The sequence below is a fragment of the Scomber japonicus genome, chromosome 9 (assembly GCF_027409825.1).
Source record: "Scomber japonicus isolate fScoJap1 chromosome 9, fScoJap1.pri, whole genome shotgun sequence".
NCBI classification, from domain to species: domain Eukaryota; kingdom Metazoa; phylum Chordata; class Actinopteri; order Scombriformes; family Scombridae; genus Scomber; species Scomber japonicus.
Genome location: NC_070586.1, coordinates 32933715 through 33005068, shown reverse-complemented (window position 1 = coordinate 33005068; position 71354 = coordinate 32933715). Strand labels below are relative to the sequence as shown.

General features: G+C 41.0%; 4 protein-coding genes across 5 annotated transcripts in view; 3 read left to right on the top strand and 1 right to left on the bottom strand.

The window, feature by feature from the left end:
* Nucleotides 1–1808: 1808 nt before the first annotated feature.
* On the top strand, nt 1809–7576 carry vamp5 (vesicle-associated membrane protein 5). The gene is made up of 3 exons (XM_053326244.1): nt 1809–2081; nt 5614–5757; nt 6716–7576. The coding sequence occupies exons 1-3, from the start codon at nt 2079–2081 to the stop codon at nt 6857–6859; spliced, it is 291 nt and encodes a 96-aa protein (XP_053182219.1). The 5' UTR covers nt 1809–2078; the 3' UTR covers nt 6860–7576.
* Nucleotides 7577–15958: 8382 nt separating this feature from the next.
* Nucleotides 15959–40186, top strand: gcn1 (GCN1 activator of EIF2AK4). The gene is made up of 57 exons (XM_053326223.1): nt 15959–16002; nt 17010–17112; nt 17208–17271; nt 17386–17517; nt 17813–17921; nt 18043–18141; nt 18416–18550; nt 18658–18835; nt 18925–18999; nt 19102–19230; nt 19323–19373; nt 19468–19566; nt 19645–19818; nt 19915–20067; nt 20167–20259; nt 20353–20428; nt 21176–21335; nt 21420–21609; nt 21692–21816; nt 22742–22920; nt 23017–23110; nt 23198–23311; nt 23401–23599; nt 23695–23844; nt 24586–24764; nt 25017–25097; nt 25519–25662; nt 25856–25980; nt 26117–26306; nt 26407–26477; nt 26657–26822; nt 26919–27113; nt 27240–27486; nt 27655–27776; nt 27925–28039; nt 28234–28413; nt 29067–29287; nt 29398–29466; nt 29563–29701; nt 29791–29987; nt 30638–30780; nt 30870–30987; nt 31120–31335; nt 31443–31607; nt 32587–32748; nt 32837–32929; nt 33015–33158; nt 33252–33521; nt 33612–33725; nt 34458–34688; nt 34805–34998; nt 36243–36357; nt 36739–36835; nt 37132–37280; nt 37560–37670; nt 39179–39400; nt 39502–40186. Exons 1-57 carry the CDS (start codon nt 15985–15987, stop codon nt 39625–39627), a joined length of 8010 nt encoding a protein of 2669 aa, XP_053182198.1. The 5' UTR covers nt 15959–15984; the 3' UTR covers nt 39628–40186.
* A 492-nt stretch (nt 40187–40678) lies between these two features.
* rab35b (RAB35, member RAS oncogene family b) lies at nt 40679–50481 on the top strand. 2 transcript variants are annotated; one of them, XM_053326238.1, is made up of 6 exons: nt 40679–41000; nt 43557–43607; nt 43704–43827; nt 48057–48181; nt 48288–48412; nt 50143–50481. In XM_053326238.1, the coding sequence occupies exons 1-6, from the start codon at nt 40949–40951 to the stop codon at nt 50269–50271; spliced, it is 606 nt and encodes a 201-aa protein (XP_053182213.1). In that variant the 5' UTR covers nt 40679–40948; the 3' UTR covers nt 50272–50481. The 2 variants fall into 2 exon arrangements, with proteins under 2 accessions (XP_053182213.1, XP_053182214.1); XM_053326239.1 differs by lacking the exon at nt 48288–48412 and having other exon boundaries at nt 50143–50249.
* An 8496-nt stretch (nt 50482–58977) lies between these two features.
* The window catches only part of bicdl1 (BICD family like cargo adaptor 1), an 18591-nt gene continuing 6214 nt past the window's right edge, over nt 58978–71354 (bottom strand). Inside the window, exons 3-11 of the mRNA XM_053326227.1 lie at nt 67210–67326; nt 66443–66454; nt 65040–65186; nt 64696–64875; nt 64327–64545; nt 63456–63599; nt 62541–62671; nt 61227–61347; nt 58978–59145 (exon numbers count right to left, since the gene is read on the bottom strand). Of these exons, the coding sequence (XP_053182202.1) occupies nt 58978–59145; nt 61227–61347; nt 62541–62671; nt 63456–63599; nt 64327–64545; nt 64696–64875; nt 65040–65186; nt 66443–66454; nt 67210–67326 (1239 nt within the window). The remainder of the gene's footprint in view (nt 59146–61226; nt 61348–62540; nt 62672–63455; nt 63600–64326; nt 64546–64695; nt 64876–65039; nt 65187–66442; nt 66455–67209; nt 67327–71354) is intronic.

Sequence of the window (71354 nt, the reverse complement as noted above, 5' to 3'; positions counted from 1 at the left end):
ACTTCTCACAAGGGTGGACCAGCAGTCACTTTCTTAAAATCTTGCACTCCCCTTAAGTAGGCAACACCCATCAGTAGCCACACAGCACACAATGTTCTGCAGTACAATCTGCAAAGGCCTGGTGGAAATGGACAGCAGTTGAATGTTCATGATATGATTGATAAGTAAAGAGTGGAAATGGGATACTGGCAATGTGATATGTTCATATATCTGTACAGGCTCAATATAAAAGCATACATGTGTGTTTATGAGGCTTTTTTTATTGTCCTGTTTTTGCCAGTTTCCCTGCTGCATGAAGGAGATAAGGCAATTAGAGTGGAGTCCAGATACTGCTGCATTCAGGTGCTCCTGGTAATTTCAATATCGACTCAGAGAAAAGAAGAACATCACATCATATAGTAATAAACTGCTGATGGTCAGACAGCTTTTACAGCTACAGATGACTTTAAGATGTCATGTTTTCAGTGCTGAATGCAACCATTTCCGACAAAGATAGCCTATCAGAAGCACAACATAAGTAGCAAATAGACAATAAAGAATAAAGAAGAACCATTGATTCTTTTACAGAACTTTGTAATGATTGCACCAAAGCTAAGAAACTGGGGAAAACCCCACCTTTGTGAACTTAATAGCCTTGAAATGATTATCCCCTCCCTTTGCTATTGCTGAATCTGTTCAGTATTGCTGAATAAGCAGAGCTTGAAGTAGTACCAAGTTTCAATAGCTACTTAAGTAAAAGTAACAATACATAAATACTCTGTTAAAGTGCTGCAGTCCAAATGATGTAAAAGTAGCTTATAGTAGTATTATCTACTAAATATATACAGTATCAGTGGAAAAAAAGTAACACGTGTACAGAACTGCCACTTTTCATAGTCTTACATTACTTTATATGTAATTGTATTATTGCTGTTGTTGATGCATTAACCTAGGTATAAGCTGCATTTTAATGTTAAGTCAGTACTTTACTTACAATACTGTTGAACTATGCATCATATTTTACAAGCTGATCACATGTTTTGAATGTAACCAGTGACTATAATTATGAAATAAATGCAAGTGAAAATAATGCAATGTTTTCCTCTGAAATATAGGGTGGATAAGGGTAAAATGGGACATTGACTAATTTGGGACAACTAAGCTCCAGTGCATTTATCTCTTTTTCTATTCAATTATTTTAAAGCTAACTAGTATATGCCTACTGTGTAACTTACATTGTTTAACATTACATACATACAGCCTGCTAGTTTTTTAACCTAAAACCTTCTGGTAGTTCTGGTATATAAGGCTGCTTTGTATAAATGAAAGTATGTCTAAGGCTAAAAACTAGTGTCCCATATTACAAAATCTATAAATTCTGAAACAATTAGGAATGAGGAATTATAATATAAATTCCATGTTCCTTTTGAGTACAATATCCAAAAATTGTCTTTTGATTTAATAAGCAAACATCTCAGGGATTTCATAATGATATGAGGTGTTGATATAATGTATTGGATTCATATGTGTATAAGGTAAACAAGTCAGCATTGCAAAAAATGCCCCACATTGCCATAATCTACCCTAGTTGAGTGGAAATATAAAATAGCAAAATGGAAAGTGCAAGTTCACATTTGTTGGTGAGTAGCCTACAGTATTTGAGTATGAGTGTGTGTGGAGTAATATCCTCTCTAACTCTCCCCTTTACCAACAAGCGTGGACAGCTACGAAATCCAGACTGTCAGTCACGCTAAATCACGTGACCGTTTTTCGTATTTGCAACTTTTCCGGGAATACCTTGAACGCATCATATTCAGAGATCACGAAGGGCAGCAGCGACCTCAGAGCGACCAGTCCGGAGTCAGCAGAGGAGAAGCAGAGGAGAAGTGAAAGTGACAGAGGCAAACACACTCCCACCGAATAAAGAAAGCCGCAAAAACAGAGCATTACAAGGGAGCTGTAGGAAAACACTGGGGCAGGTTCTAACAGTTGAGTTGGTATGCTGTGTTTCCTGTTTCTGAAGTTGACTTCAGTCGCACTTTAAATGCCCTGGATCCGGTGACAGCTTCGGTACAAGCACAGCGAGACACGGGACAGCAATGGTGAGTGAATAGCAGTGGGTTACAGGCCGAAGTACTGTATGGTAATAGTAACCAGGGTGGGGGGAAGAAGGGGGAAAAGATAGGCTACTCTTCATTACCTGTTGGCAAAGTCCAACAAGTGGCAGACTAGGGTTTTATACTACTGCTGTGTACCTACTGCAGTTTTTAAGGCTTATTAAAGACATAAATTAGATTCAAAATACTACTGAGTTTAGTGCAGGTCGATTAATGTGTGATTAATAGTGAATTAATGCATAAATGAAAGCAAAGAAAATCAATAGAAACAAATAATAGCATGATAATGTCTATATAATGTTAAAGGACAAGTTCATATTTTTTCAAGTGTATCATTAAACAGCAGTCAGGTGTCTATATGAACAATGAAAGAGGTTTTACTCGCTGTGATCATTCCTCCTGTTCATACTGACTGTTTAAAGTTGCCCTTCAAATGTGCTTTCAGTCTAAGTGAGGGGTCATTTAGTGTAAAAATGTATTTAAAAGTTGATGTGACGTTTATATTCAGCTTCAGCAGTTTGAGTTAGTCATATATCAAGTGGATATCTGCCACATTTACAGTCTTTTTAGCATCATATTCCCTCTTTGTGTTGAAACGTTGAAACATATCTGCTGGATTTGACTCATTTGAATCTCATTTTAGCTTGAGATAAACTTAAATACACTTTTGCACAGAAGGAGGACCATAGATTTACATTGTAAGAGCATTATGAAGGGATTTTCTAAGGGTCAGTATGAACACGAGGAATGATTACAGTAAGAAAAACCTGTTTCAATGTTCACCTGGTCACCTGGCTGTTGTTTTAACTGACTTAAAAAGTGGTGAACCTGCCCTTTAATATAGAGAAATGTAGTGTTATGATGAAGTCTGACTAAAGAGATCTAAATTTTAATAGCAGCAGTGGAAGGTAAGTGAGAATTAAAACTGATCAAATATCTCTGCCGTGCCCATTTTATTTGGAATATTTTCAAAATAAAGCTCTCAATTAAATAATTAGACCTCACACACTTGAATCAACTCTATTATCACAAAACAATCATAAGTAGATTATTATTCAGTAACAGCACAGCATGTTTTAGATGTAGCATACCGCACTGTAATGAACATGCTATTACTTGATGTGGGTGTGGTTTCCCTGGATATTATGCCAGGTACGGTAATGCAGGCAGGAGGGAGGGAGTGAGGGAAGGAAGGAAGCAAGGAGGGAAACTGGAATGGGCAGCAGTTCCTGTGTTAAGACGTCGCCGGCTGAATTTTAAACACAGACTATTGTTCTTCTATCATTACTATTCAGTTGGCCAAAAATGAGCCGAGTGGGCATCTATTAATCAGCTCTACCGGTCATTCACAAGCAGGAGCAGGTTATACTCCTCTCGGCCTACTTGTGCTTTAACAGGAAATGACGGCGAATGGTGAGGTGAATCAAGATGCTGAGAGCGTACATGTTTTGTTCTATCTGTCGGTTTCCTGTGTCCGTCAGCTTCTGAGATGTTGGCTTCCTCTCAGGGCTCACAGGGGGCAAAGGTCAAAGGGAAACCTGTCAGGATACTAATTGCTGTGAGGTGAAGCTACTCTCTAAATATCCTGCTCCAGCGTTCGTGTTAACCTGTAGTCACCCAGACTGTTTTCTTTCACGCTCTGAAAAAAAAACCAGTCCTGCCTCATTTTTATTAGTTGCACATCTCGTAACTTGTTCCTCTTTTCATTCAGGCTTCAGGTTCACTGTGGGGTGGTGAAATAATAACAATAGCATATTTGTTCCATTGATTGCTTTAAAATATTCAAATTTTAGTTTCAAGCTACAAATGAAAGTGCTGTTGCTTTAATCCACTTGGAAAGAGGAGCAAGACTGTTGCTCTGTTTACTAAACAGCAGGCCAGTCTGGTAAATATCAGGCACAAGTAGGTTTCTTCCACTGGCTTGATGTTTGTACAGAAAGATATAACATCCTCATTTCACTCACTATTTAAAAAATGTATGAAGAATGTGCACATGTGATAAACTAGAATCAGATTATTTTAGAGAGTATACTTCTTGCAGTGAGTGATAATTAGCACACACACACACACACACACACACACACACACACTCAAAACTGAGCACGTGTTCTCAGTGGGAAAGTACAAAAGATGTCAAGTTTAGACCCAAACACCTGTGTGCAAAACAGAAAATAGAAGGATGTGGTGTGGGAGGATTTAGTAACAAATGCTACAGTCTTACTGAACTTTTATTTGCATCAACTGTGTGTGTGTGCAGAGGCATGCGCTCACATCTTTTGGTACTTAAAGGGGAATTTTGAGCATGAAGCTGTGTTTAGTAGTCATTGGGAGTGCTACTTAGCCTCTGACAACAGTTATATAATGTCTTCTGTGGCTCTTGAGAGACTTTTACATAGTGTGAGAAAAAAAAACAGAACGATGCAAGGTCAGCCACAAGTTCCTCATACTTTTACTTAGCTGAAAGCTGAATTGACATTATTAAATATTTCTCATGGATGTATTATAAAAGCTGGATACCAAACCAAAAGTGGTGCACATTCTTTCCTATGAGAATTACTCAGCTGGTATTTCCCAATCAGCCCACAGACTTTACATTGTTATGATGATAAAGGAAAGTTGTACGAATATGAAACCTGAAAAATTCATAATAGTTTTACAGATGTCTCATTTACAATGGTGGTCTATGGGGAAAATCCTTTTTGGGTCACAGGGGGATTTCTGCACGCACGATGCGAATAAGCCAAGTAGCCCTTTGACATGATCAGTATTAGTAAGCTAAGTTTTCTAAACTGAAGTCACTAGGTGTAATGTAGCCCTATTTTTTCGCATTGGTCAGCATAATTCATCAATGGAATGAACAGGAGCGTTTTCCAGGAACAGTTTATCTTTTAATTTCACTGGTGGCTATTTGAATCATATTCACTCATAAGAGAAACTAACTTTTGCTCTTTTCATAAGCCATTTTAACATTACACAATAAAAAAAATATATAAATAATACAATACACCAGACTAAATACTGACTTGTTTACCATTGTGACTCACACAAAGATCCTCCTTTTATAATAGCATGATATGATCTAGCCAAGCCATTTCAAAAGAAGCACAGGGACAGGACACAGATTATGTCAAAGAGCTGTGATTTGTTGATTGCAGTGTTGGTCCAGGAACATGTCCAACTTGGCTAAATCACACGCATTTTTGCACTGCACTTCTCAGAGATCACTGATGAATAAAACAGCATGTTCACTACTGGGACGTCTTTGTCTTAGATTTTCAGCAGATGAAGGCTGAGTTTTGTTTTTGTTGACTTCTTCATCCATGGTGGTAATAACTGCTCATGCTAATTGCCCACTTCCTCTGTTTATCCCAAACGTAAATGTTTCCCTTCTTGTCTGAAGAAAGACAAATCTGATGCAAAAATTACTTTCATTTATATTTCTTTCTCTATTGGAAAGTCCAAACAATTCCACCGTAATGGTCATTTTGTAACCATGTCATGTGTGTTGATTGGATAGGAGAATGGGAATAGCCGCCTGAAGAAGACCCAGGAAGATGTGGAGGAGGTTAAGGTCATCATGCTGGACAACCTGAACAAGGCTGATGAGAGACATGTTAAACTGGGCGATCTGGAGTACAGAGCTGATGAACTGCTGGAAAAGGTAAGCAGGAAGAGTTCAGAGAAGAGGTTTAATGAGAAATACATTATTACTGTAGCTATTTTTACTTGGTGTGGTCTGTGGAAGTCTTTGGGTTGATTGAATAACACACTCCCTTTCCACGGGCGCCCAGGGATTAAAAGTAGGAAATGTCATATTGATGTTTATAAATACACCTTAGGTGGAGCTGGAGAGGAAAACAAATGTACAATTTACATCCTGATTGTGTTTTATGGTGCTATTTTTAGAAAGGTATTTCCTATTGTTTCCTAAGATGAATGAAGAGAGCTTGTCTCCCTGGGTATGACAGAGCGAGTCCAGGACGTGCCACGAGGCCAATGTCCATCTGGGGGTCGACAAGTGGGTCACATCATTCCCACATTGCTCCATTGGCTCAAGTTACATCACGCTGTTGAAGCAAACAAGCAGATGACTGAGATTTTAGTTTAAGGACCACTTAAGGATCCACTTGGGATAACGTGGATTAGAAACAGTCAAAGTTGAAAAGCAGCACTCAGAGAGAACACCATGGTTAACCTAAAGCTGTACTAATCAATACTTTTATGTTAATGGTGGATTAAATGTCTTTGTGTGATGGGAAAGTGACAAGTCCGACTCTGCAGTTCCTCTCAGCTTTGTGGAGCATTTGAGCATCGTTAATATCATAGCTTAACTTTGCTGTTTATATTCAGTCAAGCTCTGATCAACTCACTGTTCCCCACCTGCACAGCACCAAAGCTACACTACAAACTTACTTTGGACAGTGTCGTAAATCTCGAAGCAAGCTCAACACAATGATGACGGACAACAAAAGCCTGATTATCAACTGGCTCAGTTAACTCTGGGTTTTCACATCTAGATACGAGTGCACTCATTGCAAAGTTGTTTGCGTTAGCACAAATTACTTACTATGAAACGATGACGTCATGTAACATCTTCTGTTTGTGTGTTTTTTCCACAGAGTAAAGGCTTTGAAAAGAAAACCAACAAAGTGAAGCAACAGAAAATGTGGGAGAACAAGAAGGTGAAGGTGATCATTGCTGTCGTCGCAGCGACAGTGGCGCTCGTCATTATTGCAGTCGTGATCTACAGCAGTGTTGGATAATGTACTCCTTCACACAAATGTTTGGACTGAAGGACACAAAGTGGACAAATATTTTTTTCCATGAAAGGAGGCGCGCAAAACCGTGGGACTCGCTTGAATTGCTCAGTCTGTGATGTTCTGTATTAGAGATATTTATGGGAGTGTCACTCTCTATCTTCATTAGTGTAAATCTACAGTTGATATGGTACCATTGATAGCTCAGCTGCTTCTTCTCTTTTTCTGTCATTTCTCAAAGGTCATGTCTCTGCTTGGCCCACATTAGGAGTTCACAAAAGTACATAATGTCACTTCTTGTGTTCTGTTAAACTGTTGGAAACAATGTTTGCAAGTCTTAAAAGTCCATTGATTGGACATCCACAGAGTAAAACCTCCCTTCTGAAACACAGTACCATGACCACAACATCTGGATTTAGATTTTTAAAAAGTGTTCAAGCACCTCCTCACCACTTTTAGTAAAGCTTTGAATTACTAATCTAATTAATCATTTGTTTGGCTGTGACTTGCTTGTACATAGTGATTCACATTCTGGGTCAACCTATATTTTTGGGAGAGTCAAGCATCGGTGCAAGAAGACAGAACTGTGCAGATACCAAGTGTGGTAAATATAAATCATAGAGAATGAATTTATGTATTGTAACATAAAATTTCAGCTGTCAAGAATTAAATGTCACCTATGTTGTCTGTATCATTAAAATGTGTGTTTTTAAAAATGGAAAAGACTAATTGGTTTATTTTTGAGTTGTCATAATAATAATAAATAATAACTTTCACGAAACCCAAGGTTGCTTCACAATAACAAGAAACACAGACAAAAACACACATTTAGCTGGGAAAAGCCTCCAGGAACAAGTGCCTTTTCAACATTGATTTAAAAGAGTCAACAGTTGGTGTTTGGCGAATGTCCTGGGGGAGTGAGTTCCAAAGTGTAGGAGCTGCCTGACTGATATTACTGTTGTTGCCTCATTTTACTCCAGAAATACTAGATTATATTTCAGAAATCAATATCCTGATCTGGAACTGTTGTAAGCATCAGTATAACATTTGTAACATGCATAGAAGTTCACACATTTTGCTCATATTTTGTGTTGTTTTTGTTTAATGACAAAGTCACACTGCAGAGAGAAAATACTGCACCAACTTTGGGTTTATCTGTTCTTCTCCCTGTTATACACATGGAATCAGTACTTTAGGTGTAAACAGCTGAAGTCATCCTGAAGAGGCATAGTTTAAATTTCTTATTGATTGCAAGCAGAGATCACTTACTAGTGTCACAGGACTGTGAGTATGAATCACAGTGACTCCTGGTGGCTGACATTAATACTACACTGAAATATGATCTATATTGAACAAATGCCCAAAATATAATTTATACACTGTAATGACCTTAAAACAGCTTATTATCCAAACATAATGTGTATCAGCCATGTTTTAAATGCCCAAATTAAATTAACATGATAATATTTTAGGCTCTTCCACTTGTGACTGATATAAGCTGCCGTGATATTTCCTGAAGTTAAATTAAATGTCAGTAAATTAAAGTTAAACTGTTTGCTGCTGTCAGTTGACAGCATGCGACAAAAATATCCCCTGTCTTAATGTGGTTGAAACTTTGTATTTCCTGTCATTATCACCTATGAATATCAAACTTTCTAGAACAATATTTAACAAAAAAGCAACAAAAATAGTAATCGTTGGTTCTGTGGAGGCACTGATGCTCTTAATGTCCTCTTAGCATTTAAAAGGTTTCTACAGGATGACCTATGTTGAAGCCTGAAAGCTTGGAGTCAGTGGTTGGTGCATCTTGTGTTAGTCTTATTCAGAAGATGACCAGAGGAGTTATGCATTTTACTTTTAATGCTAAACTTAGACTCCATGACCAACTGTGACTCTGCAGGTCAATACAGGATGCTGAACGCCTTCCAGATGCCATTTAGTTTCATTTCTATGAAAAATAAACTTGCAGAGATAATTCATATTAGTCAACATGAGGTGAACTTCATTGTTTTGGTTAAATTCTGCTATGATGTGGGGGATGTGGGGCAGACTTTTCAAAAAAAAAAACAGCTTTTGGGGCGAAAATGGTGATAGGTGATAGGCAGCACTTAGTCCTTACCCAATATAGCATAATGACTGGAAAAGGCTGAGTTGTTATTAAAATGTACCTGTCTGTATGTGTCAGTGTCCCAGGTGACCTCCTCCCTGCTGACAGCGTCCTGATTCTGGGCAACGATTTTAAGACTGATGAGAGCTCTCTGACTGGAGGCTCAGATCATGTCAAAAACAGTACGGACAAAGACCCTATGATGCTTTCATGTGCTTCACTCGGCCCCACTCACATCAAATTACTGGCAAGTTCAGTGTGACCTGAGCTGTCATTATCAGCTCTCATCTGTCAGATTCTGTCGCTGCTTTTCTACTGCTAAATCTGAACCTCTCTTTGGGTTTAAAACTTACAGACTGAACACTGAAATATGCAATTAAACCAGCTGAAATGTTGCATTTTTTTTTGTTTTAACTAAGTTTGAAAAAAGACCATAACCAATTACCCTCGTTAGTATTATTTGAGAGGCGAGAGTCACCAGAGTAACAGAAATATCAGTAATATTGTTGATTTAAAAGTCATCACATTGGTACACAGCTCTAAAGCTTCCTCTTATGCCTCCTTCCAAAATACACCGCCAATTATATTGCATTTGACCCCCCCCCCCCCCCCCCGGACAACCCTGGGGCATTACTGCTCATTGTGTGAACTGTCTTTAGTGAGTTTTGGGGAAATCAGATACAGGTAACGTTGTTCTGTACTCTGTCAGAAAATGACAAAGGACAGCAACCTAGTTCACCATCTGGAAGCCTCTTAGATGATGGGCAAGGTCAGTGACCTGATCACCACCAAGATCATGTACCTGCTTATCCTGGGCATCGGGGTCAGCTGCCCCCAGGAAGCTGTGCAAGTTCTGTATTTTACCAAAAGAGCAGGTCTGATAATCTGGATCCATCTGCTTCGTGAATCCGCATCACAGATCACAGCACGGAGACAAAAGTCTCCACTACAAAAGTAAACACAACCAACAAGTGAGATGATAACTGCCACACAGGTATTCCCCTCTGTATGTTTTATCTTTTTCACGTGTGATACAGGAAAGTTTTATCTCCTCCGGAAATTAAACAATGTGATACTGGAGAGTTTTATCTACTCAGGAAATTAAACAATGTGAGAATTAACATCAGTCTTCTTGCTGACAACCTGTGATACAGGGTTTCCAACAGGCGTAGTCTGGCGATAAATCATCACTAGCTAAAAAGATTAGGAACCATTGGTCTGTAAAATGAACAAAGGCTGATAAATGTTGAAAGTTGAGTAACAGTTCAATACCCAAAGATATTCAGTTTACTGTCACAAGACAAAAAGTAGCAAATCCTCACGACTGAGAGCTTGGAACCAGAGAATATTTGGTATTTTTATTTTGAAAAACATGAACTAATATCAAAATAGTTGAAGATTGACACATTTTTGGACCAGTTGTTTGAGCTGTCTTTATTTGTCTAACTCAGTCTACTGAAGCCTCATATTAACTTTAGATTTTTTACAGACTGATAGATGTGAATTTTGATCCCCATCTGATGCATTGAATCTCTTCACAGACAGTACGAATAGAAAGAATGGTTACAGTGACTAAAAAGTGTTTCAGTGTATATATGGACATGTGACTAATGTATAAAGATTGATTAGAAAAAATGTGAACTTTTACTTTAAACACTAAACACTGTCACTTGTTGTGTGCTTGTTGAAAGTTGTGTCTAGCAGCTGCTGTGCTGCTGCTGCTGTGAGTTGAATTCCTTAATGTCTAATTCTCCACCTATTCTTCCTATAGTCTCTAGAGAAGGAGGGTGGGCTGCCAGGTGGGAATCAAGACTTGACTTAATGTGCCTCACTAGGACTCACCCTTGACCTGCCAGAAGACCGCCAGACCATCTGGAGTAAGATCTCAGAGGAGACACTGTTCACTGTGAGGAAGTCCATGAGCACTGTGCTGAAGAACAACAACAGCAGTAATTAGGCCTCTGAGATCCTGCTCAGGAAGTGGTCTACAGCTGCTTTACACAGCTAGGTGACAAAGATCACATGACCCTGTCCTGTGGTTCCAGGTGCTGTAAGATCCTCGCGACCAGCGGCAAGCCTTCAAACCTCAGGACAGAGATGATTGGGTGAATAAGTTAACAGAGCCAATGGCATCAGAGGGCATGAAGACCATCTGCATTGCCTACTGCTGATGGATAGTCAGACTGGAAAAACGAGAGCAACATCCTCACCACACAGTCTCGTTTGCATCACTGTGGTTGGCATCAAGGACCCTGTGCAACCTGAGATACGTCAGTCCTGACACATAGAAGCAAAATGTCAGACTACAAGTACACACAGTTCAACACAGCTGCAGGTTGTCCTCCTCTAACTGCTCCAGTCACTCATAGAACATCTGAGGTGGAGCTGATTCAAACACTGTGCTCTGTTCTTATCTTTAGACTCTTTTACTCAAACATTTTTACATGTAACATCATGTGTTTGGAGGGTGATGAGTTCAACCGACAGATCCATAATGAGCTGGGAGAACCCTAAACTACACCTAAAGTCTGTCTTCTGTCAATGTAACACTATAGATGTAATGATTCCATGATCTTTCCTCTAGCACCACCCTCAGGTCAACTTTACATGTTTAACTCTACAGCTTGTAATGACAAATCATCCGAATATTGTTTGTTTATACTGTGGCTATAATGAACACTGCTGCATTGTGTTTGTTTAAGAGGTTGATTTTCCTTCTCAGACTGTTTTATTTGAAGAGGTAGGTTGGCTGAAGAAGTGCAACAATACCGATGAGAGAAAGACTCTGAAAAACAGCTCATTTTGTGCAGCAGATTTTTTTTTTAAATAATGCCTAACCCTAACCCTGACTCCTTGTGAGGATCCAAAGGTTGGAATGTACAGGGACACTAGCGACACCTCATCGGCCACAAGAAGCCACTCATCACCTGCACCATGATGAAGAACATACTAGGACATACCGTCTACCAGCTGACTGACATCTTCTCCCTGCTCTTCATGGGTAAGTGAATGCACCACATACACACATAATTCTGTATCTTAACATATTTAGATGAGGTGATAAGCTTACTGATATATTTGATATTTGCTGATACCATCTGACCCCCAGATTGAACAGAACTCCATTGATTAGTATATAAACCTTATATTATATTGTATATTAAACAAACCTTAAAACAACCTTAAACCTTAAACAGGCAGGAGTGGAAATGAGATATATAAAAAAAACATAATTTGATGTTACTAGTTTTCTTGTTGGAACCTAAAGTAAACAATTTCCACAAATATTTTTTATAAATATATTTATATTTCATGGCTTGTATTTCCACCGGGATATGTTGCCCCTATTAACTTATAAACATGGTCCGAATGGTAAAAACAATTCAATGTTTTATTTAATAAAGAGAAGTGAGATATTCTTGCTTTCTCTGGTCACTAATATCACACATACTCATTTCTAAACTGATTTTTTAAGTATAAACCTACATCAAGAATTAATTCTACCAATTCAAGGCACATACTATTAAACAACAACCACCGTAACCATAGTAACAGGGTGTAAAAACTCTGTATCTCCTGGTGCACGTTGCCTGTTAAAGGGTTAAGCCATGTTGCTTAAACTAAAAAACAGTTGTAAGTGATCACCCCCTTTTCTCTCACGAAGGCCATGATATTACCGATGTTATCATATTATCTACTGTAGCTATTTTTACTTAGCGTGGTCTGTGGAAGTCTTTGGGTTGATTGAATAACACACTCCCTTTCCACGGGCGCCCAGGGATTAAAAGTAGGAAATGTCATATTGATGTTTATAAATACACCTTAGGTGGAGCTGGAGAGGAAAACAAATGTACAATTTACATCCTGATTGTGTTTTATGGTGCTATTTTTAGAAAGGTATTTCCTATTGTTTCCTAAGATGAATGAAGAGAACTTGTCTCCCTGGGTATGACAGAGCGAGTCCAGGACGTGCCACGAGGCCAATGTCCATCTGGGGGTCGACAAGTGGGTCACATCGTTCCCACATTGCTCCATTGGCTCAAGTTACATCACGCTGTTGAAGCAAACAAGCAGATGACTGAGATTTTAGTTTAAGGACCACTTTGGGATGCACTTTAGGATAACGTGGGTTAGAAAGTCAAAGTTGGAAAGCAGCGCTCAGGGAGAACACCGTGGTTAACCTAAAGCTGTACTAATAAATACTTTTATGTTAATGGTGGATTAAATGTCTTTGTGTGATGTGAAAGTGACAAGTCCGACTCTGCAGTTCCTCTCAGCTTTGTGGAGCATTTGACAGTCTTTAATATCATTGTTTTGGTTTTAAAGTCAGCAACTTTCCTGTTTATGTTCAGTCAAGCTCTCATGAACTTAATGTTGACCTGCACAGCACCAAACACAAACTTACACAACAAACTTACTTTGGCCAGAGTCATGAATCTCAAAGTTCAATATAGTGATGCTGGATAACAAGAAGCAAGAGGCTGATTATCAACTTCTCAGATCCAGCTATGAATGCGCTCATTGTGAAAGAGGTACATTTGTTTCCAAGAGCATGTTGTACTTAATATGAAACCATGACATTGCGTAACATCTTCTATTTGTGTGTTTTTTCCTCAGAGGAAAAGCTTTGAAAAAGAAAACCCACCAAGTGAAACAACAGAAAATGTGGGAGAAGTGGGTGGAGGTGATTGTTGCCATTGTTGCAGTGGCAGGGGTGCTATAGTGGTAGACTCCTTCGCTGACGAAAGTGAAATAACATTTTTGGACTAAAGGACATGAAATGGACAATGATAAAAAGTCCAGAAACGAAGGCAAGGCAGGTCTATTTGTATAGCACATTTCAACAACAAGGCAATTTAATGTGCTTTTACCAACACAGGATATAAAAGAAATATATGGCAGTATGAAAAGACATTTAAATACAATAAATATGGGATGAATTTGTGAGTAAGCTTACTTGTTTTCTTTTCACACATCTGCATGCTGACTACAAAACAGAAATGAGTAATGGTGATTTAGAGAAATGCAGAATAATATGCAGACTGACACACAATTTTTCTTAGTAAGTATTGTGTGTTCTGCAGTCATATCACCACCTCCCACCTGACATACTGACCGTGAACCATTCAGCAATCTGAGAGCCACACATCCTGCCAGTTTCTTTAGCAGTGAGTCATAACTGCTGCAGCTTAACGTTATTGACACTGTTCAAATCCTCCAAAGCTTTCACATGATAGAAAACAGAGGATAAGGAAATTGTGATATAATTTTCTCATGCTGCATATTTTCTATCCTAAATTGGGTGTTAATTTAGCTTTTATAGAGCTGTGTTAAGTCTAACCTGGAGGTGCTCTCATTGTCTTTGTGTATCTATAGCTTGAAGGAATTAGTAAATCGTACTGGAAAGCATGTTTCCTGAGACACATCTGGTACTTTTTGTTCAGTAGAGAATGAATGCTTTAAGTCAAATAGTTGTCTTGGTGATCTGGCTCAAACTCAGCATGTCTGTTGTCTCTGCATGTAGCTTTGTATGCCCTGCAGGTCTTTACCTGCTGAGTAGCAGACGTATAACTGTGCACAGGAGTCACACAGTTTAACCCACCTTTCATTAAGTTCTTCTTGAAGTTTATTTTACACTCCATACCAACTAGTATGGTGTGTGGATCAGAATATCTAATAGTATTTACATTAATAAAAAACACTTTATATCTTCTCAATCAATTTAGTTACTCTAAGTTAATGAAATAAAATGTGGTAACACACTTCTTGAGCTTCTTTGTAATAGATCTAATAAATCAAATTGCACTTTTCCCCATCTGAGCTTTTGAATCATTTCCCCCCTCCTTCTACTTCTCACAGTGCACCATAACATGTTCTATTATTTCCTCTTAATTATTTCCACATAATTAACATCTGCCTGTAGGCCTATCAGTGCTGTTCTAGTAAGAATAGTGTACTAACTATTTAATCATGTGTCCAAATCTGAGTCTTGAAATCCTTAATCCAGCTATACTTTAGACCCAATTTAAAAGTCTAATTAATAATCCCTCTCCCCACATCTGTGCTTCTGTTATTTCATATTCTAAACTACATTTGAATATATGGTGTTTCATTCTTTTTCACTCTGGTATTTGAATAAATATCAGTTATTTTATATCCAGCCTAATATGTTAACTTTTATAATTTTCTCTCTCACAAATTTGCATTCACCTGAAAAAAAGAAAAAGGGGCGCAAAATAAAAGGTGAAGGAAATACAGAAAAATCAAAGGTTTTCCTAGGATGGTGAAGTCATGGCCCGTCTCATTCTTGCCTCTGACTGGCTAGTAATCGTCTTCGTTTTTTCTTGATTTGGTTGAGTTTAGGGCTGTGGTTTAGGGATAAGAAGCGACATTGGTTAGGGTTAAGAATACTAGGGTAAACCAATAGAGTAAGGCAGGTCAGGACTTCGCCATCCTAGGAAAACAAATATCGCTGCGACTGATGACGTTTCATAAAACCAAGCTCATTCATAAAGTCTGTCCAGCTAAAGATTTTATAGAGACATTATTGTGACGTGTACTTTCACTTATTGATGTCCAGAAACTATTGTGCATTTATTTCTGAAGAATTTCTAGCAAAACATGAAAATATTGATGAAAGTTTTAAATATTGACTTTTAATTTAGAAGAATGTAATGTTTGGTCTCATGGAAACATTTTTGTATACACACAATAATGTTATTATTACAATGGCCAAATTACTGTACCTGGTTGTGCTGTTAAAAAATGTTGTATGGATTCTTATCTCCCCCTAGCGTTAATTTATAGTCACACTTTTTATATATATTTTTACATTTGTTATACATGTGCCCATAATCTATACTCTTTTGTATGTTATATATACTTACAAACTGTTTCCTGTAAATAAAATTAAAAGAAGAAGAAGAAAAGAAAAAAGAAAGGCGGTCTTTTTCTTCTTCGGGGATTGACTAGTTGTGACCCGGACGTGACGTCAACAAGTCCTTCCTGCATCAGGACCGGCAAGATGGCAGCGGACACGCAGGTTTGTGTGGCTGGATTTTGATAGCACGTTCTCCGCGTACAGAAAGGAAATGAACTCTTTTCCAAACCAAATTCGTGCTCTAATTAGCGCTGCTTCATAAACATCTCGGTGTGTTTTGGCATTCAGTGAGTAGGCACGGGCAGAAATGGGCAGCTTGGTGGTTGGTTAGCTGTTAGCTCAGAGCTACGTAGAGTGACTCCATCAGATGGGCAGCTGCTGTGTGTACGATAACCTGCGCACAGAGACACACAACTGATTTGTAACCGCACCGAGAGGCCACACGAAGGCTTGCTATGGTAGTAGCGTCTCCTAACTCTCCGACCAAGTGCTTTGACTCGCTGTCATTAACTTTAGTTGGACTACATTCCCCAAGTTTGCCTCACAGTTAGTCTTGTTAGGTGATGAGATGAGCCGCCGCCCTCCGTGTTATATCAGCTCAAATGTTTCGACTCATTTAAATACTCAGCAGATTAACCTGCTGACACAGTGATAGTCTGTTCTCCATCGGAAATGCCTTTGTTGACCACCAGTTGATTATAAAGTACAGCCTTCACTGCTTACTACTTTTATTAAGGAGCAGTTTCACAAAAATACCCAATTTTTCTCAGATTTTTCCGTTCTTAAAGTAATCATCCCCATACAGCACACTTCAGACAAAACATTAAACTGACACATTTATATCTAACTCATCCTTATAAGATTTATGTCCTGATCTAAACATAATTGTCCCAAATATCAGTTGACTAATTTGACCTGAGATGATTAGTCAATTTACTGAGTAGTTTATTGGTAGGATAGCAATGGATTAAAACCATTCCTAAAGAAAATACCCAATTGTTCCTTTGTCCCAGCCCCAAAAATGAAAGGAAATTCTGCCTTCACCATATCATAATGAACTTCTGTGTGTGCCTGACTTTACTTTGGACAGCACAAGCTACACTATGTGCCATTTTTTCCCATCAAAATCAGCTGACCAGTTCTCCTCCTAACTGCGCCTTTTATTCCAGGTTTCAGACACGCTGAAGAAGTTTGCTTTAAAAGTGACTACATCCAGTGTGAAAGAGCGCAAGGAGATATTTGGAGAGCTGAAACAGTGTACAAAGGGGAAAGGTGAGGGGATTTTGAATGATTTCATTTGCTGAGCAGTAATCTTTTGGTTTAGTGTTAAAATCAGCACTAACATTTGGGCAAATGTCTCTTTTTAGAGTTACCAGAGCCTGCCATCAAAGGACTGTGCAAGCTCTTCTGTCTCACTCCACACAGATATCGGTAGGTGGAACGTTTTCAATCACTACAAAACCAAAAGAAACACAAAAGCATGATCCCACTTGTTGTTGGTGTTTGAGTTCTTTGTGTTTACTTGTGGATGTGTGTGTGTTTCAGAGATGCTGCATCCCGCAGAGAGCTCCTCTCTGTCATTGGCCAGCTGGCTGACAGTCAGCCTGACATCCTGGTCACCAGTCTCCTCCACTCCCTCCTCAACAGTGGAGTCGTCAACAAAACTGGAGAGCCCAGGTGCGCCCCTGAACTTTATATTCAAGTTTGTTTTTAGTTTATAAAGCAGAAAGATCATTATTGACAATAGTTGCAGCACTTAATAAATTCCTACATTTACAGGCCTAGAAATGTGTAGTTTTAATGATGTGAGTAAGATTAAGTAATTTAAAACACGTAATAATAACAAATGTGTAATTGCATAAAAAGGAGCATTTAACAGATTAAATTAAGAAAATGTGTCCATGTGTTGTTTCATGTTATTCTGGTTGTTTCTTCTTCTTCTCTCTTATGCTTTGCTGTATGATCTCTTCAGTAAAAGCACAGGCTCCTCTGCCTTCATCGGCTTGTCATGGACGTGCCTGTTAGTGCCAATCGTGTTTTCAACCCCAGAGAAAAGAGAAGGAGCTGTCTGGAAGAAAATGGTCAGTAAACTGCCTTTGTGAAAATTGAAATGACATCATGGACATTATTATTATTATTGTTATCATTATTATTACTGTGAGCATCTGTGAAAATTGAATGCTTTTATTTGCCGTCTTCCAGGTGGAGGTTCAGAGCCTCCTTGTTGCTGAGGTAGTGGGTGGAGCCAAATCTACGGCTAAGAAATCAAGCCTTAAACATCTCAGTCAACTCTGGGAGAAGGTGAGGATAGAACTACCAGCACAGCGCCAGTAAAAGACACAAGCTGAGCTTAAATTGTCATTGTGTTTCAGCATGTAAAGCCCAATGATATAAGACACACTGCATGTGACATGTACACAGTCAAAAGTTTGGATACATCATCCCATTCACCTGAATAAGAAAGTGTGTCCAAACCTTTGACTGCTACTGCATTCAACCCAAGTTTGATCCTAATTTGTGCACTAAGAACACACATAATTGCTGTAAAGTAACGACATCTTGTTGTTCTCACTAGAACTCTGGCCTGGTTGATCAATACATCAGCACTCTGTTGAGTCTGGACCAGAGCCCGAATACACTGGCCATGCTGGGTGTGTGTTTAGACTTCTGCACAGCTCAGAAAGACAAAGCTGCAATAGAGAAGTATAAGGTGAGTGTGTGTTTTTTTTTTGTTTTTTTAGCTCATTAATGCATTTATATGTTATTTTGTGGCTTTAGCATTAATATGACCTCATGTTTGCTGTGTTTTTCCCCCAGAGTGCCATGCTGGACCTGTACATCAAGTCAGTCCTTATGAGCAAGACGAAACCTCAACAGCACATTCTGGACAAAAGCGGCTCCCTGCTGCGTCACATCTCCCACCCCGAGTTCAAGGAGCAGCTGCTGCCCACCTTGCAGAAGACCATGCTCCGCAGTCCTGAGAACGCCATGCAGAGTGAGATGCTGTTTAGTGTTTATGTTATGTTAATATTCACCTGCTAAATGCTCACACACTGGCTCTAATCTCTTGTCTCGTCTCAACAGCCGTTTCCTGCCTGCTGTCCACTGTGACTCTGGATCTCAGCCAGTATGCCATGGACATCGGAAAGGCCATCGCAAGTAAGACTTACATGCACTCAGCTGTCACAATAACAATGGCTGAGAAACACTACTACTCATATGTCTCTGTATTGAATTAACTGTTAACCGTGTGCGTTCCAGGCCAGCTGAAAGCCAACAACGCCCAGCTGATGGAGGAGGCAGTGCAGGCCATGCAGAACCTGGCCCAGCAGTGCAGCGACCCCACCGCCGTGCAGGACATCGTCACCCACCTCTTCAAGATACTCGGAGGTAACACGCTTCATTTCCTCTACTGCGCACACAATCCTTTTTTAAAAAAATGACGTGACGTAACGTGTAACGTGTAATATTTGCGGTCGCAGGCTCCGAGGGGAAGCTGACAGTCGTCGCCCAAAAGATGAGCGTGTTGTCAGGTGAGAGGGTTTGGATTTATTTTAAATATGTAGTAATCTTTAAGATGGAGTTGGAAAAGGACATTTTTATACTAGATGATTGTCTTTATTGTAGGAATCGCCAGCTGCAGCCATCATGCCGTGTCAGGAACCTCCAGCCAGACTCTCAGCTCTGCAGTCGCTGTGATGTTCATCCCTTATTTACAGCAAGAAGGTAACATCATCACCATTTATCTTTAAGTCTGTGCCTTTTTTTTGGTTATAAATACTAACTTTTCCAACTTGTCCTTAGTTCACGAGGGCACCCTGGTGCACGCCGTGTCCGTTCTCTCCCAGTGGAGCAGCCGCCTCACCGTGGAAGTTCCCTCCGCTCTGCTCGACTGGTTAAAGAAGGCGTTCACCCTCAAGACCTCCACCTCCCTGGTTCGCCACGCCTACCTTCAGGCCATGCTGGGAGCTTTTAAAGGTCGGTCCAAGCTGCTTGTTGAATGTACAGATTCTGATATAGAGCTGAAATCACACTGAAGTCACCTCACGCCTCTCTTTTTACCAATTTTTTCAGGCGACACCATGGCCCAGGCCTCAGACCTCATGCCCCTGCTCCTCCAAACAGTGGAGAAGGCCGCGGCTCAGAACTCCCAGTACGCCCTGCTGTCAGAAGGTGTCGCTGCTTCCGTTCTCCTGAGTCGGCTGGCTCTGCTGGACACAGTGCCAGGTGAGGCTTCAACATGTACTTCTTCTCAGAGAAGTCTTAGAAGATAAGAATGGAATGTGGTGATGATTTTTTTTTTTCTTCATCTTTTTGTCACTACAGAAGCGAAATTCTCCAGCTTTTGGAACCTGGTGTTAGATGAGAAGAAGCCGCTGTTCACTACAGAAAAGTTCCTCTCCCAGGCCAATGAAGAAAGTGAGGACATTTTAACACATCTCAGCTTAAAGGCTCATGAGTGATTTTTAGAATGTGAAAATCTGATAAATGACGGCTTGTTTGTGTCTCCAGCTCTGCTCACAGTGCTGCTGCTCTGTGAGAGGCTTTTCTTGGACCACTCCCACAGACTCAACACCAGCAAATCACAGTGAGTCTCACCTTCTGTTTACCACACAGGCTGTTCTACCCCTGATAATATAACAGAGGACTTATCTAGTCAGTTTTAACAATGCAAATACAAGCAGCTGTTATTAATATTGACATCACAGCACATAAAGCAGCAGTTGTAGCATCATAAATTACACACTTTTTATATTTAGTTTTTACTTTTAGCATTAACTGGATTCACTTATTCACTTATTACAACTATATTTTTTTGTACTTTATGGACATTGTATATTTAAATACACATAAAAACACTACAGGGTCAATATTGTTGTTGTCACATAATTATAAATGATCCATAGATGAACCTCATTCTGTGACATAGAGCTGAACTTAGTTATGGTCATACACTGTGATTTGTAATACGTTTTTTGTTTTGTGAACGATTACTTCAGGAGCATTTCAATTGATCAGCTATGTATTGATAATACATAGGAAAAAAAAGCAGAATTTAATCACAGAATACTGCAGAACTCTGATCATGAGTTATTTGATTAAGATGGTTTATAGTCTTTATTTTTTTGTTTTGATGTTTAAAATGTTATTCTACTTTATTTTGTTATTTTATTTACTTTGATTCTATTTTCTCTCTTTTCTTTATGTCATCCTTGTTCTGTCTTTTTATCAGCTTGTCAATCAGCCGTGAAGCACTCTGAACTACGTGAACCTGTGTGAAAGATGCTATATAAATAAAGATTGATTGATTGATGGTTCATTTTGCCACATGTAGGATGTACCACCACGCCACAGTTGCGGTCCTGTTGTCTCGGAGCTGGCGCGTGAGGAAGCGAGCTCAGCAGATGGTCAGGAAGCTGCTCTCCTCTCTGGGTGGATCCGGCCTCGCCCACGGTCTGCTGGGAGAGCTGCGAGTGGTCATCAACAAACACAAAGTACAGACCCCAGACCTTAATTACATGAAACCATATATATTAATAATGTGGATGATGTGGATGACTGTTTTTGTATGTTGTCAGGTTTTGCCTCAGGAAGTCCTGGTGTCAGAGTCAGGAGAGCCGGGCGAGTTGGGCCGGAACTACATCCTTCCACGTGTCCTACTGGACGCGCTGTGTGTCGTCTGCTCCTCCGCCAACCAATGGGGCGACCCCGTCGAAGCAGAGAACTTAGCCATGGAGATCCTTATAGTCACTCATCATCCATCCATCGGTATGAGATTCAACCTGCTGTAATGACTCCTTGATGTCATTTTGGTGCCTGGTTTAACATTTTGTGTGTGTGTGTCTTTCAGTTGAAGCTCGCCGTGGACTGTGGCCCATCCTGCTCTCCTCCATGAACATAAAAGCAGAGGAGTTTATCGAAAAGAAATTGGAAGATATTCTGCCACATCTGCTGGAGGTCAACGCGGATAACCAGGTATCACACGCCTCCTTACACTCACTGCATTTATGTACTGTTTATATGGGTCAGTGACAAATAAGGACCAGCATCAGGTTTGTTAAAATGTACATTTAGTATTTTTGTTAGTTTTATGTCATTCGAAATGACATTTGCAAGGCAAGGCAGCTTTATTTATATAGTGCATTTCAAAACATAACAAAAGCAAGAAAACCCAATTATGATAAAAATAAAACAACGTAGAGAGAAAGAAAAGAAAAAGATAGACTAAAATAGAGCATAACATACGAGAGTGCAGCATAAAATAATGATTGGCATTAAAATTATTTAATTATTATTATTTTAATTAACCATTGCACCATTTTTTAAACCAAAAGTAAGACTGAATGCTCTTGAAAATGTCAATGGGTGTAACCACAAAAGAATGATAAATATTACATATTTCATCCACCTACAGTGTATTTAAGTGTACTTCCCAGATTAAATGTAATATTTATTTAATATCAAAAGTTATAATGTAAGATCATGCCAAACTAGTTGATATGATGTTTTATTGAGAATTTAGTGTTTTTAAGCCATTTGAATTATTTGGTAGAAAGTGTTTATGGTTGCACCACTTAGACATTTTTGCCATAATCCTCTAATATATTCTCTCAAAATAGATTAAAAGCAGATTATTTTTGCTGGGTCCACAAAAAGAATGTGTGCAAGTTATTCATACATTTATTTTCACATTTGGACCCCTTTAAATTTGACTAAACCACATGGACAAAAAAACCAACATTGACCCATGTATAATGATGGGGAGAAACTGAGGTTGTTTAGAGGATAAATAAGCAATGAAAGAAGTGGAATTTAAATGACACATAGGATATTGCTTATTAGCTCCTAATGTGTTTTTAAATGACACCCTGATGTTTAGTGGTCTCGTGTTTCTCCTCAGGCCGTGAAAAATGCTGTGGGCGCCCTCTCCAGCCTCTCCCCAAACAAGCTGTTACCGCGTGTTATCAGCCATGTGATGGAGGGGCTGTCCCGCCCCGCTCTGCTTCATGTGACCAGGGAAGAGTACGCCATCATGCTCACACCTGAGGGAGAACTGTACGACAACAGCATCATTCAGAGGTACAACAGTTAACCTGAACTCAACAGAAATCTGCCTAGTTTTTCTGTCATCTCTGTGGCATTCATTCACTCCTCTCTTCCCTCTCTACACTCCAGCGCCCAGAAGGAAAGCACCAAGAAGGTCAACATGAAGAGAGAGAACAAGGCCTACTCCTACAAGGAGCAGATCATTGAACTGGAATTACAAGAGGTAGTTTGAAGTTCTTATAAGCAGTGTTTTTTAGTGGTGTTAATGTCTGGATAATTTTAAATGGTTTTATTTTCTTTGTTGGTGCAGGAGATGAAAAAGAAAAAAGGAATCAAGGATGAGGTGCAGCTGACCAGTAAGCAGAAGGAAATGATGCAGGCCCAGCTGGAGAAGGAGTCGTCCGTACGCAAGAGACTTCAAGGGGTATGAAAGCAAAGTTCTTAACACGCTATTTCTAAAACTGAGTGCTGCAGTGGGACATTCTTCATTTCTCCTCTTCTCGCTCTCCTCAGCTGGATGTGGAGTTGCAGAGTGTGGTGGGACTACTGGAAGCCACTCTGATAGAGAGACCGCCTCAGATCACCTGGGAGCTCCCCTCCGTCCTCCAGGTCCTAATGCCTCTGCTGAATTCCCCTCTGGCTGCTCCACGCATCCAGCAGGTCTTCTTGGACATCGGAGTCTGCCTCATGCCCCAGCAGCTCCAGCATCTGGGTACACCACCTCTCTTTGCATTGTATTCTAGTGATGGACACAGCTTTGGCCCAGCAGTAGAATCTAATATTTTTTTTATTTTTATTTCTCTACAGCTGTGCTTGTGGGACACGTGACTTTGAGGTTGCTGAAGCCAGAGTGCGACCTGGACGAGGCCTGGGGACAGGAAGACCTGGACACAGCAGCCAACCGCACTGTGTTACTGCTGCACAACTACACTGTCCCTCAGAGAGAGGGCAAGGCAGGTCAGTCAAAGCTCACACTCACAATCAACCTAACACATACACAAATATGTCAATTTCTTGCAAATAATGAGTGTAGACAAAAATCATGTGAAAGGAAATGCTGAATTACACACATTATCAGCACAGTTTATTTATTAGAGATAATAGTTTATTAAAGCATCTGCAAGATGAGACAAACAATAGGAGTCAAAATACAAGTACAAATGGAGAAACAAATAGAAAGTATTTCCAGGAAAGGTCAGATGGGTTTGAGTTTCTTTTCTTTTTTCTTTTCTCTAAGAAAAGTTGAGGAATCAGATAAGTCCCATATCAGATGTGGACATTTCTTCATAACCTAGAACAGGGGTGTTAAACATACAGCCGACGGGCAAAAATCGGTCTGCCAAGGGATCCAATCCGGCCCACTGGATAACAAAGTATGAACATTAATGAAAAGTAATTCAAATTTTATAGTACTGGTCTGGCCCACTTGGGATCAAACTGGGCTGTATGTGGCCCCTGAACTAAAATGAGTTTGACCCCTGACCTAGAAGAAGAACAAGACTCATATCTACACAACATCTAGCTAATATTTAATAGAGTTATGGTTAGAAATAAGAGGCATTAGGAGATACTGCTGTGAAGAAGATGCAGCTATTTGTCACTGAGTGCGTAGCAGGTTCTAGTTGTAGTGAACAACCAAGATAAGACATTTGACTCATTTCCACCACTCTTAACTATTTTTTTCTTTTTTTTCTCCAGATGCGGCTCCACTGTCTGCCCCAGCGTTCTCCGTCTGCTTCCCTCTCCTCAACGCCATGCTCAGGGAGTCTTCAGGCGCCACAGAGGAGACGGAGGCCATAATGACAAGATCTCTGCAAATCATCAACGAACATTCTCAGCTGCGGGCTAAGACGGATGACGGCATTACTATAGATGAGGTAGAGATGAACTTTGCATCACCTTTATTTTATTTTCTTCTTTAGTCGTGTACCGAAAGACAACTGCAGAATAATAACTGCCATGCTGCAGAAGTTATGTATGCAGTCATCCATGTAACTGTCTTTGTCTTTGAGCTCCTTGTTTACAGCTATAACACAGAGTTGTTGCGCTATAAAAAATAAATGGCATAGAAAATGAAAGAGGTTTATAGGACGGTGCTGTAATAGATTTATGTGTTTTCTACTTTTCAGACCGGCCCAGAACTGCTGCCACGTGTCTCTATGCTGCTGCTGCTGACCAGAATCATCTCCACTGCCACCCCAAGACTCCAGGTACGCAAGAGACTGATCACACATAGATTCACTTTATTCTACATTCATATATTTACTTTATCTTGTTGATGGACTTATTTATTTAGGACTACCCAGTGAACATAGTGGAGCATTTAGCAGCTACAGAGTCAGATATTTCCCTCTAGAGTTGAAAAAAAATCAAAAACAGAGCTAAAAAGAGAGAGAATATGTGATTTATGGGTGCCATGTTGCCAGAAACACAACTGCAAATGAATCATAATTATCCATGTCTGTTGGATGTGTAAATAGGCCACACATTTTACAATATCAACTTAAAAGGTAATATAATTGTCAATGTTGTGTTCAAGTGTGGCAATGGAATCAGTAGTTGTAGATCTAAATAAGAGACGTGTTGTTGTTTTCCCCTGTGATTTGAGGCTTTCTCTGCTCTGTGTTTCAGGTGTTAGCGTCTCAGTGTCTGACTGCGCTGTGTGCCAGCGCTGGAGGAGGTGAAGGCTGCACTGTGGCAGAGCAGCCAGAAATAGACGTCCTGCTCGAAGCCCTACTCTCGCCCTGCTTCTCTGTCCGTGATGCTGCTCTCAGGGTGAGCTTCAGATCAGTTCACTTTAATATGTGTTATAGACAGCCAATCACCAGGAAGAGGTTTATTACAGACAGAGAAAATCACCATATTAAAATAAACAGAGAAAGGAATTTTCAATCATGATATTAATATATTTATCAGTAACTCTGGCAAAATAATATAGCCTGTGTTAACACTGAATATCTGTGCATAGGGATTGTTGGAGATGGAGTTTGCCCTGCCTACAGACAGCACAGAGTCCAGTGGACTGAGTTTGCTGCGCAGGCTTTGGGTCGCCAGGTTTGATGTTGAGGAAGAGGGACGAGCCTTGGCTGAGAGGTATTTTGGGATTTTCTGACTTTTCTGTGGCTTCTGTCTTCTACCCGAGTGCTCATTTTTTTTACTATAAGTCACTGATAGTCATGTATAAAAAAAAGCAGCTGAGCAAAATTCTTGTCTTCTCCCTCATCCTCAGGCTCTGGGAGTCTCTGGATCTGGAGCTTGTCCCTGAACTCTGCTCGCTGCTGATCGGAGATGTCACCCATCACGAGGAGGCCGTCCGCACTGCTGCGGCCGACGCTCTGTCCAGTGCCGTGTCCCAGTACAGAGACCAGTCTCCTACAGTGCTCGGCCAGCTCACTGAGCTCTACCACCAGAAACTTTATGTAAGATCTCGCTCCGTGCCGACCCGTGAATACTTTTTAATGGATGGATTTGCGTTTGATGACCAAAGACTTATTGCATTTTTCTTTTTTAAATTTAAAGAGACCACCTCCTGTGCTGGATGCCCTGGGTAGAGTCATTTCTGAAGCTCCACCTGACCAATGGGAGGCCAGGTAAGAAAGCCCAGCAGTACTGTTAAATGCATTGATCCAGGGAGTTTGCTTTAGCTGTTATTTGTCAGATATTGCCATGAAAGCTCATCCAGGAGTACTAAAATCTCTAAAAATCTTGTAATTAACATGTTTACATTCCTTCTTTTGCACTGAGCTCTTCTGTTATACTTTTCCATCAGGTGTGGCATCGCTCTGTCTCTGAACAAGTTGTCCCAGTACCTGGAAGAATCTCAGGTCACCCCTCTCTTCCTCTTCTTTGTCCCCGATGCTCTGAATGACCGCCACACTGAGGTGCGGCGCTGCATGTTGGACGCTGCCCTCTCAGCTCTCAACACACATGGAAAGGTAAAAGCTCACTGCTCACTTGTCTATTCATAAATACACCGATACATTTCAGAATGTACTTTGTACCTTTTATAATATACATCTTTATTCATACAGGACAACGTGAGCTCCCTGCTGCCAGTGTTTGAGGAGTTTCTGAAGAACGCCCCCCAGGACGCCAGCTACGACTCTGTCCGTCAGAGCGTGGTCATTCTCATGGGCTCTCTGGCCAAACATCTGGACAAAAACGACCCCAAGGTCAAACCCATTGTGGCCAAATTGATCACGGCACTCTCTACACCTTCACAGCAGGTAAAGTAACTCATCCTGCTTCTTCCAGCTCTAAAAATACTTAAAAACAATGATCGTAACAGATTCAAAAATGAAAAACATACCGTACAATACATCATCTCATGTGGTTTGTTATCCTTCACACAGGTCCAGGAGTCTGTGGCCAGCTGTTTGCCTCCACTAGTACCCGCCATCAAGGAAGACGCCGCAGGAATTGTAAGGAACCTGCTGCAGCTGCTGCTGGAGAGCGACAAGTACGCAGAGAGGAAAGGAGCGGCGTACGGATTGGCTGGCCTTGTCAAAGGTCTCGGAATCCTGGCGCTCAAACAGCAGGACATCATGACCACGCTGACCGACGCCATCCAGGATAAGAAGAACTTCAGACGGAGGGAAGGTTAGTCATCCGTTTGGTTTTGTATCAGTTCACACCTGATTTTGCAGATATTACCTACGTCAGACTACATTGTCTTAAATGTATCAACCACCAGAAGGCGCCATCTAGTGGATGAAGACTTCAGCAACAGGAAGAACTTCTTAGCTGACTAGTTTTTCTCTGTTACAGGGGCACTGTTTGCCTTCGAGATGCTGTGTAACATGTTGGGGAAGCTGTTTGAGCCGTACGTGGTCCATGTGCTGCCACACCTCCTGCTCTGCTTTGGAGATGGAAACCAATACGTCAGAGAGGTGAGCGGGCACATCCCATCCTCCTGGCAAATTGTCCTACACTAAATAAGGAATCTTTCTGCACCGTCCAGTTTAAAATATAGCATCTCAATCTGTCGGGGAACTTGTGTGAAAACTGTTTGTGCCCCTTTCCTTTGTCCTCCACCAGGCTGCAGATGATTGTGCCAAGGCTGTGATGAGGAACCTGAGCGCCCACGGTGTGAAGCTGGTCCTCCCCTCTCTGCTGGTGGCCCTGGAGGAGGAGTCCTGGAGGACTAAAGCAGGTATAAGCAGCAGGGAATATATTGATAGGATAGAAAATTACTTAATCTTGTCTAGGCAGAGACAGACAAATATTGCTGTCTTGTTGATTGTGATAATAGTTATGAAGAACTCAGTAATGAATTTTATATGAATGGTGGCAGTACAGTCAGTTGTCACAGTAGATTCTCATGAGTCATTCTCCTCTTTCTTCCAGGCTCGGTGGAGTTGCTTGGCGCCATGGCTTTCTGTGCACCCAAGCAGTTATCCTCCTGTCTGCCCAGCATCGTGCCCAAGCTGACAGAGGTGCTGACCGACTCCCACGTGAAGGTGCAGAAGGCCGGCCAGCAGGCCCTCCGACAAATCGGCTCCGTCATCCGTAACCCTGAAATTCTCGGTAAGAGTCGTGTTGCTGCCAGAGAGGCTTTTGTGTCCCACAATGACTTTCAAAACATACACTTTTCTCTGTACGTTAGGATAATTTGTTTTGTGTCAATTTCAAATTGTTACAGGGTTAGTTTTAGAATATTCAAAACAGATTTTTATTGGGTTACTCAGTTATAGTTTAGAGAATGTGAGAGAAGAGAATGAACATTTTGTTTCATATATTTCAACACATTATGACATCAAACAACGTATGAATTTGTGACAGTCTGAGCTGAAAAATGGGATCAGTAGAGTGTACGGAGCTGCTGAAGCTCCACCTAGTGGCCATTCTGAGAAAGTACCAAACTCACAATCAAACCGCATGTTTTCTGTGAGGCCAATAGAAGGACAAAATAAGAGAATTTGTGATTTGTGTATAAGGGAATATCAGTAATTATACATTTGAATTCAAGTTGAGTCAAAAAGTTAGTTATTTAGTAGTAGTAATAGTAGTTAGTAATTTAGTAAGCAACTACCAGAAAATGGACTAAAAAATGCCAGATATAAATAAAATTATACCTTCAATCAAATACTTGAAATTTTTGGAGTTACTGTTTCCTCACTGATGTTTGATGAACTTGTAAGTGAATAAATAAATGCTAACCTCATCGTTCCTTTCCTCAGCCATTACCCCCATCCTGCTGGACGCTCTCACCGATCCCTCCAAGAGGACTCAGACCTGCCTGCAGACGCTGCTGGACACCAAATTCGTCCACTTCATTGACGCTCCCTCTCTGGCTCTGATCATGCCCATCGTGCAGAGAGCCTTCCAAGACCGCTCCACGGACACTCGCAAGATGGCCGCTCAGATTATCGGCAACATGTACTCCCTCACTGACCAGAAGGTACACGGTGTTAAAATCTCATAATGACAATCAGACCAGTGTTTTCTGTGTGCTGGAAGTTTTTTGGTTATGATAATCTCATATGTGTTGTATATGTGTTGTGTTTATAGGATCTGTCACCCTACCTGCCCAGCGTCATTCCTGGACTGAAGGCCTCTCTGCTGGATCCAGTGCCTGAGGTGTGTTTCGTGTGTGTTTAGAACAGAGCCACTCTAATATGCACTCTATGTATGTGAAGCTGATACTGACGCTGCTCCTCTCCTCCTCCTCTCCAGGTGCGTACAGTCTCAGCTAAAGCCCTGGGCGCCATGGTGAAGGGAATGGGCGAATCCTGCTTCGACGACCTGCTGCCATGGCTCATGGAGACTCTGGCCTCCGAACAGAGCTCCGTGGATCGCTCCGGAGCTGCTCAAGGTCGGTGTCATCACTCAGTCAATGTATTGTTCCTAAATATAATTATTCCAAAGAGTCACACTGATGGATACCTGTGTTGGCATCGTCAGGTCTGGCCGAGGTGATGGCCGGACTGGGAGTGGAGAAGCTGGACAAGCTGATGCCAGATGTGGTGCAGACTGCCAGCAAGGTGGACATCGCTTCTCACGTCAGAGACGGTTACATCATGATGTTCATCTACCTGCCCCTCACCTTCGGAGACAGGTTTACTCCCTATGTTGGGCCCATTATCCCCTGCATTCTCAAGGTATTCATCCCTCTGTTGTGATGGAAATGTTTTATTTATTTATCTGGAAGTGTGTATAGGAAGTGCAACAGTGGTTTAAGCATGTATTTTAAATCCTTATTTTTATACTTTTAATTATCTTAATAGTTGTTGGTAGAATACATAGAAGACAAGCTATAGATAGTCTGTAAAGGTTATCTTGGACTTTTTTTCTATTTTGATTTTTATTTGCAGTCAGATCGGTTGCAGATGCAGTCTTACAATACAACTACAAATGTTTTAATTCATGCCAATGTTTACAGTACACATGGCAGCACCAACAGTTGACTAAGGGATGGTAACAAACAGACAGAAAGAAGTAAAGACATGGAAATAAATAAGACATTTAAAAATATATAAGTAAATAAAAAAAGTAGATGACACCCAGGTTTAAATCAGTTTCCATCAATCTTGGATATTTTTCATGTTCTGTGGTTTTATAATATTGAATCACATGGATTATTTAAGATATTTGGACACTGATCAAGAGAAGACTGTCAAAATATTGAATGGAGGTCAGCTGTGTGAAAATAGTTAAGTTTATCTGGAAGCTGGCTTACAGTTTAATTACTTACTGTGCGTCATTCAGCACATATCACTCACTCTCCCTCTCTCTCTGTTTCCTCTATCAGGCTCTGGCTGATGAGAATGAATATGTGAGAGACACAGCATTGCGAGCCGGGCAGCGCATCATCAGCATGTACGCCGAGACCGCCATCGCACTGCTGCTCCCTGAACTGGAGCAGGGCCTGTTTGATGACCTGTGGAGAATCAGGTAAGACTCACACACACAGTCATTTTGTTAGAGGCTGAATAAATGTTACATCGACTGAACTGTGCGTCTTTGTTGTTGTTGGTTTACAGGTTCAGCTCTGTGCAGCTGCTCGGAGATCTGCTGTTCCACATCTCCGGAGTGACAGGAAAGATGACCACAGAAACAGCGTCTGAGGATGACAACTTTGGAACTGCAGCATCCAATAAAGTATGAACACATTTATTTTATCTTATTTCATCTACTCAGCCATCCAGTTAATTAAAGGAATTAGTTTTGGTCTTATTTCCACTTATCTTTGCCATCATAGTGTTACTGAGCTCTGATCTTTTTCCTCCTCAGGCTATTATTTCGGCTCTGGGTGGTGAGAGACGTAACCGCGTCCTCTCTGGCCTCTACATGGGTCGTTCAGACACCCAGCTGGTGGTTCGACAGGCATCCCTCCACGTGTGGAAGATCGTGGTGTCCAACACTCCCCGAACCCTTAGAGAGATCCTCCCAACCCTGTTCACCCTGCTGCTTGGATTCTTGGCTTCCACCTGCCCTGACAAGAGAACGGTAAGGCTTCTTTTCACTTCATAACTCATTGAATTGACTTTTTACATTTCCTGTGAAAGCACCTGCACCTTTCTGCACTGACACTGTGTGTGTTGATGTGTTTTCAGATCGCTGCTAGGACACTGGGAGATCTGGTGAGGAAGCTGGGAGAGAAGATCCTCCCAGAGATCATTCCCATCCTGGAGGAGGGGCTGCGCTCCGACAAGAGCGACGAGAGGCAGGGCGTCTGCATCGGCCTCAGTGAGATCATGAAGTCCACCAGCAAAGATGCGGTCAGTCTCACAGATGCTGGGACACACACATTTCTCTGCCAAAAAAAAAAGCATGCAGAAGAGAATCCAAAAACATGACAGACACAGTTAATGGTTAAAGGGGCACTCAACTGATTGAAAATGGTTATATAAAATCTTGTGTGGCTCTGGAGGAGATTTGTCTGGAAAAGAACGATGATGTCATCATCAGTGCTATCGTTGTGATTACTAAAAGCCTGTGGCACAAATTGAGCTTGTGTACTTTGACAGCTGTGGGTGTGTACCAAAAAGAGTGGGCCTAATGACAAAAAGGTGTCAAGTAGCATCAAGCAAAGATGTGTTGAGCTTGATCTTTATCAGGAGCTAAAAGATAAAATATCTAATCTGCTTTGACTTTTCTTTTTAAAGTCCCCCAACTTTACAGAGGTGTAACACTAAGTTACTCACGTATCCTTTTAAATTACACTGTTTGCACCTCTCATACTATTTTTCTGAAATATGATTTTTCATCCAGATCTTTGGGTTATATATTTATCAGTTTTTTACTAGTTTCTGATTTTCAAAATAAAGGCAAAGAGCTTTTTGAAAAATAAAAACCAAATTATTATCCCAACATGTTTCATATTAAAAATGAATCAAGCAAGAAGGATAGCTTGTTTGTGCCTCAGTGTGAATTCACAGCAGTAATCAGATAGATAAAAAATTACAGGGCTTTGTTATTGAACAGCGAAAGTGAAAGGACAGGATAAGAAGGTAGAATTCTTTGCTTTTTTAAGCTATTTTCCTTTTTTTTTATCCTGTTGTTCAGGAAGTATAGCAGGTGTGACAGTGACATTAAAAAAATGCTCTTAATGGCTGCTGTGTGTTAATGAAAGGCGGTGTGAAAATGCGTTTTCATTTCAGAATCCAAAACAAACAGACACAATAGGTGTAGGCGTTTTAACTTTTTATGAGTATGAGTCACAACGCTTGATTTGACCTGCTGGTGTTTCCACTGTAGGTGCTGGTCTTCTCCGAGTCCCTGGTCCCCACGGTGAGGAAGGCTCTCTGCGATCCTCTGGAGGAGGTCCGAGAGGCCGCCGCCAAAACCTTCGAGCAGCTCCACGCCACCATCGGTCACCAGGCGCTGGACGACATCCTGCCGACCCTGCTCAAACAGCTGGTGAGGGAACGAGGACAAAGACACTCAGCAGACAGTTAATGTTAGAATTGTAATGAGCAATGAATAATAAATCTAATATCTTTTGCAGGATGATGAGGAGACAGCAGAGTTTGCTTTGGACGGTCTGAAGCAAGTCATGGCTGTGAAGAGTCGCTCCGTGCTGCCTTACTTGGTTCCAAAGGTGAAATTTCAGTCAGGTTTTCCTTCTTTAGGCTTTAACATTGTATCAGGCTGACTAAAACAAACGTTCTCTCCAATTTCACCAGCTGACTGCTCCTCCTGTGAACACCCGTGTGCTCGCCTTCCTGTCCGCCGTGGCCGGAGACGCTCTGACGCGTCACCTCGGAGTCATCCTTCCCGCCCTGCTCTCCTCCCTCAAAGGAAAGCTGGGAACAGAGGATGAAGCTCAGGTAACACCAGCATTCACCAGCCACAATGACTACTGCTGCTGTGGAGTTTAAGCCTTTATATCATATCGTATACTTTGTGATATTGCTCATCAGGAGCTGTGCAGCTGTCAGACAGTGATCCTCTCTGTGGAGGACGAAGTGGGCCAGCGCATCATCATCGAGGACCTGCTGGAGGCCACGCGAGGCAGCGACCCCGGCCTCAGACAGGCCGCCGCAACCATCCTCAACGCCTACTTCGCCCGCACCCGTCTGGACTACAGCGCCCACACACGCACCCTGCTGTCAGGCCTCATCCGCCTCCTCAACGACTCCAACACAGAGGTCCTGTCTCAGAGCTGGGACACCATCAACTCCATCACCAAGGTACGCTGAATGACACAGCACAGATTATACTTCATTTTTTTAATCAAGAGGCAAACGTGGGCTCAAGGTTCTGTTTTTGTTCTTGTATAGAAACTGGATGCAAGCAGCCAGCTGGCTTTGATTGACGACCTGCATCGAGACATCAGATCAGCAGCTGCAGATGTGAAGGGTCAACACCTGCCTGGTTTCTGTCTGCCCAAGAAGGTAAGAAGGCTCCTCACAGCATGATGGTTTCAAGTTCCTTTGCTCTTCCTGGCTTGTAAAATACATTTTTAACTTCTCTTTGACACCACAGCGAACAAAAATCTGGTTCCCACGCATCACACGTCACTGTAATTGTGTCCACCACACAAACAGAAAACCACACTTCCTCATTTAACTGGTGGCATCAACCAGCAGAAACCAATCACATTTGTCTGTTCAACCCCTGCAATAGAACGTTACACCACAGAGAGCTGTTTGCTTTGCTATCCCAAAGTGACCACTCACACTTTCCACTCTACATTAGTGCTGCAACATTACAGTGGAGTAATTGATTCGTCAACTGACAGCACTTTAAAGCATTTGGTAGATATTTTTGGCATTGTAATTATTTGCTGAGAGTTAGATGAAAAGATCTATATTAATCTCATGTCTGCACACTTATTATGAAGCTACAGTCAGTAGCTCGTTAGCAAGCGTAGCAAAATTTTGAACTATTCCTTTAATCAACAACTAGTCAATGAATTTATGATTTAAAATGATGTGGTCCCTTAAATGTGAGGATTTGCTGTAGAGTTTTGGATTGTTGGTGGTAATAAACAAGTAATTTGAAGCCACAACCTGAGACCTGACAAATCATTTCTCATTATTTCCTGACATTTTATAGACTAAAGGACAAAAGGCTGCCCTGCTCATTAATGCTGTATGTTGTGCTCTTCCTCTTTGTTTCCACAGGGTGTCGTTTGTATCCTGCCTGTCCTGAGAGAGGGTGTCCTAACCGGTAGTCCTGAGCAGAAAGAAGAAGCAGCCAAAGCTCTGGGAGGGGTCATCAAACTGACCTCCCCCGAAGCCCTGCGGCCCTCCGTCGTCAACATCACCGGACCGCTCATTCGTATCTTGGGCGACCGCTTTGCCTGGACGGTGAAAACGGCTCTGCTGGAGACTCTCACCCTGCTGCTGGCAAAGGTCTGTTATCTGTAGCTCCCCCCCGCGGGACGTAAATGTCCAAGTACTGTTGAAAGCACCATCATTTCTCCCTGAGTCACCTTGTCTTGTCTCTAACCTCTGGATTCCTCCCTCAGGTGGGCATCGCTCTGAAGCCCTTCCTGCCACAGCTGCAGACCACCTTCCTGAAGGCCCTGCAGGACTCCAGCCGCGGCGTGAGGTTGAGGGCCGCCGAGGCTCTGGGCCAGCTGGTTTCTATCCACACCAAGGTCGACCCACTCTTCACAGAGCAGCTCTCTTCTATCCGCAATGCTGAGGACTCAGGAGTCAGGTAAGCACTGATACTGAAATCTACATGTAGAAGAGACTGGAATTAACTGCATAGACCCTCATAATAAACTACATATAGGATCATTGGCCCTTCTTTGTCACTGATGTACAGAAATTGAGGAATTTAATTTTAAACATTTTGCTGTGATTTTTTTACACCTATCAGAACCAGTGGTCCGATAGGTGCTAACCTGCATGTTTTTTATTTGCCACTGGGGGGCAGCACAATAACCTTTAAACACATATCATCATCATCATATAATGTTTTTTATGGCAAACATTTGCCTATTTACACTTCCATAGTTGAATATTTAGTCTCCTGCCTCTTGTTTTTTGTTCTCACCAACTAATGAAGGGAAAACCTGGCTCACTGCTTAATGTTTCAGTATGCTCACCAGCTAGGCTAGTCGCTAATTGTGTGTACAATTGGTTTATCAGAGCATTCCTCCTGCTTCTTGAAATAAGGTCAATGGGAGTGGTGAGGGTCAACCAAAGCCAGTGTAGAAGTTGGGGCTGTAAAACCACAAAGCTGACCTGAAATACACTCAAGTGCTCCTGTCAGTGGTGAGGGGAAGTTGAGGGAATATTTGTCACTGCAAGCAACAACTTCCACATTATGCACCGTCATCTGGACTGTAATTACTATTTATTAGTGCGGTTTTTAAAGGGAAATGTGAGTGGTCACAGCCTAAGAGAAACACACCCATAGAATAACATACCAAACCGCCTTTAAGAATGTGTGGTTTGACATTTGTCCAAAAAATTCTAATAACTAGAGGCTGATGTTATTACCCAAAATATCACAGACATATCTGTACCAGCATACATGTTGGCAATTTTCTAAAGATGTCTCAGAGATTCTTATTATAAATTCAGATTGATTTACGTTTTGGAAAAAGCTGTTGATCAAACAAACTCCATTCAGTAGCTGCTCTGGAGCTTTTGTTCATTTGACATGATCTTCCTCAGCAGACGGAGTCACACAGCTGTCATGGACATATTTTTTGGAACACTTTAAGGACACGCCTTTAATGTGGGCTTCAAATGAATTATTAATGAACTTTAACAAATGTATTATCTACTATTGCACTGTATAGTTAAAACAGGAAACAGTCACTCATAAACTAAAAGAACTGAAATCAAGCCTTTTTTTCTATTATTATTATTATTATTATTATTATTATTATTATTATTATTATTATGAACTCTCTCATGCTTGTGTTGTGCTCTTCTCCCCTCTCACAGGGAGACCATGCTTCAAGCCTTAAGGTTCGTCATCCAGGGGGCCGGGTCAAAAGTGGATCCAGCCATCCGCAAGAACATCACCACCACATTACTAGGCATGCTGGGACATGATGAGGTATGACAGGGGGAGCAGATGTCTCGCAGCTTCAAGTAGAGCTGAAGGGTTTTTGTTTTTTTTAAGTGGCACCACGCCTGGTTTTCAAGCCCAGGGGCCCACAATAGCTACACAATGATACATTAACAATAAAAAATAAAATAAAAAGTGTTAACTTCCAAGTAATGAAGACGGGCTTTCACAGTAAGCTGCTCAGCAGTGAAGTTTCCTCTGTGATCACAGTAGAAAAACGGAAGCAAGCACAGAGGATGTGGTTTGCTAAAGAGGTGGTTTTTGAGCCTCCGTGTCGGTTCGAGAGAAGAAATGACATTGTCAATCTGTCTCTGTCTGGCTTTGCGTGTGTCTCTGTGTGTGTGTGCGTGCGTGTGTGTGTGCACGTAGGATGCAACTCGAATGGCTTCAGCTGGCTGCATTGGTGAGATGTGCGCCTTCCTGTCAGAGGAGGAGCTGAGGAGTGTGTTACTTCAGCATGTCTTAGGTTTGTATTTACTGTCACTTCATCTTCTCAATTCAGTCGGTTATATATGTATTGAATTTGAGATTTACATACATACATTTTTTTCTAAGTTAGAAAATACATCTGATTTACAGACTGAAATTAGTGTTATTTCACTTTAAAGATATGTATTTCCACTTTGTTTGAACACAAATAATATAGCATTCCTCATAATATATATGTCCAAGATAACTGTCTGTGTGTATTTTTCATTCATTTTCTGCTACTCCCTGTGCATCAGCAGCATAATATAACATCATTTTCCTCCCTCATCTTAGCCGACGTGTCTGGTGTGGATTGGATGGTGCGTCATGGGCGTAGCTTGGCCTTGGCCATAGCTGTCAAGTGTGCACCTGAGAAGCTGTGCACAAAGGAATACAGTGAAAATGTGACTGAGACTATTTTAACCAACGCCACTGCTGATAGGGTGAGGAGAAAGTGTGTGTGTGGTTACTATTGCTACAGTGAATATCCTGTTTGAAGTCACTCCTATTTAAAGCTTTTGTATAAATGTAACAAACGAGCTACAACTTTTATTTTAGTGAGCTTTAAACATCCCCTCACTGCCATGGGTCATTCAAGCAATAAGAGCTGCAGACTGTACAGATTAATGCACTCTTAAATGTGAGATTCACATAATTCAAAAATAAAAGTGATTCCTATTTGCACATGTTATACTTATTGTGATTCTGCTTCTCTTCTCCAGATTCCCATCGCGACCAGTGGCATTAGAGGGATGGGCTTCCTGATGAGGCATCATCTGAGAACAGAGGGAGCCAACAGTGTTTCCCAGCGCATCATAACACAGTTTGTGAAGGTAAAGCAGAAACTGTTTCATTCAGCTGATGATCACTCGCTGTTTACTTCCCTTTTGCTATATTTGCACATGTGAGGAAGTGAGGGCTCTAAAGTCACAAAAGATTCTTTATCTATTCTCTGTGCTTTGTGCTGGGAAATAAAAAGTTAAATTGAACTTAATTAGGGTGGTTTAGGGTTTGTACAGAGTTAAGAATTCACTTATTTGTGTCATCACTTATTTCTTTTTATGATCACAGGCGAGCTGGAGCCTGCCCCACAACACATGCTCTCTGTGTGAAAAAGAAACAGAAGCTGCACTGATCAATATTTGACACATTAAAAAAAGGGGGTCAAATCACTACGTGTAATGTGAAGAGAGAGAATTAACACCCTAACACCCTAGTTCAGCTGTTCCCCCTACGCTTTAAAGTGTTTTTACAGCTTTCAGCTTGTTTCAGTTTTATACTCTGAACTTTGTTTGGGTTCACTTCTCACTGCACTCTTTTGCAGCAATAAACACTCTGTATGCTACCTGCCCAGCACATAACAGCAGACAGTTAGCTGCTGATCATAGCCAGATGGATATTAGATTTTTGGGGCCAATACCGATATTTAGTTGAGTAAAAAATTCTGATGTATACACAGAATAATATAAATAAACCCTAACAGACATTTTTTGCAATGATCCCTCAAATGTGGTTACCTGTAATAACGGTTTGTAATAGAGACATGATATTTTACAACAGTTTTATTGTATAAAATTACAAACTGCACTGAAATGGTAATCCTCACTGGAATATGTATAAATTTATATACATAAAAAAAAAAGTATATAATAAACTTGTATTTAGAAAAACGGTCAAATATACACAATTCTGCATATGTAACTTACTTTTTTTAAATATGTTGGCTCATATCAGACAACATACAACCTATACCAATATCTATGATAAGCCAACATCTAAAAATATTGGCTGACCAATATATCATACAGGTTCTAGATCATAGTGCAGCTAAAGAGCCAAATATATCTGTGTCTGCTGCATGTGTAAATAAACAGCTGATTGTCAACATGTTCTATGATTTATAAGGTGATATTAAGTCAGTGTTGTGTTAAAAAAATCAGTTAATGCTGCTTTAAAAAATAGTGTTATTAAGGATTAAAAGCTTAAAGGCACAAAGGACAAACAGTACTTATAATTGTACTACAAGGTTATTTAAAGACTAATGTTTCTCTATTTTTTTTACTCTGCTACCAGGTTAGTAATACTCATAGGTTGAGGTTTGTTGTAGCTTGAGCGTATAATACTTTGATTGATGGGATTCAGCTCCAGTTGTCTACACTATGTCTAGTCCATTCAAGTCTAGGGGAATCTGGTTTTGGGAATCTGAAATCTGGAGTGTGTATAGGACGATGAAGACAGTGATGAGCACCTGTTTCAACACTGCACAGTAGATTGGAGGTGTTGTGTTGTGACGCATGATGTCCGTGTGACCCCCTCCCTCCCTCCTTCCCTCCCCCCACAGTGTCTTCAGAACCAGTCCAGCGACATCAGACTGGTATCAGTGCGGGTGCTGTGGTGGGTGTTCAAAGACCCAGCTACGCCCAGCATGGAGGCCATTCACATCAAGCCGCTGCTGAAGAGTCTGCTGGACAACACCAAGGACAAGAACACCAGTGTCAGAGCCCAGAGCGAACACACCATCGTCAACCTGCTCCAACTGCGCCAGGGAGAGGAAACCATGCAGGTCAGACTACGAGCTGTCTGGAGTGTCAGTTACAGATTTAGATGACGCATTCAAGAAAACACTGTTCTGATTTTCTGATTTTCTGTCTCTCCGCTATTCAGACCGTCACTGCCATCCTGGACTCCGCAAGTAACGACCTGCTGTCAGAGTGTCACCGCCGATCTCTGAAGAAAATCGCCAGCATGCCGGACTCCAATGAAGAAGTAGACGACACCATCCTAACGTGATGGAGCACGGACTGAGTCGTGAAAAGAACCTCTGCGGAAAATCAGCAGAAGATTGACTTACGTGTTATACAAATCTCCGCTGTATGACAACCCCAGACACACTCACCACACATGCCCACGTTGCCCTTCATGGACAAAAGGCTGAAAATGGGTAGTGTTGTGACTGTTTGTTCCAAATATTCCCCCAAAAATTCCTTTTTTTCTTTTTTTCCCCCTCCTTTACTTTTGCTCTATTGTTTTAACGGCCTTTAATTGCCAATTTATAACTTTTTTTTAATTTTAGCCACGAGCCCATGTAGGTTATTCTCTTGTACTGTCAGAACGAAAAGGCCAATTCTGTTTTGACTTATCAATGTGTTTTCACTTATTTTACCAAAATGATTTGGAAGATTTATGACGATACTGTAACAGAACATCGACCCCTTTAATTCAGTTTTATTTGGACTTTGTGTGTGAGAGTTGTTTGGGGGGGGGCACAACCTCTTATAAGAATAAAAATCATTCTTGTCAGTAATACGGTTGTAAAAAGGCAATAAAAAAATAAAAAGATCACGATTTCATAATTTAGTGTGTGAAATATTGGAAAGATGTTTTTCTTAGGGTTGGAGTCAAGGGTCTCTGGGGGTTTCATCACACAAAAGCGTATACCAGATGTTTAAATTATCAATAAATATGAGTATTATGTGGATCACATGTATTAAGTAGGGCTGCTGGGAGCTTTAGCCCTCCTGGAAAGGTAATTTAAAGAAATTAACTTTGAATCTCTGGAGGGAAAAAGTTATTTATCATATCCTATAAGCACCATTTGACTGGTTAGTGTAAATGGATGGCAGAAATATCATATGCCTGATGGCTATCAGTTAGTGTACAGTGAGATTAGTGTTCAGTAAATTTTTAATGAAATGTAAAAGACCTGCCAATGTATAAGATTGTGAATCAAGTAGAAATACGAGTCTGCTGCCCCTGCTTAGAAGCATGAGTGTGATTCTCATCAATGGGATGGGACCGCTGTACTGTAGCAGGAGCCTGCGCAGTGAGGCCGGATCAGAGTTGGGTGCAGCAGCAGCTCCACCAGAGAAGGAAGCGGAGTTTCCGGCTGTTTGCAGCGGAGGGAGAGGATTGCTGACGCCGCGAAACCCCGAGAAAAAAGCCGCCGGCTCGGGGGGGCTGACAGTGTCTTAGCATCGGCAGTGGTCGTTTTCTTTCATACCGGTGGGACCTGGGGGCTGGTGATTTTTTACGGGCCGAGGGGGGTCGGACAGCAAACCGAGCAAAGAAGCGTCCACAAGGAGGTGGGGGGGGTGAGCCACCAGCTACCGGCATGGCCAGGGACTACGATTACCTCTTCAAGCTGCTCATCATCGGTGACAGCGGTAAGCCGACACCGGGGATGCGGGACGGGAAGTAGGCCTTGACGTATTTTTTTTTTATTACATGCGGAGAAAAAGAAACGTAGCTTTGGGGCCACTATGTTTTTACCTAACACTGTTTATAGCTTGTTAGTTTTTATTTTTATGCATTGAAATAATTAGTGAAACGTACACATACGACATATTGTTGTGGCGGTGACAGGGCGGAGGTTGTATGTCCGGGCCGGGCATGTCAGCGGACGAGGCCGGATATCGCCTCCAGAACATCAGGGTTTATCTTTCGAATATCTGGTTGTCTTGCCCATGAGATATGTATTGTTTTACCTCCACATTAAACCTCACACCAGACGCCAAAAACCTCACAGTGGCATAGAAACGGTTGTAATTTGGTCGCTTGTTTGTTTCTCTCATTAGCCATGGTAGCTAGCTGGAAGTTAGGCTAGCTGTTAGCTTAAAGGAGAAGCAGGGGAGGCTGTCTGAAGTTGAAGACTTTCTGCTTAAGCTAAAGAAGCTAAACAAATGTTATCTTGTGTCTGCTGAGGTTTTAAACGAATGAAGTTATTGAAATGCATTTTGTTTTTTATGCCGGCTAGCATGACAGTGTTAGCTACTGATAGCGGAGGAACGCTGCACTGCAGTCATTGGTTTACAAAGTATACTGAAGTGAGACTGACAAAGTGGTCACTATCAACTCTCAAAGCACTCAATGAAATGCATTTGGCTTGCAGCTGAGGTTCAAACACTGTCTGTGTCTGTGCTTCTAACTTTTTTCCTGCGGTTAGCTTCTTTGAGCCTCTGATCTTTGTCACAGCCACAGGTAGAGGCTTCATAAAAGAAGATAAGATGTTCCTTTACTTGTCCCACAGTGGGGAGGTTTACAGTATTGCAGCAGCAAGTGGATAGCAAAAAACCAACAACCATAAATATCATTAATAGAAAAAATAAAGAACAATAAGTAAGCACACAAAAAAGAAGATAAAATAAACGGTAATATTGGATATAGATTGTTGTTGTACAGATTTTAAAGTGGAAAATACATGTATGTTGCACAGTTGAATTGACTAATAGTGTACCAAAAATACTGATACTGCACAGTTGTGTACATTAGTACATTTGTTGTTTGTATTTATAATGACTACAGTGACTTGGTGACTTAGTGTCTATTTTATCTACCTCTGGGTCTTGTTTTTAATGAAGCTAGGTCTGCTTGACTCAGGGAAACGCACAAGAATTCCAATGTACCTGTGCAAATGGCAATAAAACTCCAATCTAATCTAATTAGTGGAGTGAAAGTGCAGTTGATGTAAATCTGTTGCTCCTCCCTTAACTCCTGCATGAAAGTGAAAACCTGTCTTTTATAATGTGACTCCACCCTCCTATAGGAGTTTTGGTCTCATCCTGCAGGACCTCTTTGTGAGCAATGATCTTTGCATTCATTGACCACCCCGATCCTGGCACGACCCCATCAGCTGGCCGCTCACAGTAGAGGGCAAGGCAGCACAGCAAGCCCTTCACTGCCACTCACACACAGATGCCAGTGTCCCCCCTCCTGCCCCCCAGTACAACTGACTGTAGTCCTGCACCCGAGGTTATTTAGAGGAGATGGTGCGACTGCTGCCCCTCTTACAGCTGCGTGGAGAGCAGACAGATCTGCAGTTGAGAATTGCGTCTCTAAGCTGGACTGATGCTGTTTCATTTAACCTCTGGATTGTTGAGCATTTTGTTATAGGATGTTGTGATTGCACTCGTGAACAGCCATGATGTCAATTGCATCCCATACCTATTTCTGAGCTGGAGGCTGCAGCGGTTTAAAATAGAAAATGTCATGGATGGTTTTGGCACTGGAACCCGGCGCGAGTGACTTCCTGAAGGAGATGCTGGTTTTGGCGTATAAAAGCTCCACAAGAACAAAAAGATGAGGATCTCTCCTCTGCTTTTGAAGCTTCAGGTATTGTTTGTTTGAACAAAACTCTGCATCGCAGAGACGAATGGAACCTGAGAGCTTTTATGTCGAGGACCGATCAAATATGGGATGACAATAACACAATAGGCAGGCTAAGTAACAGAGCTGCAGGTCGAGTCCCGCCCCTCTCTTCATTACCTTCCAGTTGTAACCTGACAGCAGATCCGTTGAATTCCTGATCCTTCTCATCTTCCTTCCCTTTCAGTCTCATTCACCTTCTTCTTACTCACCTCAAATCCTTCAGCGTGTACACAGTGCAACAGGTCTGACATTGTGTGTTTAGCTCGCTGTCTAGATCGTTAGGTACACAAAGATTACAGCAGCTGTTCATGTTGACGTCTTATTTTTGCTCTTCAGTTGTCACATGATGTTTGGTAACCAGGATATAATACGTGAAACTGAAAACATGCCGTTTTTGTGGTGCGACAAACCCTCCCACAAAAGACTCAGCATGCATGCCCTCAGGCAAATGTAGTTTTTTTTTTTTTTTTTTTTGGATGCAAGAAACGAAATATTATAAAATATGTGAGGTTTTCACATTTTGGCAACCTGCTGCGATTTGTAAACCTCATCCTGTGCTTGTGTTTCCTCTGCAGGAGTGGGGAAGAGCAGTCTCCTCCTGCGATTTGCAGACAACACATTTTCAGGTACGTCTTTCTCCCGTCAACCCGCCATGGCATCAATCCAGAACTTTGTGTTTTCCTAAGTTTACCTTCACGAAACCTCCGATTTCGTGTTCGCAGGTAGCTATATCACCACCATCGGCGTCGACTTCAAGATCCGGACGGTGGAGATCAATGGGGAGAAGGTGAAGCTACAGATCTGGGATACAGCGGGACAGGAGCGATTCCGCACCATCACTTCCACGTAAGTACATACCAAAAACACAAGACGCTGTCACCTTTTTTCTTTCTTTCAGGTGACGCTCTTTTTGTTTTCATTTCGACAATTTGAAACCAAGACAGACTCTCTGTGGTCTCCTTTTTTATATTAGGCATTATATGAGGAAACAGTTTGTAGAGACAACCAGTATAAAGCCCGTGCCGCCGCTCTATGAAACTGGGTGGAATTCCCCACAGATCCTAATTACAGATGTGAGAGGGAGGCTCCTGGTCTCGTACTCCAGGGCTACATGACGACGAGGGCCGGGCGTCTTAACCCTCTTTTTGCTCGCGCCATGTGTGTGTGTGTGTGTGTCAGTGTCAGTCACTCTCTCTGCTGTCTGGTGTTCATCCGGGGTTCACACTCATTTATAGAAGAGCTTTCACACCTTTTTTTTTAGAGAGGTAACTCTGAGGTTCATTCACTGCTGCCCAAACACCATTAATTCTGTTGTCAGTAGTTTTCTGATGACAGTGGAGTTAATGGTGTGAGATAAGTCAGAGTACATAGATCAAGTAATTGTTGTTTTTAGCCTATGTAGGTGAGTTCTTGATGATGATGATGATGATGATGATGGTAAAAAGATGATAAATAATAAACACCAGCTTCATCTTTTTTAAACCCAGAAGTTTTTTCTCACGTCTGCATCCAAGACTCAATCGTTGTTGTTTTCACGAGAGCAAGGATTCCCACGAGTAAGAAACACAGATGCTGAACATGTGTGTGTGTGTGTGTGTGTGAGAAAGAGAGAGACTCCAGGCCCGACTTTTATCTGTTCGGTTTGGCCAGCTGCTTTCTCCCCCGCTTCGACCTCCTCCTCCTCCTCCTCGTCGTTGTCGTCATCATCATCATCTCAGCTGAGTCACAACACAAATCAAATGCTCTTTGAAAGGGGGAAACACTTTCTCTGTCGGGGGACGGGCTCTCGTTCGCCACGACTGTCGCGGCTCACAGCACGGCGCTAATGAACAAAAGTGGATTACATCACATTTGTATAAGGTTTTCACGGGTCGTCAGAGGAGGAAGGATGGAGGGAGGGAGTTAGGCTGCTTATATCTAATGAATGATGACTGGAAATATTACTTACTCTTTTATGAGCTTAATATTTTGTCATGACACTGCTACTACTATAATAATTATAATAGCATAAACAGTGTCTCTGTTACTATGTGTAACAGGTCATGAAGGGACTATTTCTCCAAAGTAGTTCCAGGTAAAACTTGTGACTGTAAGTTCTGTGTATTATTGCAACATTGCTTCTTTACCACATTCTTCAACACTGAAAAAAATAGATTTAACTCCATATTAAATATCTTACTGACGTATAACTCAAATATCAAAAGGCTGGTTATTACTTAGAATGTTTGAAATTTGGGCCTTTTTATATCTAGATTTTGCTGTAAAAGTGAACGTTTGAGCAAATATTACATCTAAAGCTCAGATGGAGCAACATTGGGCTTCATTAGGAGTCGTGTCTCTGTGCACCTGATGAATGTGAGCTCTGGTTTAGCGCTGCTTCTCCTGAGGAAACATCTGTGCTGCTTGGTGCTTGCTGGTAGTGTTCAGACTGTTTTTAGAGCTTTTTTGTAGCTTAGAATGAACATTATCAACCAAAAAAGTAAAGTTGGAGGCTGAAACACCCAAAATAATGAGCTGAAAGACACAAAAACATTCAGGAAAGCTGCTGGGTTGAGTGATAATTATTTAGTTTGACCCCTGTCATATACTGTATACACCAATTCCAATCCTTGGTTAATATTGAAATATTGATTATGTTAGCTTTTCTATGATCCACGTCCCACTGATTAAACTGCAGTAGGATTTCACTACTGTCCTGACAAGCATTTACTCATGTGCTGCGTTCGCTGTCTCACTCTCGTTCCGGCTGTCAAACGTGATCATTTCTCCCTCCTTGGTCAAGCGTCCGACTTGTCATTTCAATTTCGGCGCAATTTACCTGGACACGCTCTGCATTAGAGAACAGAATCCACTACAAGCGTGTAATAGACGTGTGGCTGCTCTGGCTGCCGGTAGAAATAACACTGATGTGACCTCCAGCTCACACTTCTTACCTATTCACCCACTGTTCTGACTTTGACCGGAGCAGACGGACTCAGCTCTTAACACTTATCACTGCATCGCCCGTTGTGAGTTCTCTCCGGAAGCACAGCCAGCAAGACGAGTTTGACAGATGTTAGAATGTTCCAGCGTCACTGCGGCGAGGACGAGCAGGCCAGCAAATTCACCCAGAGAGCTTGGAATCCTCCACAGTGCTGACGCTTCAGCCCCCGAGGTAGTGAGAGCGTCCTATGACCGAGGCCTGTTTAGTGCTGATTGTTTGCTGGGCTGAAGTAGAGTGGCGTGGTGCCTCATTAGGTCCTTAAATGAATTTCACCTCGCAGATGGATGGCAGGCAGAGACCAGCCCCGGTGCAGCGGTCCATATGTTCAGACCCCTCTGGCTGTGTGCCTGAGGCCGACCCACCAGCTGCTGTCAGCCTCAGGCACAAGTCAAGACCTCTAAGGGCCCTCAGTTACTTCTCCTTCCTCTATGGAGTTCATGCTTTTATTCTAACATGTTTAATCTCATGTTCTCCCATCTTGATCTTGATACTGTGTTGTTGTTGTTTTTTTAAGTTTAACACCAAACTGTTTTATTTGAGTCATAAATAAAATAACACATAATGATAGCTTAATTCTTTTCCCAAAATATGGGGAAAAAATTACTTTTTTTTTTTTTTTTTTAAAGCTAAAGACTTTAACTCATTTTTCTATCAGTCATCTTCATAGTCAATGCACTACTTCCCTTTTTAAAAAATATTGTATTTTACTCGATTTTATATATTCTATTTGTTCTGTTTTAGCTACTTCTAATATGTATTATTTTTACTATTTTAAAATGATTACTGTTTTATTTTCTATCTCCATCCATAAGATATTAGTTGTTGTTTTTTCCTTTTTAAGAACATTGCTTTATGCTCCTTCTAGGTGCTTTTAATGGGAAATTCTTGGTGTATGTAATGACTTTGAGCTGCATGTCTTGTATGAAAGCCGCCATACAAATAAAGTTTTCATTATTATTCTTAATGAATGAGCCCCACAGTGTGGAAGGAGGGAAGTGTTTATAGAGTGTGAAGATTGGTGATTTATTGTAGTGGACAGTTGAGGTCAGCGCCCACCAAGACGCCCTTTGATTAATGATTATGGAGTAAGAGGTGCAGTTTATTAACACTTTACTACTCTGAATGGTCACAGTTCTACTTCAGAAAATGTGACTGGAGTTTGCCCCCGCCCCCCCCCCGCCCACCATGCCGGCTGTGTGTTTGGCTGTTTATGGTCTTCTATTCTTGTTCACTGAGCACACACACACACCCACACACACACACACACACACACCCACACACACACACACAGTCACACACACATACACCACCCCTGCTGTCGGGTGGCCTGGTGCTGCTGGACATCAGGGACATGCTCAGACAACACTGTATCCCCCCGCTGTCACGCCAGGCACACACACACACACACACACTCATACACTCATACATACACACATACACATAGTAAGCCCAACAAAAGGTCCTTTGTGTTTGTGTTTGGCGCAGTGCAGCGACTCTGGGGCCGGGCCACCCTTTGAAGCTTCAGCTGCAGGTTTGCTCTCAGTTCAGCTGTCCCGCTGTCAGACTGGGCTCGACTCGTCTGTGCGGGACAGATACCGCTGTCCGTTCTGCAGGCTGTCTTCAAGCAGTCACACATTTAGTCCTGATGCACTACAACATGTCATCACTGTAGTAAAGATTTAAAGGGATGGTCTTGCAAATGTAGCATCGTTCTTCCGTAAAGTTGGGGTACTTGTAAGAGACAGGTATTAAAAAGTAAAATATTTTCTCTGAATTTACAGTTTTGAATAGTTGCAACCATAGCAACTAAACTGAACCTCAGTGTGAAATTGCCCCTTTACGTGGAGTAGATAAAGTTAATTGAGTCTAGTATTGACAATTACTTGTTTGGTTGAGAGCTCAATATTCTGTGCTGCTGAGCTTGTTTCAGACTGGAATCTTAAGGAGTCACTGCTTTTTTACAATTTAGAGATAATCGAATTTTGTCTCCTCCGATTTGAGATGAGTCTCCCCCTGCTGGACACCAACATGAGTTACTACATGTCAAAGACTGACTGTGTCTCTCCTTCTCTTTGTGTGTGTGTGTGTGCAGATACTACAGGGGAACACACGGGGTCATAGTGGTATATGACGTCACGAGTGCCGAATCCTTCGTCAACGTCAAACGATGGCTACATGAAATCAACCAGAATTGTGATGACGTGTGCCGAATATTAGGTGAGCATGTTTCCTTTTTCCTTTTTAAATTTGCTTTCTTTAGACTCAACTCAAAGCAGTCTTGTTGCTCTTCACTAACAGATTTCCACTTCTTTTCCATCCTCAGTGGGTAACAAGAACGACGACCCCAACTCCAAAGTGGTCGAGACGACTGACGCGCAGAAATTTGCCGAGCAAATGGGCATCAACCTGTTTGAGACGAGTGCAAAAGAGAACATCAACGTTGAAGAGGTAACTCACTGTTTCTGGTGCAGACTAACGTGTTTGTCTGGAGTCATCTCTGCAACATGTCTGGTATGCAGCTGAGCTCAGTTGAAGGCTTGAATAATTCCAATTCTCAACTGCAGTTGTCCAATCGTAGCTTAGCAACTGTAACTAGGCACAGCAGGCCTGTCATGCCGAGAGTTTTTGAGGGTAGAGTCTTCCCTTATTTTTAGCCTTTACCAAAACATAACCAAGTGAAATTTTGTTAGCTAGCTACCTTTTTGTAATATTACGTGTACAGCTTATGTTAAAAAAAAGCTGTGTTCACAACTAACATATCCATTGTGTGGGAACAGGTCCTGATGATACTATATCAGAGTGCAGGTAATACTAGTAGATATATGTCCTGCTTTATTGGATTTGGGGAACATCACTTCCCAACAGCCTCTGCTTCCCGAAACTCCAAAATAGCACTACATTCGCTGAATATATCTTAACAGCATTTTCTCTTGTCAATTTAATTGTTGCATCATATAATTTACATCAAGACTATGTTTAAGACCCTTTTTTACAGAGAGTTGTTTTAAAACAAGTCAGCCAGAAACATTAGAAGGTATGCTGGAGACGCTGTTTTCAACCTAACATTAGCTTACTTAACTAGTTAGCATCAGCTGATAAATGTCAGCCAGCTAATTGAAATCTGGGACCCATTGTTTCAAACATAACTAAGAATATTACATTACCCATGATCCTTGGCTGCCGTCGCTATGGAGAAGAAGCCATGGGTGCTAATCTTAGCATAATGAATTCAAAACGCTTTGTCATTGAAGCTATAAACAAAATGCAGAGTCATAGTTCCTAAACTCAACATCATAATATTTAGCTTCTGATTGGCTGTCTCTTGTTGAAATGCACCTTGAGAGTTGTAGTTAACTGCTACCCTGAAATAATATATATATACACAATGTTGTACCTTTTTAATACAAAGATAATATCACGATGCTATAGGTTTACATTATGAACTTTGCTTCTAAAAAAGTCATGTTTTGTACTCATGAGCCTTGGTTGCCATTGCTACAGAGAAGAAAGCTGCAGGTGCTAATCTGAGCATAAATGCTTTGTCACTGAAGTTGTAAACAAAACGTAGAGTCATAGTTCCTGAACTCAAAATTGTAATATTTAGTTTCAGATGGCCATTTGCAGTAAGCTCTGTGATTGGCTATTTCTTGCTGAAATGCACCTTGGGAGTTGTAGTTTACGCCTTCCATGAAATATTTATATACACAGTGTTGTACCTTTTTAACTTTTTACTAACACATCTTTTGTACTGATGATTGGCTGTTTCTTGCTGAAATGCACCTTGGGAATTGTAGTTAACTTCTAGCCTGATATATTTATGTACCTTTTAACTTATTACTCAGGAACCAGATATTTTTTGTACTGATGATTGAACTGGGAGAGTTTCATACTGTTTTAAGTTGTAGAAGTAGTATTGTAACATTGTTTTGGGGGGAAAACTCCCCCTCCACAACTCTATTGGGTTTTGTTCTGAAAAATTAAAAATACTGAGCAGATTTCAGCCACAGTCAGGAGATAATTTCATCGTCTTCCTCCAGTCCAGATAAAACGATGTCGCACTCTTTTCACAAACTGCAGTGTTTGATGTGGCTAATCTCATTTGCTGTACTCACCACACACATCATTGGTTTGTGCCTCCCCCCACCTCCACCCCCACCCCCACCCCCACCCCCCTGCAGATGTTCAACTGCATCACAGAGCTAGTGCTAAGAGCCAAGAAGGAGGTGCTGGCCAAGCAGCAGCAGCAGCAACAGAACGACGTGGTCAAACTCACCCGGAACAGTAAACGAAAGAAAAAGTGCTGCTAGCAAACTCGGAAGCCATCCAACGCAAAGGCCGGCGACGTCTTCTTCTCCTTCTCTCTTCACACACACACACACACACACATACACACACACACAAATATACACACACATGATGGGACTCAGAACATCTAAATTAAAGAGCAGATAAAAGATTTAATAAATATACAATGAAAGATTAAAAAAAGAAAAAAAAAGAATAAATGAATAAATAAATGGAAAGAATTGTCCCCTTTGGACTAATCATGAAGACTTTAAAAAAAAAAAGAAAAGAATATGTACAGATTTTATTAGACGTCAGATCAAGTTTTATTTGGAACTCAGCGGATGGGCACTATTGACCTGGGGTCCTCCTTTCTGTAAGGATCTGCAAGCTGACAACTGACCGCCATAATGCTCAGATTTCTGTCCACATAACCCCCCTCCCTCCCTCCTTTCCTCCCTTCCTCCCTCCACCCTCCTCCATCAGTATCTCATCTCTCCTTCTCATTCCACTGCACACGGGACATTCAGAGTCCAGAGAGAGGGACTCTGCGCCTGAGGAGAAGGAGGGCTTAACTTTTTCATTGTTTTTTTTGTTTTTCTTTTCTTTCCTTTCTGGGATCTGTTTGTTTTTCTTTTCTAGTTTTTTTTTTTGGTGGTGGTGGAGGGAGGGTTTGGTTGGTTGTTTAGGAGGCGGTCTGAGTAAGATTCAACATTTCAGACCCCCCCTCCCCCTCACACCCTGCGTTACCACCACTCACGCCAAGAGATCATGAACTTCTAGATATTGTTTTATTTGACTTGATGGGGAGGGGAGGGAGGAAAGGGGGGGGGGGTGGGGGGGGGGGGATCAAATGGATGATGATGTTGATGATGATGATGATGATGATTGGTATAGATGACCTTTAGGAACTAATCCGATGGACAGAACTGGTGACTTCTATTCTTTTTTTGTTTTGTTTTTCTTGTCTTATATTTTTGCCAAGCTACTTTCTCCCTCTCCCCTCTAACCTCCAGTAGTGCTGAGCCAACGACCTGATTGATTTTTATGTCTTTTTTTTTTTGGTCATGTCTTTTTTTTTTTTTCTTTTTTAAAGTGCGGCAGAGCAGTCGAACCACTCCTGGAGCTCTGGGACCTCCGGCTCTGTATAAGCACCGTTCACTGCAGTCTTACTACGCTTTCAGTGTCTCCTTTTTAAAAACCTTTTCCTCCACCTTTTTTTTTTTTTTTTTTTTTTTTTAAATAATGATACTGCCAATATTTTACATTTAAAAATAAAAAAATAAAGGATTAGGTGCTTAGAGGACTGTTGCCATAGCGGCCCCTGTTCGGCCCGGATGATTTAAAGCCCACTGCGGCCCCCCCCCCCCCCCCCCCCCCCCCTCTGGAGCACCCACATGTCATGCACCTCTCACAGCCGACGGACTCACCACCTCTGCATTTGCTCTCTTGAGGAAGGGAGGGCAAGAGCACCTCTAAAATATCCCCCTCTGGAATCTGGTGATCCACAGCGGACCGTTTTCACCCATCCCCATCCCGTTTCATCCGAGCGTGCCTGACGGGTCAAAGGTTACATGCACCCAGACTGTAGAGGGTTTACTGTATTTGCTTAGCTTGCAGAATCTCTTAACAGTTAAATATCGTTTTAAAGGTCTGGTGGTGTCATGTGTTTCTTTGCTTTCCCCCCCCCTGTCACCATCCAATCACCACCACCCCCCCCCACCCCTCTCCTCCCTGCCTGCTACCTGTTCCGACTGAAACGATACCGGACAGTGTTCGAGTGTTCGGTGATGATGACGAGGGGGAGGGGGGGGGGGGCGCGCGACACACAGAGAGCCGTTAATTTAAGAGCAAAAAGGAGGGGACGGACTGCAGCGCTGGCTCCCAGGGTTTGGCGCAGAGGCTGAAGCATCACACACACGATCCATTACTGACATTTTTTTTTTATTTCTTTGGTCTGATTTGGGAGAGTTGTAAAACGCATAGAGCTGTAACCGTGGCAACCGGTCATGCTCCTGTTGAAAAAAAAAAAATAGTGTTTTCATCCTCTGGACACACTCTGGCAGCCGGTTTGGGATCCTGATGAGCGCTGGGAGGTCGCAGTTTTTTTTGGATCATTTTTTTGGGGTTATTTTTTTTTTTACCTCCGGGGGTTGAAAAATGGCATAAAAATCTCACTTTATGATTTCTATTCATTATTTGTATGTGTATATATAAATATATTTGTGTGTTTATATTCAACATAGAGAACGTACACACATAATTAGCACACCAAACTGCGCATGTACGAAACATGCAGAGCCCCCCCCCCCTCCTCCCTCCCTTCGTGTGCTATGGTTGAAACACACTCGTCAGCTGTGGTTTGCTGTACACTGGAGACATGAATTTAATCAGTAATAAACGTTTTAAAGGAATAAATATTTGACACATAATGACTGATCACATTTGTCAGTGATTTGAGGCTTCTTTTTTTTTCTTTTTTTTTTTTGAACCTGTGTCTTTCTATTTTTTATTTTTTTTTAATTTTCTTTGCTTCCTGTGAATAAAAGTGTATGGGAGGAAGTGTGTGTGCTTATGAACTGGATTGAAACTGCTGTGTATCTTTGGTCTTATAGAGAGAGTTAATGGTCCTGTTGTATGAGAGGAGTTATAGCAATACAAATGAATGACAGTCTTGTTTTTCACTGTCCTGCCTGCCATCGTTAGTTCGTGAGTGTCAGGAACTAATGTGAACATCCACACTTCTTCATTTATTACATACTTGCTGTCTGGTTGATGTAAACAAGACAGGACTTAACATTATGTGTATTAAATTTCAATATTTTAATTTGGTCTTTCCAATATTGTCTATATTTATGCCAATACCACAGCAATGCCCTTCTTGATACCTTAGTTTGGAGAGTATAAAAATCCTTATTTTCTATTAAAATCTGCAAAACAATGCATCAGAGTAAATATCTAACTTTGTCTGAATAGAATAGAATCTAAAGCAGGTTGAGCTAATTACATGATTAATTGCAGCAGATGTGTTATTCATGTTATTAGTTGCACATCTGTGTTTCCTGCAAGGACAAAAAGTCTCTGAATCATTCATTTAGAAACATGCAGTTTCATGTTTTTGATACTATTACTCAGATACACACTGATCAATTAATAATTTGACACTTTTCTGTACTCTTACAGACTAAAAGTGGGTCACACAGGTCAAAGCTTTGATTGTGTCATGTAATTTTATATCACAGTATCAGTACATATTGTGTTTTAATACAGTTTTGTGGGAAACTGACCATGGGTTGAATAAACAGAGTGATTGAATTTCTGTTTGTGGCTAATCAGGCAGTTTATATAGCTGACACTGCATCACATTGTAGCCAATATCATATTTTAAAAATACTACTCTGCTATAAATCAGTGCAGCTTGTTGATTTGCTACTTTGTTCATGATACATTTAGGGAGTAAAAATGGATATCTATCAATATAAATGTATAAGTCTCATGGTATAACTATATGTATAAATATTCAGGTTGGACTCTGGGCTCCAGCTGTCAGCCTGTTAGCTGTTAGTCCATTTGAGTTTCATCGTCTCTTAACTGCAGCCACATCATTAAAATATAAAAGAGCTTCATCACTTACTGACAGTTTTGCAATTTGGACAAATGGTGTTAAATTATAAAAGCACAGAACTGCACTTCACTATTTCATGTGAATAATAACTTAATGAATATGCTGATTCATACTAAAATACTTATTATTAGTGAATGCTGCTATACACACTTCACTGTAGAACCAGAGATTTATAGCAAGTGTTTGGGGATTAAGAGTGTGTGTGTGTGTGTGTGTGTGTGTGTGTGTGTGTGTGTTCAAGCTCATTATTAAATCTGTAAGATGTTTACACCGAGTGAAATTTTCAATCTCAAAACATTTCCATCAAATATTGAAGATCGTTTTAAACAAATTTCCCTCTGCATTTCAGACAGACATATTTTTATATTATGTTCCCATCAAGGTTGGGAACTTGACTAGAATTTAAAATAAAGTTCTTTTAGTTTGGATGCACAGGATGAGTTTATATCAACTGTCTCAGCAGCAGACCAGACAGATTTATTGATGAATCACCTAATGTTGTGATATTGTTTTCCTTCAAAAATAATCTTTATATTGATTATGTTCAATTTGAATCCACCTTTTTTTTAATCAAACTTCATCCTGTTGGCGTTAGATTCTTTGTAGATGATGATGGTGTCATGTTTTAGCAGAAAAACACACACAGAAGCAAACAGCTGATTTGAAACATGTGACAGTGAGAATCGTAGAATGCAAAATCACAGGAGACGAGCAGATTGTAAAGTATTTATTTGTACAAAATAATCCCCAAAATGCTAAGAAAATTGCATGATAAATATTTTGAATAGTTTTGAAGCATTCTGTAACTGAAACAGTGCCGTTAGTCAGCGGTGAATGGAAGCACTCACATGGAGCACAATGAGTCCACCGAAAGCACTAAGATTCCAAACAAACATCCGACCGAGGAGCGATGAGCAACAGAAAACACACTCGATGGCATGTCTCTTTCTGTGTCACTGCAACACACACACACACACATACATACACACACACATACATACGCTCGACCCACAGCGGCAGCATCGGGATGTTTGCCACAGTAACACACAGAAGACAGTGTATTTAAAATGCTTTTGATTTGGAAAATGAATCAGTACAGTCTACAGCGTCTGAGCGAACAATACGTACACAAAGGAGGAAAAGAAAGAGCCATTAGGACAGAACGTGGATAACATCTTGCTTTTCTAACGTAAAATGTGACATGACGGGAGACAAATAACAGTGTGGTGATGGCAGGAGTGACTGGTGTTTAAATCCAAGCTTGCTGCAAGACTTTTCCTCACCTGTCAATCAGATGGTGATGGTGATGGTGATGGTGGAGGGGAGTCTCAAACACACAACGCAGCATTCACTGTTTTCATTTCACCAACTTTCACACTTAACATTCTAGCCCCAGGGGGGGGGAAGAACGTGTTCCTCTTTTTCTTTTTTTGTACTTTTTAATCACATCCCTTCAGACAGGAGCAGTTAAAAGATATAGGTACCGCTTTCTAATAAGGCACCCTTCACAAAGAGTTTAGAAGATGGGTTTTCCAGTGGTTTATTAATGCTTTATTGATCAGCTATAAGCCACTAATAAGAACATATGTTGGCTTTTAGGTTTATTGGATTACTGTTTAGTTCCAGGAAGACCTTCTGACCTTCTGGAAAGGGGCTGCAGAGCCAAATTCATGGATAGCACATCATTTAAAGCCCCTATATAACAGTTATAAGCATGATATAAACTGTTAATACATTGTTTATATCACATTATAATGTAGTTATACGCAGATATTAGGACATTTTAAGTGTTTATTACATGTATTTAATTACAGTATTTATCCCATAATGATATATTTTATATTATTACAACTGTATTTCACTGCATTATCATTCAGTATACAATATGTTAAAATACCAGCCTTACAGGAGGAGTTATATGTGCTACGAATACATTAATAAACACTTATAAACACAATATCTGCTTATAACTACATTATAGTGTGTTGTAAACTATTTATTAACTGTTAAAATGGAGCTAATAAATGATCCATGAAGCATTTTTAATCATAAATAAAGCTGTTACTCATCATTTATAAAGCTATGATAAAGGGGGACTTACCAGGATACTGTTTGATCTGAACTGAGTGATGAATTTGCACTTTTAGATTAATAATTGAGATTAAAGAGGCTTCTCGTGTCCTTTTAGGTAAATGACGCAGCACATAGGTGAATCATTTGGGTGCTTATGTAACTCTTGCCAGCTCACACAAGCGATAACGTCCGATTCACCAGAAGACTTCCTGCTCACCGTTAGGACACACATCCAAGAAATAGCAAAAAACAAACTACAAATAACAATGTACAGGTATATTTCTCTCTAAAAAAAGGGTTTCCTCCAAAAGGTATGCATTTTTTCTCTTATAAATATATTCATCCAAACCTATTTCGACTTTTTTTTTTCTCTTATAAAAAAATCATTCTTTGGGTTGATCCTTCCCAACAACCAGCTGAGATGACAAGAAGACATCTGCATAGGTTTGCACAGCTGCATTCGACATGAGTTCAAACACAGACAGACATGAGACATCACTGTGCCACACTGTAAGTCATTCATGCTCGGAGATTTTTCAGGTCGACACATACTGTATTACCGATGGAGTCACAGATATGTCACCTAAACGGAAGCCCGACAGCTAAGAAATCAAAGTGCCCGTGAAGTATTGAAGCAATGAGAATGGAGGTAGACCTTTTTTTTTTTTACTATTAGTGTTTAAACCAAAGCAGCTCGGTTGTGTCCACAGCAGAGGACGCGTGGAGTGTCTTAACACCTACATGCCTTTTAGATGATATGAAATTCATCAGGTTATTGTTGATAAACACATGAACCAATTTGGAGATCTGATGAGCATTTTACAGCCCTCCCCTCTTTCTCACGCTGATGTAAACATTTTTTTTTAAATTTGGTCAACTAGGAAGATGATTGACATCATGAAGACGATGTTGGACAGTTCTTTTTTTTTCTCAGAAAAATGATACGTTTTAAATGTTAAATATAATGTGAATTGTAGAAAAATAATACCACCTGGACAGATGCTGTCACTAACTTCAGCCACCCAGAGGTTTATTCAGATGTTGGAGATGAACACGAAGGGCTGAGGCATTATGGGAAATGTAGGATCCAGCATTTAAGGAGCTTGATATAGCAACTCATAATGAAATACATTTTTACAATTTTTAAGGCTGCATTGATAGTTTTTCTCCCACTAGGGGGCACCGCAACCATCTGCAAACACAATATAGACCTTTTTGAATGTCCAGCAAACATGACGCAACATTATCATTACTTAGGACAAACAAATTTTAAGGCCGATATCAACTCTCCATTTAGCTATGGCTCTTTAGCTGGTAAATGCTCCACCGTGCTCACCAGCTAGTTGCTAAACTTGTCCACCCACTACTTTTTAACTGAGCAGGTAGTGTACAGTAGATTTCTGAGAGCGTTTTCACTGCAAACAGCTGCTGTAAACCAGGTTGTTAAGAATGACTGACGAGAGCAAACCAAACCAAACAGTAACGTTAAAGTAGAAAAATTTAAATTAAAAAAAGCCAATAAATGCTAAAACACTCTGTAGAGTTAAAGAGAATGATTCTCATTGGGTGTGTTACTACCAGAGTCGGGAAGGTTACTTTGGAAATGTAATAGGTTACAGATTATTGGTTACGCTATTTAAAATATAATAAGTAATGTAACTATTTAAATGACTTAATCAAACTAATGTAACTTATTACATATGATTACTTTTTGATTATTTTTCTGATTATCTAATACATTTTTCAGCTTTTAGGGTTAGTGTACCCATGAAGCACCAAAATCTAAGGTCATGGTGTTTTTCATGGATACCAACATGATTTTTAAGGGAGATCATTTCTTATAAAGCAACATTTATCTCTCATTTGAAAATGTATTCATTAGTTCATGTAGATTTTGGAATATAAAATAAAGATATTTGATGAATGTAACATGTTAAATATTAAAAAATGAGTAAAAAACTCAAAACCTGAGCAAATTCTTAAAGGTCTGACTTTAGATGTAACCCCCTTTGTAATCATCAACATTTTCATATGTAACTCATTTTTCCTACAGTAACTGTAACAGATTACACTTACATTTATTTTGTAATTAAATTAACCATGTTTCATGTAACTAGTTACTCCCCAACACTGGTTACTACAAGCGATCCCTTTCACATTACATATAGTCATTTGATTCATTGTTAATATAAAAATATTGATCAGTGCAGCTTCGATCTTATGGTAGTAAATCACTGGAGTGCCCCTTTTAAGGTTTCCACACTTTGACTGTAAAATGACATACTGCCTAAGTACCAATAAGAAAGTTAGCATTCTTTTTGTCACTTGTTTAGTCAGATATACAGTACACGGTGTGATGGCCTCGTGGTGTGAACATCCCCTGAACAAATGAATAAACCTGAGAGATCACATATGGGTTGGTTGCAGCATCATTGCTCCGTACAAAGAGGATGCTAGTCATTCTGCTATGTCTCATCGTATTCTGTTTCAGAACTCGTGACGTGCAATCCTCATCTGTTCTCTCATGATCCTGCCGTGTCCCATATATCCACCTGTCTTTCCCCAGACTCCTTGGCCTGATAACTGGGATGCATACAGTAAGAGTAGTTTCCCTCTCTACAGAGTTGGCAGTGGGGTAGTAGAGATGGTTTTCGTAGGCACTACAAGGAAACCTTCCTTTTTTTTTGGAGGTAAACTTTGTGACCCTGTTCGTGATCTGTAAGACCTCTTTCTTAAGAGAGGGGCTGAAGCCAAAGCCTCTGGGGAAGTCCTATTCTTATATTTTCTATCTCTCATTGTCAGCAGCCACCAATGAAACCAGCAAGGAGAAGAGTAATGGGAGAGATAAAGTGCAAAAATGACCCCCCCCCCCCCCCCTTCTTCCCTCCCAAACTTCAGTGTGTGTGCGCCACTGCCCGTCTTTGGCTGTGTTGTTACCCCCTGTTACTGTACTGTGATGTCGCTCCCTCCTTCTCCCTCGCCTCGTCTGTCTCTTGTCTGTCTGCTGTGCTCAGGGTCTGTCCAACAGGGCTCAGTTCTTTTTGAAAAAAGAGAAAAGTCTCCTGTCCCGGTCGGAGATGCGGTGAGCTCTCCTGGAGGACTGGGCCCTCGACGACCCTGACAGGGAGGATGGGGCGGAACGCCACTCGTCCTGGTGCTTGTCCATCAGCTGCTGGTCAATCACTCTGTGCATATCATCCTAGAGACGAGGACAAAGAAGTGAATGAGAGGACATCTGGACAGAAAGGGAGCGTGACAGGTTGTTGAGGGACGTTTTGAGGAGATCGGACTGAATGGTTACCTGTTTGGTATTAATTACAGGGACACCACAATCACCTTTCACCTCTGTGTAGATCATTTGTTTATGCTCAACACCTCTTAGAAATATTATCAGAACTACATGCATCTTAATCTGGCATTTGTATATGATATTGGTTAAATTGACAAAAAGTCAGATAAACATACTAAGGGGCTCCAGGGCCAAATTGAGGTTGCCTGTACCCCTTATTGATTTACAATTTCCACATTACTTGTTCTATGGCCTAATACTACCTCCCTTGTGTGGTAATTTGATTAAAACTCATTACTTTACAAATAAACAATAGAATTGAAACAATAAATGTTTTGCAACTTGAAACAATTATTTTCAGGTTTGATTAACCTGCTGTGGCTCAGGAGGTAGAGCCACAGCAGGTGCTTCTCCAAGCACACATATCGTCCTTGGAGAAGATACTTAAACCCAAATTGCTCCCGATGGCTGTGCCAACGGTGTATGAATGTGTGAGTGAATGTTAGTTTCCTCCTGATGAGCAGGTTGGCACCCTGCATGGTAAGTCCTTCCATCAGTGTATGAATGTGTGTGTGAATGTGAGAATGTGATAAGCAGTGTAAAAGCACTTTGAGTGGTCAAAGAGACTACAAAAACACTATACAAGTATAGTCCATTTAGCATTTACCATTATTTTTACTAATATTTTTAAGATAAATAAATAGTGGACCCTGGTCACAGATCACATATGTGTGCATACTGTAAAGAGTATCTCTGAATCGTTCATCAGAATAATGTTAGAGGACTGAGGAGGTAATAATATCCAGTCATTTAAAAATAGATGCAAACATTAGAACAAAATCTTGTGACTCCCAGGAGGGGGTACCACTGTTCTAAATTGCACCAACTTGACTTGTCCAAGAGATGAGAAGTTTCTAGGTTTTTTGATAGTAGTTAATGACAGATAAAGCCACCAGGGGGCTCTGACAAGCTATGGAAGACTGAAAATTAGCACTAGATGAAATACATGGTTGCTATATTTCTTAAAACAAACCTAATAAATCAACTTTATTAATCATTTTAAACTATCTGAACACTTTCTATTACAAAAGGGTCTTTTTGGATGTCACCTAATCACTCAACAAATAGTAAGTAGTGTTCTGATCTGCTGGAGGACACATGGGTGTTTTTGATGTCTGTGTTGTCATCTTTCAACAGGTAAGCTCACCAGTGAGCCGATCACCTAAAAACATTCCTTTAAGGGGTGCAGGTGTATGGAAAGAGAAGACAGAGGTAGGTGGAGAGAGAGGGTGGTGGTTTAAATGGTTCTCAAAGGTGGTTAATGGTTTGAGATAGAAAGGGAGCTGGTATGCGCGTTTCTCCGTGGCATGGAATGGCTCAGCATGGCGTGGTCGGGTTAGTGCAGGGTGGAACGGCGAGATGGCGCAGCTCGGCTCACCTCTAAGGCAGGAGGGGGGGTACCACAGGGGAGAAAGGGTGGTACGGAAGCTGAGAAAGGCCACTAGATCAGAAACCACAAGAGCCAAACAGTAAAGAGCCCTGAGGAGGCAAACTGTGGGCAGGGGAGAAGAGAGAGGAAAGAGCTGGTAGTTACAGGTGAGGGAGGGCAGGGAGGGAACACACACTCACACACAATGTCCTCAGGTTATATATGTTATATGTTTCCTTACTGACATACACCCTCAGAAGTTAACTGAGATTTAACGTATGTGCGCAGAAAACTGTTAGAAGTGTTACAAGGGAAGGTGAGGAAAAAACACAAACTGATCTTGAAGTTAGTGTCATTTCATTTGTACACAACCTATAACACCATCAAGTAACATTTCTATTCATATTAGTAATTTTAAGATATATAGAAAAAATCAATCCGAAAAACAAATTTAATAGAACAGCTTCATAAAAGACAACAACCTTTTATAAAGCTGTTGTAAAATACTTGACAAATAGAGTATTAAGCTTTTACTAAAAATTGCTTGTGACCTTTGACCCACCTGCCAGGCCTCCAGCTGCTGCGACAAGTTGAGCTTCTGCTGGATAGCGTCCAGGAGCTGGCTATTCAGAGACATGATGTCTATTTTACATTTTGCCAGCTCCATCTCCACCGCTTTCTTCCTGCAAAGCACACACACGGAACAGTTAGTGATGACAGGCTAGCACGATGGCCCTAAAGAGATTCTGCTTCAGCTGTTTTACATGATGATGAATGTAGGGGTGACTCTTTAAATGAATAGGAAGAAATATGCGTATCTGTTTTCTTGATAAGGGTTAGATGAGAGGATTGATACCACTCTCATGTCTGTTAAATATGAAGCTACAGCCAGCAGCTGGTTAGCTTAGCTTAGCAGAAAGGATGGAAGTAGTGCTAAACAGATAGCCTGGCTTTGTCCAAAGCTAAAAATAAATGCAATGGTTACTACCACACAGTGAACAGAAATTCACTGCTTATGTTTTTACACTTTCATTTTTGGACAGGCTAAACAAACAAGCTATAATATTAATAGTGTAATTTGTGAACTTTAGAGGTGCTGGTATGTAGATTTTCTGCCTTTGAGCCAGGCTAACTGCTTCCAGTGCTAAGCTATGCTAACTATCCCCTGGCTGTAGCTCCATATTGAATAGACAAACAAGAGTGGTATCGATCTTCTCATTTAACAAGAAAATTAATGAGCTGATACTTCCCAAAATGTCTATTCCTTTAAGCAAAAAGCAAAGAAATCCAGCATCTACACCCTGTATGTTTTTTTTATCTCTGTGTTGTGAAGTGATATAATACATTTAAAGGCTAATTCTGCTTTGTTACAACTTTGGTCTTATTTTCATAGTATTAGCTTATTTTGCCAGTAATCATTGATGTCTGGGAGTGTAACAACACTACCACAAATAAGTCAGACAGGGCAAAAGATGCAAGCCATCACACATTTTTTTTAACAAGCTAACAGGTTTAGCCAAATTACATAAATCCCTTCCTGTCTGTAAAAAGTGATGGATGTTTATGGACACTTTATGGATGCTTTGTTTTTTCATCTAAATTTGTTTAAAACCTTTATGATTGTCTGACTGCTTATGTTTTTTGTCCACTCAGGGCTGTTTTTAGGGATCTCGCTGCAATTATTATTGTGGTAATATAAGATTAAACCTAAGTTGTATTAAATAATGATAATGATTCCCACTAGTCATTGTATTGGTGAAAAGCATTTAGTTACAGCTCCATTCTACATATTCTACATGACATTGAGTTACAGTTTGGAATTATAACAGTATCAGTGCAGCACTCATCAGTGTTCATGCGTGTGTTGTGATCTTACTTGGCTATGGCGTCATCTCGGTCTCTAATAGCACTCTGGAGCTGCTCGCTGGGTTCTAGGACTTCAGACATTGCCCTCATCCGCTCATTATCCTCCTGGAGAGAGCACATCTCTACAGAGAGCAGCGCCATCTGTAGGGAACATAGAATGACACACCTGTGAGTGTTCATAGTTTCTAATGTTATACTGAGGGTTTGTTTGAGTCAGTTCATAACTACAACTAACCTGTGTATGTGTTTAGAGCTGATTTTGTCTAAATTTTGAAAGACAGACACGTTTAAAGGATCAGTGTGGAGGATTTAGTGGCATCTAGTGCTGAGGTTGTAGATTGCAACCAACTGAATACCCCTCACCCTCCCCTCTTGCAACACAACAATGTGAAAGTCCCTCTCTAGAGCCAGTGTTTGGTTTGTCTGTTCTGGGCTACTGTAGAAACATGGCGGATTCTGGGGAAGAGGACCCACTCCCTATGTAGATATAAATACGTCATTCTAAGGTAACAAAAACACAAAGAGTCTTATTTTCAGGTGCTTATACAGTAATCAAAACATACTTATGAATATTATATATATATATAATATATATATCCCGTTTCTGCCAAGTCCACTCTGCTATATGCCACTAAATTATACACACTGCATCGACATTCTACGTTAAAAACATACATGAAATTCACATCAGAACAACACACATCTGTAGCACTGGGTTGAGTCAATGTTATTCTTAGACTTAGGCGCTCTTAACACAATATTATCTCACCAAGACAGATTGGATGTGATCTTAAATTAATGAGGCCTCTGTGACACGTTTCTTTTCACCTTGTTTGCAGCAAAGTCTTGTGTAAAAATGTCTCACTGTTGTGCACACGCATAGCACATAGCACGTGTGTGACCTTGCACAAGCAGAAGCCAGTACCTGATTGTGCAGCTTTAGCAGCTCCTCTTCGTTGCCGCGTGTTTTTTCCTGCTCGGCGTCATACAGCTCTCTGACTTCTCTCATCTCTTCTCCCATCTTCCTCACCTGCTCCTCCAGAGCTTCCTCATCACTGCGCCGCGAGCCCTATCGACACAAGCCACACACTAGTTCACAACACACACTCAATGTATATGTGTTGTTACCACTCAAAGTGCATTTTTATGTTTCTTTCCCACAGAGGCTCCATCCTTTCAAAGTATTATTAAATTAGCTGTAGGTCTTTAGTTTTAACTTTGCAAAATCATCAACTTTTAGGACGTTTTTTTTTCTTCTACTGGGAAGTAATAATTTTCTGGCTTCTATACATTTGTAGGCAGGTTGTTGGAAAGGAATATATAATTTGATACTAATAAAATGGGGAAAACTAACATATGCAGAAAATACAGTTTCAAATAGTCAATGAATATTAACTTGCATCTGTTAACTACTATCCCAAACCCTCACTATGCTGTTGCACCATTAATGTAGGTTATGTCAGATTTTATCCTAAATGTTCTAATGAAGCAGTTTATGCCTTGAATTTAACCCACTCTGCCCTCTAGTTCATTACAGCTCTTTAAGTTACGTGAAATAAATACGATTTTAGCTCTTTCACAAAAGTTTCTATGGTAATCATGAACTGCTTATGTGTAACTGATATACAATCTCTTTGTTCTTTTCGTAAAAATATCTTGGAGCATGTCTTGTTCTTACTTTCTCTGTAATTAGTACCAAATTACATCGTTCTTCCAGGAAAATGATTGGGAATTTCAAGTATCAGCCATTTAAATATCGCTGACTAAAAGCTCGCATTCAGCACATTCAGCAGTACCGTAGACTCGTTGCCATCCAGCAGATTCTGTGTCAACCTCCGTAGCTCCAGCAGGCTGGTGTGAAGGCTCCCAGTAGGCACATCCTTGGCTGAGGACGTCTCCGAGGACTCGTCCATGGAAGAGTCCGTGGACAGGGCTGAGTCTGTGACGTCATTTCCCCGGAGATGGGAGCAGAGTGAGCGGACCTCGCAGTAGGCCTCCCACAGCTGGAGACGCAGCTACACAGTCGGGGAGAGAGAGAGAGTTTAGAAAAAGGACAAGTGAAGTATTTTACTGTGGTTTTGGTGAGCTGTCCCGCCTGATGCAAGCTGTCTCCACAATTAAACACAATCCTACTGTTGTAATAATACGTGCAGGTGCTTGGTTACCTGCTCCCTCTCCTGCTCCTGCTCCTCCTGCTCCATGCACTGCTCTATCTCACACAGCAGACTGGACGGGTGGGGCGTGATGCTTTGGAGACTGTGCTCCTCCGTCAGCTGGTCCAGCCGAGCGGTCAGCTGCCTGTGGGACAACTGAACCTCATGGAGCTCCAGCTGACTCTGCCGTAACTGGTCACAACAAAGGAGTCAATACTGTAACTTATATAGAGATTTGGAGGGAGGGCTGATTGTAGCAGGTGTATAGTGTACATAAAACAACATCAATCACAATATCTATAGAGGTTATAGCTGCCCTGAAAGATATGACAGCTCATTTATTCATGTGTCTGTACCTGTAGGTCCTTTTCGTGATACTGCTTCTCAAACACCAGCGTTCTTTCTCTGAGGTCGTCCACTGTGTTCTGCAGCAGCTCGTTCTCCTCCAGCATTGCGTGCACCCGGCGCTCCAGCTCCATCTTCCTCTCCGACAGCATCTTAATCTAACATGTCAAACAGCAGCGGTTAGACAGTGCGCAGCGGGAAACGGGGCATTAAGTGGACAAACTGCAGGATTGTCTCGATTCCTGGTTGATAGTGGACAGATGGGCGGCAGCTACAGACCTGATTAAAGTCTGAATTTTGTTGTTCCTACGACTCTATGAGGCAAGCTGGGCTCTTACACAAGATTAAAAAGTACTCCCACTGGCCTGAAGAATGTTTGTTGCCTAGCACAGGCGTAGGCGTTACTTGCCACCCTCGTCTTTAGGAATGTCTTTCCTGATAGTGTCTCCACAAAGCTCGATATCAGCTTACTCCTTCTTAACCGTGCCAGTCTAACGGCCTTCCACTCAAGGCTAGCATTACAGCGACCCGACTTGTTCCTCATATTGAGAGTTGTGTTGTTTCCTTTGTCGCCGCCTGAGCAGCTTTCCCCCATTAAACAAACATCAGTTCTTGCTCATTTTTATCCCTCCTGCTTTTGACCTACATCTGGTAACCTACTTCACAGTGCAGGAGCTTACATGTGAATCGGTTGCTTTTACTACCATACCACTATCTGACATTGCCAGGTTGTGGATATTTTTGGGGCTGCTATAGTCTCTGTCTTACACAAATAGGGCAAAAAGCCATTTATCATCAACACATGTCATATAAAAGGGAAAGCGGGAAAAAAAGTGGGAGCACCCAGACATTGCAGTATCTCAGCTAAATATAGAGCGGTGGCTGTTTCTCCCAATTATAGCGCAGGCTCTGCAGTCTGGGTGTTTTCTGTGTAGCTTTGAAGTGAAGCTACGGGGAAATCTGAAGTGCTTACATTGTTATGCTTTAACGGTAACTGTGTTCATGACACATAGTATGTGGATGCCATCATGTATGAGCAACATGACTGACATCACAACACATCTCATGCTCCAGTAACCAAGCATGTTATTCATGCCTGATCATAGGAAACAGGGATTGCAATGTCAAATGCCTTTAAAGCTTTTATTCCCTTTAAGTTTAACAGCATGACAGCTGAGTTTTTTTAATATTAGAAGACATTAAATGGTCAAAAGTGTCAGTAAATCATTCAGCAATTCACTTAATGAAATAATAGTGCTTTACCCTATCATCAATTCATTTAATTGGACAGAAAGGAGAACCAATTCATTCATTCTGAGCGAGATTATGGTGCAATCCTTGTTTCTATATATTTTACGAGACGTCACATGCAGCATGCAGTCTGGTTGACAGACAGCGTTCGGTGACCACTCACTTCTAGCCCTTGCTGCTCCAACCGAGAGGGAAGGAGGAACAGGTGAAGAGACAGATAAAGATTATAGAAAGATAGGAAGAGAAGAAAAAGATGAATTGCCCTGACGGATTTAAAAAGTAACTAAAAATGCTAGTAGTATGATAAGGTGGTTACTAGCCTCTGAAAAATTGGATTTGTTTTTGGGCACTTTTTAAGTGAGACTGTGTAACTTTACTGTTTGTGTAACAGTAGCCATGAATTTCCCTTGAGTCAGTTGCTTTAAAGACATCATCATCATCATCATCATCAGGATGTGTGACTAAGAGGAAGTGGGCAGGAACAAAAGTGGGGAACAACAAACATGTCTCATGATGAGGTATGGTTTGTTTGCTTTGTTTTGCTGACTCGGTGATGTCAGTTACACGGCAACATCTATCAAACATTAGCAAACACCAGTCTCCACCAGCTACTGGTCCTACTGGAACAAGTGAGACTGTATCAATAAAACTCCTGAGTGTAGTGAACTGGGCAAAAATGTTGTGTTTCACAGCTTATAAATTCAACATCTGATTTGTTAGAAGAAGAACTTAAAAGTTACATAGTCTCACTTTAACTTCTCTAGTGATGTACTGTTACCATAGAGATTCAGGCTACTCATTGTGTACCAATAACTTAAAACAAGCAACAGTATTGTACAGAAACAGAACTTGGCTGTATGTTTGTGTGATTTTTGTTAGATTTTATATAAAGTGATCTATAAGGGAAAGTGATACTGATAAACGGCTCACCTCAGCCTGTAGAGTTTCTAGTCGTGTCATGTGCTGGCTTGTAGACAGACTCTTCTCCCTGAAGTCATCCCGTAATGAATGGACCTGAGTGGACAGCTGCCTCTCCACCTCTGCAGCCTGGAAAGAAACAGACAGACAGAGAGAGAGAGGATAGTGAAGTTCAATTTTGTGTCTAAAAGTGTGTCAGTAATAATTGATGAAGATCCCCTGCAGGCATGTTATCTGTCTGATATGCTTTCTCCACAAGAAAGTTCAGTTACCTTGTTAAACATTTATAAAAATTACACTGACTCCATCTCTCTCATTGAATAATTGAAAAAAAAAACAAACCCAGATTCTTTTGAATGTGCAAATATCGTTCATTTCAAGTGTTTAACTGCTGAACACAAGACGTCTCATATTTCACTGAAAAGTCTATTTTCAGATGAATGAGGATTAGAGATTTCAAGTTTCCACGTCACACTTGTGTTAGATGCGTACTAGGCTGTGATTGGCCTACATACAGGTTGCGATGTCACAGAAATAATGCTTGTATGTCAGAGAAACTTTCCACCTTCTACATTTAAATGTCAAATTCTGCACATATATATCAGAGGGAGACTGTAAACTTGACATTCTTAACGTGTGACATGAACTGCTCGGTTATATTAGAAACATTACTCAGCTTGTTTTGCATTCCCAAGAGAATGAGGTGATTTACTGGAATCTGATAAGAAATAGCAAGTGCAAGCATACACACACACACACACACACACACACACACACACACACACACAGACATGTTCAAGTTCACCATGTACTCAGTGTTATTGATGTAGTGTTACGGTAACCACCCATCCCCAAACTCTGTTCCTGTAAATGGTAAAACAGCTCTTCCTTTGAAAGCATCATTTTACCCAAATGTCACAGCTCTTTTCAAAAGCTTCAAATAGTCTGTTGCTCATTATTTGTGCGATCCGGTGCAGCAGCAGTAGCAGCAGTAGCAGACTGTGGGAATCAGCTGAGCTTATTGGACAGGTTGGGATCAGGCCACATCGAGCCTGGCTGAGCTTCATTAGCATAGAGCTGCACTCAGGAAGCTTTCTTGCATTATCATCACTGCCATGGCAACAGCAAAAAAAATCCTAAAAAAAATAAATCACTTGCTTTCTGCTCGATCAAGACACACACACTGTAGTAAATGTGTCAAACACTGTAAGCACGGATGGTTATAAAATCCATTTTTAAAACTGTGAAAAGCCGTCCTCAGCTCTAATCCCCCAAACATGTTTGAGCTCTTATTATTAAAGTTTTTTGGGTTTGTCTTTTAATCAGTGGGCGCTGAAAGGAAATAAACACGGCTTTTTCAACATCAGTTTGGAGTGCAGCCTCTGGGTGGCACTAAACGCTGCTGCAGCTTTTCAAGACGCTCACAGATTTACTCAGTCGGTCTTACAGATGCATTCGCTCACTTTCAGTTCACTTCTGTCCTTAGGTAACACTGGTTGTAGTCTGCAGCTGTGTTCTGCTGGGAGTCTCTGGAAAAGGACAAGCTGCCAGGACGGCTCTGCTTCAGTTTCACCGTGCTGGGGTTTGAATCTGAGTAGTAACTAATGCTGCAGCCTCTTTGGAAGCATGACAGCGGCTGCTCTGTTAAAACTTATATGATTTTTTTATGGTAAGATCGTGAAAAAAAAAATTGAATTATTGGTTGGGTTCAGTCATGTCAAAAGGTGAAAATGTTCTCCTTTAAATAGGGCAAAATCTAGGGCAAGATGTTGCAAATACATCTGTCTCCCATTCTGGATGCTCCATTCAGTGTAATTCCAGAAAGTACTGACACTAAAACATTATGCACTCTTAAAGTACACAGCACTGAAATTCTAATTTGAGCTAATAATTTACTAAAGAAATGGGTCATTTTTTAAATAAAATTACCATAATGGCAGTGGCTAGATTTTTTTTTACACAACACTGGTACATCAAATATTTTCTGTGTGTGTCAGTCAGGACAGGATTAAATAATGACTGCTAATAATATATCACTACTTATTACACTTTCAACACCAGCCTCGTGTTTGAGTTTGTCATTTAAAACACATAATGCTAATGGCTGACACTCAACGGATGGGGGCTGATTGATGCTGTGTAGGTTTTAGGTGCGGCTAAGAACAATTTGCAACTTTGTCGCAGTAGTCTCGAGTCACCTTGACATTACTATGAGCTAATGTCTCTGAAGCCAGTGGTAGAAAGACACTAAGCACAATATTCATTTGACAGCTACAGTTACTTTACTAATAAAAACTTTACACACTAAATATACAGTGTAAGAATCTGAAGTATGATTTGTTGAACTAGATTAAATGATCCAACAAAGGTATTTAAAATGAGCTCCACCTTGATCAACTACAACATGAAAATGATATTCATATACAGTACTGTGCAAAAGTCTTAGGCCACCATTAGATATATTGTTTTAGCAATGCTTTAATGACCATATATAATTATTTATCCATCTCTTTATTAGAATACAGCCAAAACATACAGGAAATGTGTATGTAGTATTAAAAACAGCTTCTATAGGCTAAAGTGGCAAGTATTCAGTGTGACCTCCCCTTACACTTGAGCAATAGCAGGAACCTGGCTCTCTTACACCTAAATGGAATGGACCCCTAATTTATATCATTGCCAACACCTGAATTTGTTCTACTATTTAATGTTACAATGACAGCTGTAAAAAAGGTCAGTAACATTTTTGTTGTGTGCAAGACATGCTTGAGCATTACATACACATGCTATTTAACTCATTGGTAGCTCGCTAATATGTATAAGATCAACTTTCAATCACAGAATTTGACAGACATAAAATTGCATCAGCAAGGCCACTCTCAAAGGGAAATCAGCTTCGATCAACTTCAGGACAGTGTTGCTAAAAGAGCTCAAGATGTGCTTAGTGGCAAGGGGGTTCCCACTAAATACTGACTTCTGCCTGTGAATTTTTTTTTTGGGGGGGGGGGGGGGGGTTTACATTTTGTCTGCATATTTTGCTTAATTTCTATCTTAATTAACAGACTGAAACACTAAATATGGATAGCCATTAAAACTTTGCTAAAACAACAAAGCTAGTGGTCACCTAAGACTTTTGCACTGTACATTAATAATAAAGCATTGACTGTGTGTATTTTATTATGGGAAACAGATTGGTGCAAACCCAAAAGGTGATGTTTTGTCAGTTGCATACCCACACTAAATTGTTAAGTATTGTTTCTTATAATGTATGACCTAAATACACTCATTCATTTATATAATAACACTCACACAGGACTTACTTTTCTGCCTTACCAGTAGTTTTACTTTTATTAACTGAAGTACATTTTGCTGACAAGATTTTTATGAACACTCCACAGTGTCCTATAGCTGATTTTACTTAAGTAAAGAATGTGAATCCTTCCTCCACTTCTATCTGAGCCAACAGGACTTCAGTAATAGTGACTAGATGTAGTGGCTTTCTATGTGACAGCTGTATCATCCCGCCTTCTTTGTGCAGGAAGCAGATGTGCAGTCAGCGGAGGCCAAGTGCAGCGACAGGTCACAGAGCTAACGACATCTAACCCACTGGCCCAACAAACTGACAGATTGAGATCACGGTGAAAACACCACAGAGTTTTGATCGTGGGGCGTCTGATTGGCAGATACTGGCTTAATCTGAGCGCAAATTCCTCAGATCCCAGCTCAAGCTTTATAAGCACGGCAGGACAAACAGGGGCAAATCAGACTGCTGGGTCTGAATCCAGGGCAGCGAAGTAGGGCTCAGCAGCAGCAGAGAGGCTTTTTACTCTGACATTTATCTGAGCACATACTGTACGCTCACTTTACAGAGCTGGGAGCTGAGACTTGAAAAAAGTAGAAACTCCTGTTGATTCAGGAGGAAGGTGAAGCTGTGTCTGTGTGGCGGCGGAACACGACCTGGCATTTATGACTGCGAGGTGCGTCTCGGGTCTTTTCGGTCACGCAAACCTCGCATCAAACGATCTGTGTGCCCTGTGCCTTTCTGTGGAGCGCATTCCCATGGTAACAACAACACGGGATGTTTCATTTGCATGTCACTCCGGTTGTCATGGCAACCCGGGACGAGAAGTGGGATTGGCGGAGCTGCGACTTGTGCT

What these genes read in the sequence shown, in the direction of transcription:
- vamp5 (XM_053326244.1), top strand. An exon ending in CTGATGAACTGCTGGAAAAG is followed by an intron (nt 5,758 to 6,715) that starts GTAAGCAGGAAG and finishes TTTTTTCCACAG; the next exon opens with AGTAAAGGCTTTGAAAAGAA.
- gcn1 (XM_053326223.1), top strand. An exon ending in TCTGCTGGACACAGTGCCAG is followed by an intron (nt 20,068 to 20,166) that starts GTGAGGCTTCAA and finishes TTGTCACTACAG; the next exon opens with AAGCGAAATTCTCCAGCTTT. An exon ending in AGGTCAACGCGGATAACCAG is followed by an intron (nt 21,817 to 22,741) that starts GTATCACACGCC and finishes GTTTCTCCTCAG; the next exon opens with GCCGTGAAAAATGCTGTGGG.
- rab35b (XM_053326238.1), top strand. Translation starts at nt 40,949, where the DNA reads ATGGCCAGGGACTACGATTACCTCTTCAAGCTGCTCATCATCGGTGAC. An exon ending in GCTCATCATCGGTGACAGCG is followed by an intron (nt 41,001 to 43,556) that starts GTAAGCCGACAC and finishes TTTCCTCTGCAG; the next exon opens with GAGTGGGGAAGAGCAGTCTC. An exon ending in TGACGTGTGCCGAATATTAG is followed by an intron (nt 48,182 to 48,287) that starts GTGAGCATGTTT and finishes TTCCATCCTCAG; the next exon opens with TGGGTAACAAGAACGACGAC.